The sequence below is a fragment of the Schistosoma haematobium genome, chromosome 3 (genome assembly GCF_000699445.3).
Source record: "Schistosoma haematobium chromosome 3, whole genome shotgun sequence".
Classification (NCBI taxonomy): Eukaryota; Metazoa; Platyhelminthes; class Trematoda; order Strigeidida; family Schistosomatidae; genus Schistosoma; species Schistosoma haematobium.
Window position 1 is genome coordinate 47926450 of NC_067198.1, and position 72089 is coordinate 47998538.

Genomic DNA, 72089 nt, shown 5'->3' on the forward strand with positions numbered 1-72089 from the left:
CATAATCAAAAAGTACAAATATTTATAAACAATTGTCTATTTAAGACACTGAATGTCCGTTGACCGGATACCATAAACAACAGCCTATTCTGGGAGAGAACAAACCAGCTTCCAACTGAAGAGAGAATTGGGAAAAGACTTTGGAAATGGATAAGACATTATGGAAACCATTAAACTACATCATGGAGCAGGCACTAACGTGGAATGCTGACGGGAAACAGAAAAGAGGAAAAACAAAGAACATACTGTGTGAGGAATTGGAAGTAGACATGAAAAGAACGTATAACAATTGGAAAGAATCGGAAAAAATTGTCCAGGACATAGTTGGATGGAGAATGCTGGGAGACAGCCTATGCTCCTTCACGATGGGTAACAGGCATAAGTAAAGTAAGTATTGTTTCGTCTTACAATATTCACCTCTTGTGTAATCTGACTGAAATTCACAAATTTGTTCATGTTGAACGATTATTCAATCATTTATTAATTTCATTATCTTTACATAACCTTCGAATTATTGCTTCCCAACATATAAATGCACATTGATCTTAACTACATTTATTCATACACTGTGTATCCCTATTCTTCTCATTATGTTAGATCTATCGAAGCGTCCAAGTTACCCGATTGAGATACGCGCAAAACCGAAGTTTCCAAAACAACGATTTGTCTACAATAACAGTTCTCAACTTTGGTCCTAATTGCTGTGGACACTCTCTGTAACGAACTCTGGTCGGAATTTGGTACGGTTAATTTGACCCAACAATGACAAGGACAAGAAAAATGAAGTACAATGTCAACAGTTCTAAAGATACAGACGAGTCAAGCACTGAAAATACTGTTCTTTCAGTTTCTAAGGTGAACTCACATACTTCTTTAAATCTTACTTTTGATAATGTTAAACCAAACCCCAAAGATAGCTGTCCTTTAGTAGATACCTATGTAGTGACCGGATGTAGAATAGAAGATGAGGCAGGTTTTAGGGAAAGAGGTAGAGGAGATTGAGTTAGAGATTCGAGAGCTTCAACTTTGTTAGCGATTGTTAGAATTAACACCGAAACCTTTAAACAAAGTGGGAAAACCGAGGGAGATTAACGAGTTATTTGGGTCTCGATCCGAAGACATAACTCCTGTACCTACGGATAGGCACCAATGCACCAACATATCTACGAGCGATGAGTTGGAACTTAAAGCACACGGAGATAGCGTCAAGTCGCCATTCATGACGGCAAGCCTACCGAAGATAGAGATCATGAAATTCGACGGAAGTCCTCCAAAGTTTTGGACGTTCATGAAGAGATTCAAAGCTAACGTCGCTGACAGAGTAAACGATGATACTCAGCGATTGATGTACTTGATACACTATTGTGAAGGTATAGCAAAAGATGCTATAGAACACTGTGTTTTACTACCAGAAGAAGTAAGTTACACTAAAGCAATTAGTATTCTACACAAGCAGTTTGGCAGATCACATGATATCGTAGAAGCGTTTTTAACGGAATTATTAAACGGATCACCACATTTTGAACATTTATCTAATGAATCATAACAGAAATTATTTAAAAATCAAGGCTACATGAGTCATTTCTATAACACTGAAATTCATTCGTCAAGTATATTGCCGAGGGAATAAACGATTATTTTATTTCTATAAAATTTGTAGATCACCAACACAGGTGACCTCTGTCAATGGTCGCTCTCCTACTCCAATTAGACGAGGATGGTGTAGCCACTTAACTTACAATGAAGTCACACTTCATGGTTAGTGATTAACGTATCCAGATACTGTGGCTATTTTGATGACCGTATGGAACGAGAATAATGTTATTACAAAAATGTATTAGTAAGAATTCGTAGGAGAATCAGAGTGCAAGCACTGCCACATGCACAATTAAATGGTGTAGAATTGATTGGTGCGATTTGGTTGTTCTTCACATTGACGAAGATAGGCAAATTGTCTGACATTCAGTGACCTACCTGCCGGATGTTTTGACTAAGATCCATTGACATTTCACTGGACCGACATATTTTACTATTCTTCTTGTTCTGCTACTAATGGAATGCTTGAATACGGTCTAACTTTGTAGAGCTATAACGAGTAATTTCTATTGATAGTGATTGTCTTATCTTTAAAACTTATCTTATTTAACTTACAATATCAATTTTCATTGATAGGCTAAATGATAATGTGTTTACTGTTCGCTTTTCAATCAATCTAATCATTAAAAATCAAAATAAACAAATTAAGATATCTGATAAAATGTTTACAAATCGTAGCATCACTCAATGTTAAATGATGTAGAGATGAAGTAAGGATCATATAAATCATCTATAGCTTCATGTCTATTGTCTGTGAGTGAAAGCAAAAGTCCAAGTGTTTATAAGCTCTAAAGACCAGAAGATATGTCATTAACTATTACTCAATAATCAATGTTTGAGAGTATTTATCATACATAGAATGTCATTCATGGCGCGTTTGGTTTTTTGATAAGGTTTCTTATCATGACACTAGTTGACGTGTAATTGACCCAGATACAGAGGATATTACTTACGCCTGTTACCCCTGATAAGTGATGTTAATTGAACGCTATATTCGGTTCCTAAGCTATTCTCGCAACTCCCAAACTAGAACTACACAGAGACCTGAACACGAGAGAAAAGGCGCAAAATATGCGAGAAGTACTTTACTCCAAAGGTTCGTTTTAGTACAGAAAATATAGGGATTTTATAGTTGTAGATGTCCTTGGGTTTCCCCAAAATTCTGGAATGCTACTAAACATAGTAGCAGTATAGTAATCAGCGAATAAGAAACTCTACATGTGACTTTTCACTTTCTTGATATTTCTGGCTAAACTTCAAGTGCACGCTGATTAGATAAAATGCTTCTAAGTGTTTTCCTGATCCTTTCTTGTCTTTTGCGAGAAGTTTTCTGGATCACCCCAACAACCCCCAATGGAGTATAAGCTGCCGGTCAGCATTTTACAGCCCACACCGTCCTGGGACTTACTTTCTAGTTATATTCAATTGTCGTTCATTCTTCTTATGTTTGTCTCCATTTCTCAATATAATATGTCCTTTGGTCTTCCTCTTTTCCTTTGACCATGAGGATTCCATGTGAGGACTTGCCTTGTGACTTAATTGGGTGCTTTCCTTAATATGTGTCCTATCCATTTCCAGAACTTCCTGCTAATTTCTTCGTCCACTGGAATCTGGTTTGTTCTCTTCCACAGTAGGTTGTTGCTGATAGTGTCTGGTGAACGGATCCCAAGTATTTTGCATAGGCAACTCTTAATAAACACTTGTATCTTCTGGATGATGACTTTCGTCGTTCTCACAGAGGATTTATATATATATTCATTTAAATCCAAGGGATCAATGAATTAAGTAAACAATTTCAGGATAATTATGCATGCTATTTACCTATTCAAAGACCATTTTCAGACTCTTGATATTGATCAGAACATGTGAGTTATAGTTAGGTCTTATTATACAATCAGGTATCATTTAACTTTTGACATTATTCATATGATATATATTTCGAATAGGAACAATGAATTGTGAATCTAATCACTTTATATGAGATGACATATGACCGCATATTTATTGATGATCACCTCATTTAAGGTTGTTGAATAACTATTTGTCCCAATACCATTATAGATATAACCTCATTATTGTATATGAATATTTGAACTGTCATATTTATTACCATGATAAAATGAAAGGTTTAATGCGTCTGATATAATGCATAACTGATAATAATAGTAATAAATTCACTTGGTATTGTTTTTACTTGAATCTTCCCATTGATGTTTAGGACTGAAACTAATCAGTCTCTTATTGGTCACCAACAGCAACAACCTACTATGGGAGAGAACAAATCAGATTCCTATGGAGGAAAAATCAGGAAGAAGTGCTGGAAGTGGATAGAACACATATTGAGGAAAGCACCCAATGGTAACCGGTGTTCGGGATGGTTGGAAGAAAGTTAGGGGCGGCCAAACCAAATCGTGGTATCAGTGCTTGAAGTCACTAACTTCTAGTTTGAGCCATGTAGGTAGATGCAAACTACTTGGTTGGGGTCCACGTGACTATCGTAACCAATGGTTGTAGACTGTTGGTGAAATGGCTCAGAATTGATCATAATGGTGTAGGTGTATACACTCTTTGTCTTCCCTTAAACTAAGAGATTAAAATCGCTTCATATCTTTCTTTCTACCAACCAACTAATTCTTTCTTCCTGTACTATATCCTTATATGCAATCTTTCTTTTATATATTACCACCTCTGAATTACCTACTTTTATGAATCCGATGTCCATCTTGTTGTGTTAATGTGGTATGGCAACTTGGACCGATGCATATATGTGCCTGGTCCTACGTTGTAGCTAACTGACTGACTGATATGTGCATTCTATGCGGATTGCCTTGATATGGCATTATAAGCAAAGATGGATGGTGACTAGCAGTGGAATTCAGTTTGATGCGCGTTCCCACCTATTTGAGACTGGTCAACTAGATGTACCTGAATTCCAGAGTTCATATTCACTGAGGGACTCGAACATACTACGCAGTTTACTCTTTGCTCCAGTAATAATAATAATCAATTCATGAAAACAACTTAACATTATTTTATAATGTCACATATTGCGTGATTTAAATGTTTATTCGATGTTGTTTTTACTAAACTCACCAATACATCACATGAACTTATAAGAATATTCTATTCATCATTTATCAGTTATAATTTACAATTATGAATATGTAGCTAATAAGTTATTTGCATTCATTGTACTATATCAGCTACCCCATTATTATTATTATTATTATTATTATTATTATTATTATTAGTAGTAGTAGTAGTAGTAGTAGTAGTAGTGGTATTGGTAGTAGTGGTATTGTTCAAGTAAATTAAATAATTAAATATACATTACCATTTATCATTTAAAGGTTTATATGATGTAATTTACATCTAATGATCAACAATGAAATGGTAAGTGATTAAAAAAAGGTGCCTTATTATTATCAATACACTTCAATTATAAATAGTATAAGATCATGTTTATTTGTATAAAATATGAATAAACAAATTCTATGACAATCAACAACATGTTATAAATTGAATTGTTGAATATTGACAATTGAACATTCATAGAATTTTGCGGGAATTTTAAATTTCAAAAAATTCAATTATTCATTTCTAAATGATTTGGAATATAATATTATTTCATTTATTGATGATTAAAACTATGCATAGTATTGTTCATACAAATCATAATGAATATAAGAGATTATTCGTTTTAAGTAATAATAATATTTATACTAGAAGTCATTTTTCAAATAAATTCATTAAAGAAGAACAAATTGAAGAAGAAGAAGAAGAAGAAGAAGAAGAATCAATTGAACTACCGGAACATATTCAACAAGATAATGATTCTTTGAATGCTTTCAATGTGTCAAAGATCTTCTCTAATGAAACAAGTACCAATTCATCATTAGCATCATTATCATCTGAAACACGAAATAAATCGAAAACAAAACAAGCTACAAATCGTCGTAAAGTATTTCGCAAACATTCAAGCTTTATAGATATGGGATTTAGTGGAAGCTATTTTATTTGTTCTAATGCTAATTCATTACATCTTCCAAATATATTCTATAATATTTACGCTTTAATATGTATCACAGTTTTCATGATGGTTTCTTAGATATGAATGTTCTTTTGTTTGTTCACTTTTACAATATTGTTCATATGACTTGTTTACATCTAATTCTACATTAATCCAAATCTTCTGGGATACATTTCAAATAAAGCTAAATAATGCATTAATCATTCTATACTTTACATAGTTGACAAGTTTCTGTATAGCTATTCATAATGACGAAAAGCCTACATTTATGAAATCATTTATCTATTATTGAATTTCTAAGAAAACTCGAAGACTTAGTTTTCGGATGGTTCGAGCGATCCAATAATACGTATCTGAAAATTTGAGAAGACACATGTTCCTCTTGTTATCCAATTCTGTATATCCATATATTATAAAATTAACTTTTGGTCAACTTTAATTACATATCGCGTTTTCACATTAGTGCGATAAATGACTATTTAACTATAAACAGTTTCTTATTGTGATTAGATGGTGGTTGGAGGTAGTCGACAGGAAACCCTGGACCCGGGTTTCGTGCTACTTGACACTCGTCAGTAAGGTGTACCTGTAATCTTTGAAGGAACTGGCGCTCCCTGGCGGATTCGATCTCGTATCACCCAGCTTCACAGTCAGAGTCGTTACCACTGAGCTATCCGAGCCGCGACTGACCTCCTGTAGGACTGAGAAGTAATCACAATTGATTGATCACTGGGTGTCTTAGGGAATCTAACAATGTGTATAAGTAAATTGACTAACAATTAAATGATGTAGGTGGTAATGAGTTTAAAACTATTATTTCTGAATTTACGCTACATAGTTTCATCTATTGAATTAATATAAATATGTCATTAATGAGATTGAGAGGTATTACTTGTCTAGTAACCTGTTACTTAAGTTTTCTCTTCATATTTATTCTCTGTAACCATCAACCTTTTTTATCTTGTCATTTAACAACTATGTTACTTCTATGTTTGAAGAGACTATGAGTTCACCTAATCTGAGAGTGGAACGAAGACTCTATGACACAAATTACCAATAAGCCAACTATTCCGGCCCGTTCCAACCAATCTAACTAAAGAGAGAAATCCAAGTTCGGTAGAGGGAAATATATTCCACAAGCAGTCTGAAGCACGAATAACATCTATAAGCAAAAATCAAGCACATGTATACAGCATAAATAGCATACTAAAAGAGATAATAAACCAATAGCATTTAAGTTCCTCCAAAATGGGAAATAGGACATGAAGGTGAAAATCAGCACTCTTGGCGCGAAAACAAGAACTTCAAATGTTTAAAATAGAATTACAAAAATAAGGCATTCACCAAATGAGTTTTAGGGATCCAACATCCCCAAAAGCTATAATGAAGAATAACAGACTAACTAGGAATTTAATAAATCCAATGGCTTGATATTTAGAGGTACAATTCAATGACTAAAGATTTGTTTTTGTTATCGCTTGCCATTTGAGAGCAGAAATATTCTTGAGTTCTTTGTAGTTATTTCTCTCTGAACTGTTATGGAAGCTGTTAGCATTAATACAACTATTTAACTTATCCATAGAAATTAGTGTGTAAGGATAGTCATTTGATTTTATATAGTAAACTTTGTATGCTTGGTATTGTTCAATTGGTATTGTTTACTTGAATTTTCCTATTGATGTTTACAACTGCAATTAATCAGTCTCTTATTGGCATATATGTATACCGTGCGTATTGCCTCGATATTGCTTTATTTCATAAGTATTATAAGAAAAGATGGATGATGGCTAGTAGTGAAATCTAGTATAATGCACGTTTCGTTCTATTTGGGAGTAAGTGGATAACGTGATGGCATTTGAAGCGAACGGTACTGAGTTCGAGTCCTGAAGTGAACATCAACAACTCTGAGATGCAAGTACATCTCGTTGACGAGTCCCAAATAGGAAGAAACGCACCTGCTCGATTCCACTATCTGTCTTTACTTATAAATTCAGATATTCGCTAATCTCTAAAATCGATTTGAAAATACCACCCATTGATATCACTATTAAACATGTGATCACTACATTCAATCTTATTGACAAAGTTACAATAAATAATAGTACGTAATATATAATTCTAAACTAATAACATCCTTAGTAATTGCTTATATGATTGCTGTAAACAATGATTTTTTTTTCAATGTTCAATTTAATTTTCATATAACTTTCTGTAATATCTACAACTAACGTAAACAACCATGTCATTGGTATTTGTATTATCCTCAATCATTTCAGTCAATAGAGTATCATATAACATTATGAATTAAATTTCATTGGTCATTGGTGTTGTAGATATCATAGTAATTTTAGTAGTTGAGATCATGAATAATTTAAAGCTTGATCATCATGAAAAACCTGGAAACACTGGACGGCTGTTTCGTCCTAGAATGGGACTCCTCAGCAGTACACAATTCCACTATTCCGACTCTCGAGATTTGAATCTAGGACCTATCGGTCTCACGCGCGAATGCTTAACCTCTAGACCACTGAGCTGACCGTCATCTTACGGTGTTAATATTTAACTTCAACTAATTCATGAAATTGTGTGACACATCCACCATTTTCTTCAGTCAGTTACTATCTCACAACAAAAGTCTTACAATAGGACGAAACGGCCGTCTAGTGCTTCCAGATTTTCCATGGCGGACTAGCTTCAATGGACTTATGATCTCAACCATATATATATATATATATTCACACATTTATTCAATCTAATATTTATTGGGCTAAAATGTCCCAAATCTATTAAAAATGAATAACTGTTCATTATTATTATTACTATTATTATTATTATTATTATCATTAAAGGAACCTGTTAAGAATCGGGACATTTCATGCTTTCTAACCAAGGAAAAAATGCTCCACCCTAAATCATTTCTTCTGAAAAAATATGCAAATCCATTGTAATTATAGGTTAGAAAAAATAAAATAAATAAGGTAAATCTCGTTACCATAGTAATAATAAATGTCTACAATTTTCATTATGGATGACAAATAGGTTCATTTAAAAACAATAAATGATAACTTATTGTTCATAATATTTACTTTCTGGTTACATTTTAAATGATTCTTATCTTAAGTTGAGTTATCCATGGGTGTTATAAAGAATTTTTTTGGCTAAAGAAATCACTTCTTCTTCTCCTTCTTCTTCTTCTTCTTCTTCTTCTGACCTTTACATGAATAAAGAAGTCATATAAGAGAAATAGTTTAAATGAAAAAGAATTTTATGGGGAAAAGTTCATCATTAGTTAGTTTTTATAAAGTTAGAATGAGATTAGATGTTTTTAATCTTAAAATTATCCTCATTCAATGATCGAGTAGAGAATAATTTACTAAGGATTGAGCCTTCAATTTTGTCTGAATGAATATGAGATTATAACGGAAAGGAACTTGATCCGAACCAAAAGCCTACCTAATAAACTGAAGATAAGGTTTTGCACTCAAGAAACCAATTTCTGTAAAATATAAAAGATTTAGATTTAACTTGCTGACGTACTCCTGTTATCCCTAATCATTTGTGAAGTCCAAATCTTCTAATGGATTCAGAGTTATCCATTGTGTTTCATGTTCCCTCTAAGATATCAAGGTTCTCATAATCCATTCAACTGTCAGAAGAAAGAGTAAGGGAGAGAGTAGGCAGTCTTGTCTGATTCCGGTCTTTACTTCGAACTTGTCTATCAGTTGTCTTCTATGCATCACTTTGCAGTGTGGTCCAACGTATGAATTCCGTATTATATTGACGATCTTCTCAAGTACATCCTAGTGTCGACAAAGTTTCCACGAAGTTCTCCTATCCACACTGTCGAATGCATTCTGATAGTCAACGAAGTTGATGTATAGTGACGAGTTCCATTCGTTCAACAATTATCCATAGTGTGGCGATTCCGTCTGTGCACGATTGATTCTTAAGGAATCCAGCCTTTTGATCTCGAAGTTGGGCATCTACTTTATATTTCATCCGGTTTAGTAACACTGTTGAAAACTATTCCTGATACTGATAGTAGTGTGATGTCTCTGTAATTAGTTCTCACATTTACTCAAATCTTTCTTGGGTACTCTGATGGGGTGTCCTTCTTTACAGTTTGTCATTGGCACTTGTTCCTCCTCACAAATCTTCCTCAATAGAATGTGGAGCAGTTTTGCAGTTACTTCTATATCTGACTTCAGTGATTTGTTTGGTATGTTGTCAGGTCCTACTGCCTTCCCACTCTTCATTTATCTGATAGCCATCCTGATTTCTTCGATCGTTGATCGAGTGCGCATCTATAGGAAGGTCTGTAGGAGCCCCTTCGATGTCCAGTTAATTCAATGGAGCTGGTTTATTCCAGAGTTCTCCAAATTGTACTATCCATCTGTTGCACTGTTCTTGAATCTCGGTTATTGGCTTGCTTTCTTTGTCCTTGACTGGTCTCTCTGATTTACCATATTCCACCACTAATTTCTTCGTTGTGTCATATAGTTGTCCCATATTTCTTTCTCTTCAAGCTTTTTCCACTATCGTTGACAGCTCTCCCACGTATTTCTGCTTGTCGGCTCTAATCCTCTTCTTCACTTGCTTGTTTGCTATGTGTATTTAATCTGTGCCTTTAATTTCTCTGTTCTTGTTCGACTGCTGTTAATTACGGTTTTCTCGTTCTTCCTTTCTTGAATCTTATCCAGGATTTCCGCAGAGATCCATTCCTTATGATGATACTTCATACAGCCCAGAAATTACTGACACGTTGAAGTTGGTGCTTCTATGATCCCTTTCCAATTGTCTTTCATAGTGGTTTCTTCTACTTTGAGTAGATCTTGTAAGGCTTAGAACCTATTATTGAGAACTATGTTGAATTCGTTGAGTTTATCATTATCTCGAAGGAAAGGTATATTGAACCTTCGTAATGCTGTTTCCCAAGTTCTCCAATGCTTCTCTAGTTTTAGTTTCAGCTTGACCAGGCGATGATCCGAAGTTATGTCAGCTCCTCTCCTGGTTCTCGCATGTTCCAGTGACCTAAATTTTTAATGATATAAATATGATCAATCTGATTCTCTGTCATGTGATCCGGTGAGACCCATGTAATTTGTATATGTGTTTATGTGGAAATATTGAGCCACATATAACCATTTTGTTGAATGCACATAAATTTGAAAATCTGTCACCATTCTCGTCCCTTTCTCTCAGGCAGTCCATATCGTCACATAATACCTTCGTAACCGATTTCGTCCATTCCGACTTTGGAGTTTAGATCTTCCATCAGGATGGTCAAGTTCTTTCCTGAGCTACTATTTACACTGTAAGCGAAAAAAACAATATGTACATTGAAAGAATAGAATATACCAAGTTAGATAAAAAGAAACGATCATCAAGTGGTGAGATTAGATCACTTCCATTCTCGTTACTTCACAAATGTATCACATTTCTGAGTAGAATTTTATTTTAAAGTGTTGAATATAAATTAGAATATTCTCAGATATCAATTGAATAGTTACATCTATTATGATGTGTCTCAAATTATTTAATATTTTATTGTGAGATTTCCAAATGCATAGCAACATGAACATATAATTCGTATGAGTCAACATTTTTGAATGTATTTCCATCTTTATGTCTTCAGTGGGACAATGATGAAGAATAGATAAGGGCGAGACCATAATTTATGAACGAAACAATCACGTATAAGATAACAGGTCTCGGATTTTAGCGTAAAATTCATTCATACATTTGGCAAAATAGATTCATGGCCTTATAATTGATGTCATTTCGTGATGAAAACCCTAAATCTGATTCTTAACCCTAACCATCAACTGTAAATCATAGTACTAATTCCTCACACAGGTTTATAACCCTCATTTGGTCCTAGTTATTAGGTGGATACTGTCAAAGTCAGTCTGGTGTCGCTCATAAGTCGTCCAACAATTATAGTTTCACCGAGATTAGATTTAAGAAATAATATACGATGTTTAAAACTATCGAAGCTTTTATCAGAGTTAATTTAGAAACGTATACGCTTCATATCTTCCTTATTTATAAACACAACTAAACAGAACTATTAATTTATACCGACGTCATAACTCTTCTAAATGAAGAGCTTCTAACTCCCAAGGCAGAGTTAAAATGGTTTGAATTGTTCTTCCTGTTTGGCATTTTTTTAGCGAGTTAGTTTTCTACATTTTGTGGTCGCTAACCTCATGCCCAACCTTCCTACTTTATCCGGGCTTGGGACCGCTAGTGGTTAAAGAGGGGCTACCGAAGGAGTTATTCATTTGTATTACCAATAAATAAGCGTAGAACAATGAATGATTTATATGACGTTTTCTGTGTTCGTTATTAAAGCTTAAATTTGCAATCAAAAGTAAATGTACAACTATTATATTTAAATAAATCTATGAAACATCAAATTTCCAATGTGTCTACATTGTGAAAACATGATATTTTATTGAAATGATGAAGATTCGTAACTCATGTGGATGATTTCGATGGAGTTTTGTTCTCTGAGCTGAAGGATTTGGTCGTAGAGCTTTAATCATTCTTGTGAACGACATCACCAGCACAAACTTTAGGTAACAAACCATCCAGCTTAGAGAACAAAACTTCATCAAATGGTATTTTATTATTAAGTCGATAAGTCATATTAAATATCACATGATAATGAAATGGAATCCTAATATACTAGTACTTTAGATTACTTTTCTGTTGTGTGGCCCTTTATTTTGACGATAATTAGATCGTATGATGTTATCGACGGGCTAACCACTTAAATGGCCTGGGATCTGAGACTCCAGTAAGATCGGAAAAATGATCATTATTGAATGATTGCTGTCGAAATATACACCCTGACTATTCTCATAGAAAATCATAGACTTAAATAGCGTTAGTGAATAACAGAAGTAAATAAGTCGAATACGTGAATGGATTTTTGATTACATATATTTTGTACACTTATTGGTCTGGACAGACAATCGGAGGAATCAAGCGAAGACAAGAAAGTGAAGCAAAATGGTGTGCTGTGCATAAGGCGTGTGAGCCAACCCGATTTAATCATGCAGTAATGGACACTTATAGCCTAACAAAAAATAAGCTACAGACATTTGATGAATAAAATAAGAAGTGCACACACACACGTACTCTTATATAAAAACAGCGTAAGTTGATGAGCGACTAATTAACAAGGTCAAAATGTGACTCCAGGATGGATGGATAAATTGACTTGTCCGGAAACTAGAACAAGTTATGTGGGTTTGGCATAGTAACTAACACTTCAATGTGTGTGTATCTCTACTTATATTAATTCAAAGGTGGATTTATTAATTTGTTAAATGTACAATAAATGACAATGATGAATAAAATACATTTACATTAACTATTACTATTGAGCTAATCATCATTCGTATATGCCTTATAATATAAACACTAAAATACTGGATAAGTCACAATACCATTTTTTAAACTTGATTTGCCGGACACTATGAATCAAATAACATGGTTATCTGTATTACATTCCAAGGAATACTTTATACTCATACTAAGTTTCATTACTTTTATTCCTTCATTTGTATCAGTAAATGAAATACATGAGTTAAATAGACAAACGAATGATAATCCATCCATTGAGAAAATATTCTCCAAAGTCAAAGAAGCTGAACAAATTAATTTATTGAATAATGAAAAGATTAAAGTAGAACCTGATCAATTAATTGTCGCTCCAATGAGATTTAGTCGTCTAAGACGTTATTTTAGACATCAAAAACGTATGATGAGAGCACAACTTAGAATGATGAGACTTCAAAGAAGATTGTACCGTCGACATTATCGTCCTCGATATGGATATGGTTATTTTCCATAATCATAAGGTTGAATCATTTAAACACCCACTTATCGATTTTTTTATTGATTAAAACGATGAACTTTCTGAGTGTTTATCAATCAAAGTGGTGAGTTATATTAATGAACTTCGTTCTATTACAAATTTATTTCTTGTATGAAAACTGTCAAAGGAAATTTCACATTTACATTACTCTATGAAATATGATATGACAACCTTTTTAATTATCCCTATTTAATTGTTTCTATGTATTCATGAATTTACTTGAATAAATCTTAATAAGTTGTCATGGCTTTATTTTAATCATTTTTTAATCTTTTTCATACAAACTGTTTCTAGTAGCCTAGGTAAACAAATTTTATGAATAACCTTTGGGAACGTCTAATTATACAATGTTGTTAGTTGAATTCATGAGCTAATTAAAGCTAGACCATCAAGGAAAACCTAAAAACACTAGATGGCTGTTTCGTCCCAGAATGAGACTCCTAAACAGTACGCATCCGCGATTCCGACTCGCGAGATTCGAATCCACGACTTATCGGTTTCACGCGTGAACGCTTAACATCTGGACCATTGAGCTGGCCATTATCTAACGGTGTTAATGTCTAACTTCAAATAATTTACGAAATTGTGTGACATACCCACCATTGTCTTCAGTGAGTTACTATCTCACAACAGACCCGGTTGAAATCCACTGGTCACTGCTACCCACAAGAACTCCAAAAAATAGCTCTTGATGCCAGTCACTAATGAGCATATGTTGATTAGTATCAAAAAGGGTCTGGTGGATATTATAGTAATTTCAATAGTTGAAATCATGTGTCAATTGAAGCTAGACCATCAAGGAAAACCTAGAAACACTGGATGGCTGTTTCGTCCTATTATGGAACTCCTCAACAGTGCGCACCCACGATCCCGCACTAGGGATGACAGCATATGTATTAAGCGATTGTTAAAAGTGTTGAAAAATGGGGAGTTTAAAATAATTTTATTCTGTTACGAGTTTTGAACAAATGGCTCATTTAGATTTAAAGATTTTGAATATTTAAAAATTCATGGCACAATAATTGACGGAGTTCATTACTTTCGTTTGACCATATGATATATTCAAGGAATTTATCAATACCGTAAGCACATAATCTTTCAACGTTAATGTTGAGAGTATAGTATTATTAATCTCATAGGAAAGAACTTTTGAACATCTCTGTATATTTTACCATTTGTCATTCGTTGATTGATAAGCTTTAATCATTTACATAAGTAATATCTTATCAACTAAGCTTGGTAGTCTCGATTCAATGTACATCAATGTCAGTTTAACATGTTATATGCGTAAACGTTTTCTATAAGACTGAAGCAAAAACTTTACCATACAAATTATTCACTGAACAGTGATCGGTATCTTCCGTGTATTGACATTCTGTCCGCCAAGAACGTGTAGTAAAACCACGATAAAGTCATCCACAAAAAATATGAAAGTTTACATGATTAGATCATTTAACTTTTTGATTATTACCACTCTCCAGTTGACTTCGATAGACATTTGAACCTATAATTGGTCGAAAATCGATAATTATGTCTTTTTTTAGCAAGTGAATATGACTTGTTAGTATCAAATCTAAAACTGAAGGATTATAATGTTTTTATTCTTTGATATTAAATAAGTTCTATGTAACTACTGAAAGCAGTATGAATGTATTTTGTAACGAAATAAATAAATGTTTAATGAATAGAACAGAACTCTTAAGAGGATTGACAAAATCAATCTGATCAAATAATAGATAAGTATACGTCTTATAATAGTTTAAGCATATATTCTTAAAATTGTAGTGACTTTACTTCTGATGCTTCGTTATTCGATCACTTCGATAACCGTTATGATACAAATCTCAATGGTGTTTGAAATCAAAAGGCAGTGAGTAACGGCAACTACAGTTTATAAAAGGATAGCGCAGTTCATAAAGCTATAAGCATATCAAACAAATTTGAAGTGGAGAGGTGAATAAGTATATGAGAGTAACTACATAGGCAAATTGATTGTCAAATTGTATAAGGGTGCAGCATGGCAAAGCAAAGACTAACAATAGCATTTGATTACATATATACATGTGAAGGAGAATGAATTATTGAGTGATAGTTAAACAATCAACATTTTATCTACTGTCTGTCATGCGATCTAGTGACCGTAACGGTACAAAGAAATATGTGAATTGTTATCGTTCAAATAACATTGTCTGTTAAGTAAGCTAATAAGAGGACTTAACCGAAATGAACCATAATCAAAATTGTTTTTGTAGGACAGTTGGTACAATACAATTTTTCACACCTTCATACAGTTTTATGGCGAAATGAATGAGTTTTAGGTGGATAGGAGAAGTAGAAAATTGATTGTGGGGAATGACATGTTAAATGTATAAAACTTTCTACAACAGTCTATGAAGTTTATTGACTAAATCGGTTGTAAGATAGTTGCTATAAAATCTTTTAAAGTTGGTTTCGGTGGGCAGCTAACCGTCAATGTAGCGAACAAATGATAGTAGTGATTTTATTTCGCGATCAGATTGTGGTAAACTATCTCAAAGAGTCAAAAAGTTAATTGCAAAGTAATTCGCATGGAATAGATATCCAGAATACGACAATTTTACTTTCGGTATAGAAATACGATCATTATATTTATGTGTTATTGCATACTGGATTGAAGCAATAGATCTAAAAGATAACTCATTCAGCGTTTTGAAGGAAAATCTTAATTTTATTCGAAGTCTGCGCTGTCATAAGGAATTGAATCCAAGTGTAATGCATCTGAGTTTTTAGTTTAACGCACAATAGTTGATAAGAGTACGCGGTGTGGATTGCTACTGGTCCGATTCCGACATAATTTTATTCTTTCAGGGAACACTACTGGGAATAAACGTTTAGTATTCTAGGATTGGTTAAACAAAATTTACACATTAAAATATAACCAAGAGGTCACCGAAACTTAGTAATCTGTGTTGAAACGTGTTATGAGAAGGACAAGTCCACAAGTTCACTAGAAAAGTTGAAATCGGGAAAATGTTCACCAAAAAGAATCCATCCGAATTTCTCACTGTAAACATCCGACCTACATTTTTCGCACTACACGGTGGCCTAGCTGAGCTCCATACTGACACGGATTTGTATTTCGTTCAATTCATAAAGAGGAAATGATTACACCACCTTAGGATCATTTTCATACAGAAAAGAGTTTCTTTCTGGATTATAAAGAACAAAGGATTCAAAACACTACTTTGTAGTGCAACATTTGTGATCGAGACAGCATCCAATAAGGAGAAGTTTGTATTAACTATTTGGTGTTAGTGACTGAGAAAAAAATCAAGTCATAAAATAGTTGATCTGTGATCCATATGTTTGCTCGTTTCATTCTCTTTCCTAAAAACAAGAAAGCTCTTTTTCAATGTCAAGTTTTCACTTTTCATAATTGCATGCTACTAGGATAATGAAAGTATTATTGTGTACAAGTCATTTAACCTGTCTATTCAACTTAGATATCGATCAATATTAATAGTGTCTCCTCGTTTATCTTAGTGACCTAAACTCATGTAAATCAATAGTTTAGTTCTTTCTTTAGTTTCTATACATAAATGAAGCTTTTTATGACACATGTTATGTAACCTCTACATTTTATTCCCTCTCTGTTGAAATTTCACTGTTTTTATTATAAAGGGGTGATTTTTTCGATCAGGTTAATAGATTCTTTGTATTTTACTGTTAAACTTTACATAAATTAATGATAATCAGTGATCATTTTTAACAATCATACAAGAGCTTATTAAAAATTGCTTCTAAGAGGATGAAAGAAATCTGACTAAGAGTTTATCTTTTGAACCTTTTGACTAATCATTTAAACAATATGATAATGTTAAGGTTTAATAGTTGAATTAATCAGTCAATTCAAGCTAGACCATCATAGGAAATCTGGAAGCATTGGACGGTAGAGTTCAACCGGATCTGTTGTGTTATAGTAATTCACTGATGACAATGATGGACAGTGGTGCAACTTTGTGGATTGGTTTAAGTTAGACATCAATACCGTTGGATGCCGGCCAACTCAGTGGTCTAGAGGTTAAGCGTTCGCGCACAAGACTGATTGGTCCTGAGTTTGAATCTCGCGAGGCAGGATCGTGGATGAACACTGCTGAGAAGTCTCATACTCGGACTAAACGGCCGTTCAGTGTTTTCAGGTTTTCCATGATGGTCTAGCGTCAACTGACTCATGAGTTCAATTATTACGTTATAAAATCATACAATCGCATTATAATCACAGCTAAATTTGGATTTACTATGAGCATCAAGTGCTTTTATGAAATCCTCTCTTACACTATTCACATTGTTAGACAAACTTGAACCTGTTCATTAAAATGTCTTCACTGATAAGTATTGCTATCATTGTGTAAATAACTTATTTATTTATTTTATTCGTTGGCTTGACATTTTGTCGTAGTTTTTGGAATCAGCTGTTGTAATTCTCATATTTGTACATGAATTCATGTTATAAATACAATTGAAAACAGTCAATCTTTGTTTAAGCTTCTCAACTATGAATAAACATCAGTGAAGAAAACTTTACAATATCAGCTACCTTAAAAACCATTTTCAGTAAGACTATAATTGATAGACGACCTTTGAGTGACGCCAAAATGACTTTGAGAGTGTCCACTTAATAACCAACACTAAATGAGGGTTATAAGACAATCAGAATTTTCATTTACAGTTGATGGTTAGGGTTAAAAACTAGATTTAGGGTTTTCATCACGAACTGACTTCAGCTAAAATATCAAAACTCTAGTTAGCCAATTGTATGAATGAATTTCGCGCCAAAATCCGAAGTCTGTTATCTTATATGTGATTGATTCGTCTATAAATTATAGTTTCTCCATTGTTGTTAGGATATCATTTAATATAAGAGTTGAACATACGTATTTCCTTCTATTTATGAATGGTTTTATTCTCTCTATATGTAATTCTTATGAAACTAAACTAACCAATATTTAGTCAATATATTATTTGTAACAAACTGTTACCTTCTATAGAATCGTTTAAATCTTTCTTCTTCATAAAGAACTTCGCATAACTTTCCATATAAGATCCAGCATGAGATAGATTGTTACCAGATATCGTTATGATGGAGATCAATAAACAATTTAGCGATCTATATTATCAATTTCCCTACTTAATTGGTTTTCTGTAACAGTACACAGTATTGGAGCAAAATGTGTCAATATTTACGAAAAAAAACAAAACCCAATGAACTGATGATTTATATAAACGATATAACTTGTTACTAGTGTAACAAATTCATTCTAAATCATCTCCATGTATGAATTACTTCACCTGTAAATTTTCTAGACTCTGAAATAATCTGCCACAATCTATCTGTACGATAAAATCACTCTCATTCTTTGTTCGCTGCATGGATGCATACTGCTTCTCTGAAAATGCATGAAATGTTCAACCACCTGTAAGTATATCTTATTCCACAAATGAGATTAATGAATTCCCTATGTAAAACCACCTACCTACTTTCAATTTACGTTAACACTGTCCCTAGCAATCTTAACTAAATTGTATAATATCTAACATTAACAGTATATGACTATGTCACATGACACATGGATTGTGTCAGACCTGATGAACATTATTTTGATAGATATTGCTTTGTTGTTCCGTGCTCTCTATTTTCGTTTTACTTTTTCTAGTTGTAGATAATTATCATTAATTTGTTCTGGCACAGGAACTAACCGTAATTACACCGTTCATAACATCAACAGGCTGTGTCCACTTAAGAAAAATTAAAAGTTCTCTGCTAATGTATTAGATTGCTGTCATAAATGTACTACCTAAACAATTACTGCATCAGTATACATAAAACAGTCTTATATCATACGGCTGTTCTGTATATCTAATGTTACTATTTATATGAAATTGATCATGCCTGTAAGCTGGCATGAATTCCGTAATTATTATTTCCAAATATATATACATATGATTAAAGAGGAAGAATGTACTTCGTGTTGTTTGGCTTGTATCTTCCCATTGAGGTTCAAGACTGCAAGTGATCAGTCTGTTATTGGCATATGTGCATACTGTGTGTATGCCTCGATATTACCTTAATTCACAAGGTTTTTGTAAGTAATGATGGATAGTGTCTAGCGGTGGAATCCGGGACGCGCGTTTCGTCCTATTTGGGACTCGTCAGCTGGATGTACCTGCATCTCAGAGTTGATGTTTACTCTGGGACTCGGACCTAGTAAGCGTTCACGCGCGAGACTGATATGTCTGGTTCAAATCCCGAGAGAGGGATCGTGGATGCGCACTGCTAAGGAGTTCCATACTAGGAGGAAACAGCTGTCCATTGCTTCCAGGCAGAATGTATTTTTAAAAATCTCAGCGAATGGATTTCAAGTAAATCCAACGTTTCGCCTGGCAATTTGATCCAATCTTTTCCAAGAAAATATCGAATCAAAATTATCGAATGTAAATAAGTGCATGGTTCTCTGGTTCATTGTATCCTGAATAGGTCATCCAATCAATGTTAACAAAGTTTAAATTAAGTGTTCACTTTAGCGTGTGAAATGGAAAATGTTAAGATAACAGATTGTGTATATACATGAGAAGAAATTTCACTTAGAGAAAATCCGGTGGTTATACTGTAGTGACCTACTTTTATCAAGAGAACGCGATTGATTTAATGGAAACAGAGTACCATGTACCCTTATTTATATTCAATAATTTTGATATTTGCTTCTATATCTCCTTGAAATAGCCTGAACTCAAATGCCAAAATGAAACGTTGGATTTACTTGAAATTCATTCACTGAGATTTTACTCTTTAATGTCTCACATCCAATTGGAACCTATATACTATGAAACGATTTTGATCAAATTTAAACAAAAGTTCTTATTTATCATGATTATTTTGAATGATTCTTTAAAATTTATATGAAATGAATAGGATGAATAATGGTCTAGGAACTAGTTTCTAATCAACCCATCTATCGGTAATATTGTCAACTTTATTCATCAATAAATTGTTCTTAAAAACAAAATAGTAAAATGTATTTACAATTATGAATATAAACAATAAATAGATTGTTATATTAAAACGATTAGACTGATGTATATATATATATATCTAGATAGATGTGACTAGTCTTACAGTGTAGTTGACTGATTAACTAACTAACTAATTGAATGATATTAATTTAGGTGTTTATATGTACTTTTATGTCATTTAAATATTCCCCTTAGATATTGAATAATATGAATCACGTTTAGTGATCATAACCCATAACGAATATAAATAGACCATAGAAACTAAATATTGAATTTGACAATGAACCATCTAAGATTATTGTTCTATATAATTTTATCATTATATTTTAATTGTTTCATACAATCTACAATGACTTATACAATTCAACAATCATCTATGAATCATATTGATTTAAAAGTGAAAGAAGCTGAAGAAGAACAAAACAATCTATGGAAGAATAAAGTTCAGCATGATAATGAATCACAATCATTGATGATAAGTCCAGTAAGATTTGGTGTTTGGAAAAAATCCAAACGTAATGGTAAACATAAACGTAACAAACATCGTCGAAAACTTAACCGTCATAAGAAAATTTTACATTATCTATAAAATCATGTGTACTAGATGAAATTTATTTTGAACTTAAATGTTATTTACTACTTAAATAAAGTTTCATTTTTATACATTGAATAATCACGATACTACTTGTAAGTTTGAATATATATATGTATATGGTAAATGAGAATGTCACATGTATGTTTGCTCTACTATTCCCTATGTTGAACTATTATTGATAAAAAGTTTGGCTATTGTACTTTATTATACTTACTTACTATCCGTACATCTATCCTCCTCCTCCACCTCCTCCTCCTCCTCCTCCTCTACTCCTACTACTACTACTACTACTACTACTACTACTACTACCACTACACACTACTACTACACTACTACTACTACTACTACTACTACTACTACTACCACCACCACTACTACCACTACTACTACTACTACTACTACTACTACTACTGCTACTACTACTACTACTACCACTACTACTACTACTACTACTACTACTACTACTACTACCACCACTACTACTACTACTACTACTACTACTACTACTGCTACTTCTACCACTACTACTACTACTACTACTACTACTGCTACTACTACTAATACCACTACTACTACTGCTACTACTACTACTACTACTACTACTACTACTACTACTACTACTATCAATTTATGTTTCTACATATTATGTTCAGTGACGTAATCTATTATAGTTGAGATGATAGACTCAAGTTGCCTTGATTGATTTAACATTATCATATAAATATTTAAAAAATCATTTCATTTGAAACTTCAACTTAGTAACTATCATTTTATGTTACTTAAATGTTTCACTTTTAATTATACGATCATTATAAACTGAGTTTATTAAATTAAGATTTATGGGGGTTATCTTTGTGAGAGTGATTTGTTTAAATAAACATTCATAATTTATTGAATATTTTTGAATCTATAAAATATTGAAAATTGATTGTTTTTAGTGGTCTAGAGGGTAAGCGTTCACGCTTTGGTTCAAATCCCGGGAGAGAGATCATGGATGTGCACTGCTGAGGAGTTCCATACTAGGAGGAAACGCCTGTCCACTGCTTCCAGGTTTTCTATGGTGGTCTAGCTTTCACTGTCTCATGAATTCAACTATAAAACGTTTAAAAGTAAACATTTGGATGCTAATATTGTACTGTAGATTCTTTTTAAATCTGACATTAGTCAAATCAAATGATTTCATTTACGATAAAATGAGAAGTGGCTGAAAATTTGAAACTATATACTTAATATGTATTAGAGTAGCTGATCACCAAGCAGTAACCACTGTGATTTTCTCTAGATTTAAGTATCAGTGTGATCAAATTATTCAAGTTTACCGATTACGAAGAATCTTTTAGCACTTAACAAAGCATTCTGCCATATTCAGGTCTTATAGACTAGCCAGTGGATAGAGAGTCAATCAATAGATTTCAAATAGCCAAGATATAGTAGATTACAAAGTAAATAAATCATTTATGCTTCTCAGTCTTACAGAAGGTGACTTACGACCTCAGTAGGTCAACGAGAAGTATCACATTCTACTTCCTTCAAATAAACAAAAACTGGACTACTTTAAAACAAACTTTAGCGTCAATTTGTTCTTATTATACTAGTTTTTAGTGAATTTCTTAGTTTACAGAAATTCAAGTTTATATTTTTATACAAAAATTCCTTCAATCTGAAGCAAACAAATTTAAGATTATGAAGTGATACTTGGCACTTTCAATCAAACTTTTTAGAGTTTCCCCTACAGTATAACAATATCAGAATTAGAATTTCGACTCAAAAGACTACAAGATTCTGTGTTCAAATCCTGCGAGACAAATTGTAGACATGTACTGGTGAGAAGTTCCATAATGAAATGAAACACCCGTCCAGTACTTCCAAGTTATCGATGGTACTCTAACTTCAATCGATTCATGATCTCAATCAAAATACAACATCTTTGTAAAATTTCCAGATTTATTTATATCTCCATGAATAAAAGGTTAAAGTGATACTTCTTTTTCATGATAATGATCTTATAGTACAAAGTAAAAACAAAAACATCTCCTCTTGAACATGCAATTTTTTTGTTTCTTATCTCAGTTAGACGATGATTTATTCTGTTGAAATGAGTCAGAACTACAGTAATCTTGTATATTCTTTACTTGAATCAGAGTTCAAAAAAGGGTTTCCGTGATTCTTTTTTTCTTTCTTCCTTAATATTAAGTTCATTCCTTTTTCATAAACATTTTAAGTAGACAATTTCAATCTAATCAACAAACAAACTAAAAATCTTATTCTGTGACTTCATCAGGTGTTAGAGAGAAATATTTATGGCTCACATTTAAGTGTTGCCTACTTAGTTACTAGAATATTCTTAAATTTGGACAAACTATGATGGATGATATGGTGGTATAGAAAATGACTAGAAATTAACAAATTAATGATAATAATATTACGATCTGAATAGAAGATAATAGTTTGTAAGGTTTCAGTTTAACGTTACCATTAATACAATTATAAAAGATTTCTAATGCTTCGTTATTCAATCACTTCGATAAACGTTATTATATAAATTTCAAAGGTGTTTGAAATCAGAAAGTAATGAGAAGCGGCAACTCTAGTTTATTAGAGAATAGAGCAGTTCATAAAGCTATAAGCATATCAAACAAATTTGAAGTGGAGAGGTGAATAAGTATATGAGAGTAACTACATAGGCAAATTGATTGTCAAATTGTATAAGGGTTCAGCATGGCAAAGCAAAGACTAACAATAGCATTTGATTACATATATACATGTGAAGGAGAATGAATTATTGAGTGATAGTTAAACAATCAACATTTTATCTACTGTCTGTCATGCGATCTAGTGACCATAACGGTACAAAGAAATATGTGAATTGTTATCGTTCAAATAACATTGTCTGTTAAGTAAGCTAATAAGAGGACTTAACCGAAATGAACCATAATCAAAATTGTTTTTGTAGGACAGTTGGTACAATACAATTTTTCACACCTTCATACAGTTTTATGGCGAAATGAATGAGTTTTAGGTGGATAGGAGAAGTAGAAAATTGATTGTGGGGAATGACATGTTAAATGTATGGAACTTCTTATAACAGTCTATGAATTTTATTGACTAAGTTGGTTGTAGGATAGTTGCTATAAAATCCTTAAAGTTAGAAAATTTTTGATGAGAGTGATTTCGTGTGAATGAAACGATCGATTATTTCAAGAACAATTCAAACTCTCAAATTGTTGGGAGTGATTCAAATGATCTATATCCACGGTTGGTGAATATCTCACAGCCAATAACTCATTCATTCAACTAACTTTCCATCAATAAGTATAATGTAATGTGCCAAGGAGTCACGAAACGTCAGTCTTGTTATTACGTTTCATTTTAATGCTAGTTATCAGATTTTAAACATTTGAAGTAAATGACTCTTTGAATATTTGGGCTGTCTACTCCGGTCATCTGGATATTTCAACAAAACTGTTTTCTTAATTGTTTTAACACATCATTAGACCCAGACGAAATAAAATGAATTCATGTTATTCTGCTAGAATCTTTCAGTTCTTGCTCGTTTCATAATGATAAAGGGAACTATGTGTATGAAATATCTTATATGTGATTGGTTCGTCCATAACTTTATCATCTTCCCCAAGTTACTATACAAACATTCGGTTCTTAAGCATAAGATGAAGTCATCAAAAGACAGCAACAAAAAGAAAGAACACAAACGAGGAACTCATCATGGACAAATTTATATTTAACTCAATAAACTAATAACAAATAACATTTATTTATTTTTGTTTATTTCTAAAATACATTTATCGTCTGTTTTTTTTTACTTTTTTCTTTCTGATTAACTTTATCATATTTTTTCTCTATTTGATCAAAATGTTGCCCAAAAAAAGGAATTAGCCACGTAAAAATAAATAATCTCGTTTATTTTGATTGGATAGAACAGCTATGTTAAGGGAAAGAAAAGAGAAAAATAAACAACGATATATGCAATATATTACTTATTATAATAAGAAATGAGTAGTTATGTAAATATTGAATTTAAGATTATACTGATATTATTGTTGTTGTTGTGCCAAAAACTATAGACGATTAATATATGATCTAATAATGAAGAGTCTAGAAACAAGAAGAAGAAATACTGTAAATAGTGCAATCACCAAACATCTCTTTGATACAGGACATCAAGTAAATAGATACCTTGCAATCCTTTAAGGTGATTATTAAGTAGCCAAACTCTAGTCTTCTGAAGTTTACTGACACCGTTGCTATCAGTCATCAAAAACTTGACTTATGTGTTCAAAAGGAGATGGTTATTAAATCTTTCCTTGCCTTGGTGACTAATATTCCTTCGCTGTATCTTGATATTTTTTTCTTTAAACCCTTTCTTGCATTTCTTACATCATTGAGTTTTATTTCAACTATCTTCCAACTTAATAATCTTATTCGATCAACTGAGCTCTACTCGCTATACTCCTATCAACGTTTACTTATTATGTAATCACTTGCATTCTGGCCGTTTGAACTGTTGTCACAATCAATGTGGTAGAATGTTGTTCTTTCACATAAGATATATATTTACGACATTCAGTCTATTAATTATATTTAAACCCTTGCTATACTATACGAATATGTCTTCAATATAATTTCCAACCAAACTCTTTCATGTAAGTAATTGAAACCCATTATGTAGTTATGATTTCTAAATATCACAGGTTGTAAGCAACTGATAAGAATCAAATGGAATAAAAATGAATTCGTGCTATTCTACTAGAATCCTTTTGTTCTTCCTCTTTTCAAAATGATAAAGCGAACTATGGGTATGAAATAATGAAAAAGTTAGAATTATACCTGTAATTGACAGTTTTATTATTAATTGTTCAATTAAGTAGCATAACCATGTTCATCAAATGAGCTTAGATGTGCTTTTCTAATTCATTGAGCAAATAGAATAATCAGCAGATGTAGCTGTAACATAGACAACTAATTCAGTTCACATCACTTGACCCGTTTAAAAAAAATGGGTTTATTTTAGAATTCAATACACTTATAGACAGATGAGACATTAGAAATCTAAAATCTTCATCAAATGTTATGAATTTCAAATAAATGAATCTTAATTATTTCATACCCATAGTTCGCTTTATCATTTTGAAAAGAGGAAGAACAAAAGGATTCTAGTAGAATAGCACGAATTCATTTTTATTCCATTTGATTCTCATCAGTTGCTTACAACCTGTGATATTTAAGAATCATAATTACATAATGAGTTTAAATTACTTACATGAAAGAGTTTGGTTGGAAATTATATTGAAGACATATTCGTATAGTATAGCAAGTATTTGAACACATAAATATTGGTACAAGAGGGTACCAATTATATATGCGCCACACCATATTTGTGTGTGGGCTGTGATACTGCCCGGGTGCCCACACCGAAGCAGGTGGTTTTCTTAGGGGGCCACACCCCGAACTTTTGACCTGAAGGTCTAGCCTACAAGGCAGTGGAGCATCGTGAGGAGATGCAGTCCCATGGTCGTCGGTGACCGAAAATTGGTTCATACGCCACTTGTTCCCTCAGGATACTGGAGCTCATATGCACCATTGGTTTGGGATCCGGTTAAAGCGCTGGACATTCGCTTTTCGTCCTCTCATTTTCGTAAACAACAGCAATGCCACGAGAAGGCAGTGAGTAAGACTTCCCTAGCAGAGGCTGTATACGCGTGACCGTGTAAGAGCATTTCGAGAGGGAGGGCGGGCCCACCAACTCTCGGCCATACCAGGGCATTTGGGGGCGTTTATAGCAAGTGTGTAAGTATAATTAACAAATACAAGAAAGAGTTTAAAGAAAAAAGTGCAAAAAAAATTAATTTATTTTACTCATAGAAGTTAATCATCACTATCAATAATAAGACAATACAACTACATAAGTAGTTTTTTCGTCGAAAAAATTGCGGATATTGCAAATTTGCGCCTTATTGCATAACCATCTGACATTTGAAAAAGTGTTTACATTTTTTTACTTTTTTTAAGGATAGGTACAGTTGAATGTTGATACATTTAAATGTCAACCTTAAAATATGAAAACTCCGCCTGGAGTTCCTCCGGGGGCTACTGCCGGTCCCAAGCCCGGATAAATGAGGAGGGTTTGAGATGGGGTTAGCAATCCCATCCCATAGAAAACTAACTCGCTAAAAAAACGCTAACCAGAAAAAATTATTCAAACCTTTTAAACTCTGCCCTGGGAATCAGGTCTTCATTTAGAAGAACTATGACGCCTCATGATGAAAGCCGAGTTCCTTCGGAAGTCACGGGGCCGATGCCCCTTTTGACAACCAGAGCAACCATTTATTTAGATACATGGAATACTCGTATTATGTGGTAGACCGGGAGAGTCTTCCAAATTGCTGCAGAAATTGCTTAAAATATGACTTCTGTTCTGAGTTTCACCATTAACCACTCTTCAAAAAAAATATGATTAAGTGACCCATCTAAGAAGACCACATATTATCAAAGACTGATTGATTCAGTTATAACAATCAATAGCAGTGAAACGAAAACCTTCACAACTATTATCCGGATCTACCTACTGATTAACAGGCTTATTACAATCAATGGATGTATATCATTGATATTTATGTTCATATTATGTACAAAACCTTAATAGCTACATTCAAAAAGATATTTGTACAAATAAAATACATTGTGGATTGCAAAGATTTTAGTAGTCTAGTTTTCTGATCTTGAAATCTACACTTTAGAATTTGTAGCTCTCCCATGTCCTTAGTCCCTTCGTAGAGTTTGTACTCGACAGTCATTGAATAACACTTTTTCTAAAAACTTGTTTATTACTTATAATTAGTTTATTGTTATCAGCTTCAAATGGTTCACATCGTTCTAACCGTTTTCACACTTATCTAATCACTAATGATCATTCATACTGTATACAGTATATATACAATACAATAGGGAAAACATCCATTTTGGGATCAGATTATTTACTGAACAATCAAATTAGATTTCCATTAAGTGTTTAGATAGTGACACAATTCTCTTGTGATATTAGCCATTTACAAACCGTTTATAATCCGATTAGTTTCTATATTATTAAACTATCTGTTAATTGACTATTAAAAAAACAATTACATAACTTCATTAAGCATCATAATTTACAAAAAGTGTCTACCACTTCATATTAATTTACTCACAGAATTTTCGACGATCAAATGGTTCCTCATTTTCTTCAGGATAAAACTGAAAAGAAACAAAAAAGTAATATTATTACAATATATATATTTAACTTTGCCTGTAGCTCTTCTAGAGTTACTACCGGTTCCATGCCCGAATAAAGGAAAAGGTTAGGGCATGAGGTTGGTAACCCCATCCCGTAGAATAAAATCTTGCTATAAAAAAACGCCAACCGGATAATCTTTAATACAAACGTCAAGACAGTTCTACTAGTATATGGAATTGAGACTTGGACAACTACTGCAAGGATCATCAAAAAGGTACAAAAATTTATGAACAGTTGTCTATTCAAGATATTCAATGTCCGTTGACCGGATATCATCAGCAATAGCCTACTGTGGGAGAAAACAAACTAGTTTCCAACTGAAGAGAAAATTAGGAAGTGGATAGGGCATACGGAAATAATCAAACTGCATCACGAGATAAGCGCTAACTTGGAATCCTGAAGGGGAATGGAAAAAGAGAAGGTCAAAGAACATATTACGTCGGGAAATAGAAGCAGATATGAAAGGGATGAATAACAACTGGAAAGGACTGCTCAGGACAGGATTGGATGGAGAATGCTTTTGGGTGGCCTATGCTCCTCCATGAGGAGTAACAAGCACTATGAAGAAGACAATACATACTCCTCATTGATGTAAATGAAAGGTAGAATTTGTTAAAGAACGGTGGCGGGAGGAAGAAATTTTATTCAAACATTATTAAATGGGTTAATTAAGTCATACACTGGAATTATTTAAATGTGTCAAGTATCTATGACTAATTTTAATCAAGATTCCACATTAATTTGTGTATGATTCTCAGTAAATCCCATCTATGGAACATCTTAGTTATAAAGCTTATGTATATAAAAGTTGTGAGGGAATGAATTTGAATAAATGCTGAAATATTTCATCACTGTCAACTGGTCAACTCGATTGCTCCTCTTATCTTCATATATAGTTATTATTATTAATGGCTTTGGATAGTGGTTGGAGGTAATCGACAGGAAACCCTGGACCCGGGTTTCGTGATACTTGGCACTCATCAGCACGGTGTACCTTTAATCTTGAGGGAACTGGTGTTCCCTGGCGGATTCGATCTCGGGTCACCCAGCTTCACAGTCAGAGACGTTACATTGCCACATTGCAACATGGTCGATGGCATTCGATTTGCACTAATAAGAACTAAACACGCATGACATTGATCGCAACCCAGTGATCATTCAATTGTGATTAGTGGCTTTATTCAATATTATATCTTTGGTACAATAGAGAATTCTCAGCACAAAGTATTTTAACAATTTTCCTTTTCTTATTTCTTCGTCTACCCTAACGATAATATATTGAATGATCTCCAGTTAAATGTTAGCAGTTTAGTCAATCAACATCTGAATAATATTCATTCTTTTCGCTGGATATTGCCAGCCACCACAATGTCTTTGATTGGGCCTTTTGTAACTTGTACAACGAAAGGTTGTACACTTTTCAGAAACTCACCTGAATAGGTTATGCGATTAACAAGCATGATGATGTATTTTGAGATGGTGGGTAAGATTTGTAGCTCAGGTGGATGATTTTGATGAAGCACAAACTTCAGATAGACTTCTACCTCAAGTTTGTGCTGACGATGTCGTTCAGAAGAACGACGAAAGCTCCATGACCAAACCATCCAGCTCAGAGGACAAAACTCCATCAAAATAATGATGTATTAAAACAAACAATAGATGACTTTTCGAAACATCGAGATGGCAGGAACAAGGAGCTCAGATGTTCAAGTAGGCCGTCATTGATATATATATATATATATATATATATATATATATATATATATATATATATATATATATATATAGTAATAAGAATTAAATGATTATATTTAACATAGATAGATATAAAACTATCTCATGTAAGTGAAAGATAAGAGGAGTGGAATAAAATTTGGATTTACTCTCGGATAACAACTAATGATTCTAACTGTATTACGCTGAATGTTTTTTATCACACTGAAAAGTATATATATACTAACTAGATTCTATCTTTTTACATTAACAATCTTGTTGATTTTCGGTGAATGTGATGATGATCATTTTAACTAAAATACTCCATTGTTTTAAGCATATTTGAAAGTGAAACTATCGTTTGGTGTCTGGATAAATTGAAATGCGCTTAAGAGAGTTTACCAATAATTTTAAGCTGTAATCATTTCAGTTTACCAGAATTGTACTTTATTGTTTTGTGGTATATTCTTATCCGATGTGATTTACATAAAATATGAAAGTACCAGGGTAAAATTTGCTGTTGGTGTATGGTTAAATGATCACGATTGTTTAAGTAAAGAATGCAGTTTCACTTGTCAAAGAAAATGTTTCAAACTTTATATGTAAAAATATTAGGCCCCCCTTTTTTGTTTTTTTATTTATTCTAACACATAGATATTGGTACAAGGGGGCACCAAATAGATATGCGCCACACAAATCTCATTTGATATGTGTGACGGCTGTGATACTGTCCGGGTGCCCAGACCGAAGCAGGTGATTTTCTTTTCACTCTTGGCCGTACCATGATATTTGGGGGCGATCACTAAATTGATTCAAACTTTCCACAAATTATACAGAATCAATAGTTGAGCTAAACAATACACAAGCCAAATGAGTGAATCTTAGAGAAGAAAAATGTTTCTCTGTCATAGTGACTTGGTAAAGAATCCAAAATCAATGACTGAAAGAATAATTAAGGTTTATGATTAACCATACAATATTTTAAAGATAATGTCAGCTGCCACTTTGATCTTCATTATGAACGTAGTACACTTCTCTTTATGAACTAATCTTATTTGAAAGTTATCAGTCAACTGGTTTTCAACGGTTACTTTTTTCCATCCTCAATGCGTTATTATTTACACTTAAAAGAAATAACAAAGAAAACTTGGGAAAAAAATTTCCTCTTGATTGTGATAACATTGTGACCAACGTCAAAAATTTACGGAGATATTTCTTATAGTTTACTGCTAAGAATAATTCAACATTATTAAGCCGGTTTATTTTACACAAGTTTTATAATTCATGAGCGTATCCAGAACTTACTATTTCAATTGTTTTACTTAGTGCTGAGGTGCGCGCTACTTATATTGATATAAGTAGTATATTATACGAGTCAGGAATGTAATGTCTGGCAACGGAAGATGGGGGAAGATCAAGAAAGCAAGAGCGGGAATAGAATACAATTTTTATGAAAATGCAAAAACAATGAAGTCTGAGGCATTTTGAGACAAGTAGTGGAGATTTTGCAGATTAACAATGTAATATATGGTTCTCAGATTTTATTGAGATGCTCTGTAATTTTGCTTCCCCACTCGTGCTCTTGTTAGTTATTTCAAAGGCAACTTCAGCGCATTCGTCTTACTCATACACAGCTGTGCAAATATTGCAATAAATCTCCCTGTTTTGTACATGTTTGAATTGAATAACTTTGAATTGTATCTTTATGTACTCAGACAGCTTTGGGAATAGTTTAAAATTGTAACTAATTCAAAATATCACGTTCGCACTTCTATTTGTGATAATCGAATTGTCTTAATCTCATGACTGTGTTATTGCTTGTTATCATTGGATGCTTTATTGTGAAATGTCTCCTTATACACGATATTCTGCACGTCCATCGGATTGCCGAAAGTATCTCTAAGTTAGACACAAAGCAATATAATAACTCGTCAAGATTTGTAATAATAAAATCTTAAGCTTAAACACTGCACTTACTAGCGTAGTTACCTTCTTATCTATCATTCGAATATACATGAGAGGAATATATTAGAATTCATGCATTTAATAGCTGATCAGAAGGAAGAATAGTTATACTACTAAAAAGAATTGATAACAATGTTTCTCTACTGAAAATGACTAGCGGATACTGAGTATTGGGAAAAACATTTATAACAAATCATCTTTAATTCACTTGGTATTGTTTGGCTTGTATCTTCCCATTGAGGTTCAAGACTGCAAGTGATCAGTCTGTTATTGGCATATGTGCATGCTGTGTGTATGCCTCGATATTACCTTAATTCACAAGCCTTTTGTAAGCAATGATGGATAGTGTCTAGAAGTGGGATCCAGCCTGACGTGCGTTTCATCCTATTTGGGACTTGTCAGCTGGATATGCCTGCATCTTAGTGTTGATGTTCACTCTGGCACTCGAACCCAGTACCATTCGCTTCAAACGCTATCTCGTTATCCACACAGCTTTAAGTTATTGCAATTTGAATTAATGTGAAGATAAATCTTTTTCCATGACTGCACAACTGTTGCTATAGTAACAAATAAATTAGTTATTATTACTATTATTGTAGATCTGTTATTCGTGACATTAGGTCGAGTTAAAGTTATGAACAGTTGATCAACGTAACTAAAATCTATTAACGCTATAAAAGACTTCATCAGAAACTTACCTGTTGACGTAGAAAAATACTATTCAAGTATCGATTAAATTCACGAAGTCGATCCATAGTTTTCTTTTTATTTTGATCATTTAATAACCATATATCATCGGTATTAGTAACATCATCTACAGTTGGATAACTACTTCTTAATGTATTTAATGAATAAACTGGATAGATTGTTTGACATAAACAAAATAAGTTTAAATAAATAAACAATTGTAAGAGATTCAGACAAATTCCTTCGGTTGATTGAAACTGTTGTTTTAAGTGAAAATAAGCCATTGAAAATTTATTTCTAAAAGAATATAAAAAATATAAAAGTTACTGAAATCAATATATAAGTAGTTTAGATAATACTGATATTATCATTTATAATGTAATTGAAATGAATGAAACACCTTGACGATTGATATTGGAGAAGATCAATCTCTTGATGGAAGTCTTCTTTTATGGGTGATCAATTCGAAAGGTGACAACTATAATCAAAAATAGTTCTATCATTGTATTAACAATCGTGTACATATCGAATAAATAAGTACTTCTATTAAAGAAAAGTATGGTCACCATACTTTCGATGTTATACTCAAATCTTTCATAGTGTATTTCATATAAGAATCATTTCTAACTATTAAATGAGCTTCATTATGTCAGGAAATAGAAGCAGATATGAAAAGGATGAATAACAACTGTAAAGAGCTGGAAAGTATTGCCCAGGACAGGGTTGTATGGCGAGTGCTGATGAGTCATTTATGCTCCTCCACGAGGAGTAACAGTCATAAGTAAGTAAACGAGCTGCTGAATATATTATATTATAATATCTACATTAAGTTCATTAACAACTGACTATTTAGAATACCGTTAGCTGTTTTCCAGCGTCGTAAAACATACTGAGATTGGATAATACAATATTAGTTTAGTCATGACCTTATTTTTTAATTATTTTTTTATAAAATAAACAAGTTTCTGAAATCATTAAACTTGTTCTTGACATTTGGAAAAGTTCCATCAAGAATACAAACAAATCATAATTAGGAAACTGTCGATACAGAGTCGATCGACTTTTAAGTAGATGCGATTGATTAACTGATATGTTTAAAGAAAACCTTATTCAGGTAAACTGTACGAATATGTTTACATAATTGTAGTTTAATATCAGTCTTTTGTTTAGACACATCCTAAAGAAACTATCATTTTGAATCAAGTAAGAACAACATGATTTATAGTCTAGAATGGATTAATAAATCTATGCTTCACCGAGATCCTACAAGTAGTCATTTCATATGTACTTATTATTATAAAACGCATCTAATGAATAAACTGTTATAATGCTTCTGAATGAAAATAATTTCTGGATTGAGATCATGAACCGATTGATGTTAGACCACCATGGAAAACCTAGATGCACTGGACGGCCATTTCGTCCTACTGCGGAACTCCTCTGTGGCACTGCACATCCACGATCCCTCTCGCGGGATCCGAACCCACGGCCTTCAGTCTCGCGTGCGAACGTTTATCCTACTGGACCACTGAGCCGGCATCCAATGGTGTTAATGTCTAACCTCAACCAATCCGCGAATCGCGCAACCATCTTCCATTATACTGAGTTAGATGCCTGTCTCTACCCGACACGAACTAGCTCCACTGGTCACAGCTTCTCACTAGAACTCCGAGAATCCCCTCACAAAGCTAGTGAGCATGATCTCAATCAAAAACGTAACAATCTCCACAACTCTATACTGATAAAAACAATTGTAATCATAGATCTACATTAGACTATTTAATTGTCTACATTGTCTTTAAAATATATTGAAGTGAATATATATGTGCTTAACAAGTCATATGCTTTTAAATAAACTAAAGAAAACATATTTAGTTAGCAACTATATAATATAAGATTATAGTTGACATGGCAATTGATTTAAGAACAAAAAACGATTATTAGATTGAATTATTTTAGATAAATTAAGGAGAATCTTTGTTTGTTTGTGTTTTTGTATTTTGATTAAATCATCTATAGATTCACATTAATCCCCCCTTAAAAAAAAATACAAAAGTGATTTCTCTTCAAACTATCCACTAATGTGATAGTTTCCCTTACAGAGAGAGAGAGAGAATGTACATAATATAAGAAGACCATTCAATAATGAACTGATAAATTGACTAGAGAAAATACAAAAAAATTACATTCTGTAATTTTTGTAGTTCATAAATTTGTAGGGAATGTTCTTTTTTTCTTCTCCTTTTTTGGAATAGAAAGAAGGGAAAAGTTCTATTTCATTAAAGATAATATGATTTTCCAATTTATTTTGTCTTTATATTCTATCAGACGTAATTTTAAGAAATGACGATGCAGATTAAGATGTTCATCAGGAAAATATTCCTATAAATTGTATCTCGGTATGAAGGAGACGAAGTGCTAGATATTGGACAGTCAGTCAGTCATTCATAAGTGACATGTGTAAGAGTTCAAATAAATATATCATTCCAGAACGATGAAATGAACTAGTAAGTGTCAAAGATTATGGCAATGATGAGATATACAGAATGAGATTTAAGAAGAAAGAAAGGATTAAAAATTATAAATTAAGTACTTGGAAAAAAACTAATGGTGAATTCATGTACACTGCTGTAACTGATTCTTAACTATACCACAAAATATGTACAACCGATGGTTATGACAATGGTGCTGATCACAATCAAATATTCCCCACCTACAAACGCAGTTTAGTCCAGCCATCAGTTACTTCATAAACTAATATCAGGTTTTAATTAGACAGCTTCTAACCTTCTTCCAGAGCAACACTGATTATTATACGTGGATGTAGACGGTTGCTTAGCGTATGGAATAGGTAATACATGTGTAAACAAGAATATGACCGTCCATTTGTTATGGAGAAAACTAAACTTTTACAAATAGTAATTAGACGTTAAATGGATAATGACAAGCTATAACAATCTGTGAATATTCTTTTCATGCTAGTTTATAGTCTTCAATAAGATTTATCTTAATTTTTAACAGAAATAATACTTTCTATGAAACTTGAACTTCTGTCATTCAGTGTTATAGTTGGAAACATAATTATAAGACTATTTAGACAGTAATTGTTAACGGATACCAACCAATGCTTACAATATATATATATATATATATATATATATATATATATATATATATATATATATATATAATCTCGTTGGAGTCTTTTTAGCAAGATTTTTCTATGGGTTAGGTTTGGAGACCCCATGTCCAACCCTTCTACTATATCCGGGCATGAGACCGGCAGTATCTCTAGAGGAGGCAAGCCCTAACTTGGAATCATGATGGGAAGTGGAAAAAGGAAGGCCGAATTACACACTACGTCGGTAAATGGAAGCAGATATGAAAAGGATGAATAACAACTAGAAACAGCTGGAAAGGACTGTTCAGCATAAGGTTCGATGAAGAGTACTGATGAGTCGTCTATGCTTCTCCACGAGGAGTAACAGGTTTATTATATATATATATATATATATATATATATATATATATATATATCCTAACATTTTTAAAGATTTATATAATTAAAGGAACTAATGATTAGGAATTTGTGATTTCTATGATTATGAAAACAAATATGAGATGTGTTGGCTATTGAATAAATCTGTTTTGCATAAATATTCTAATAGAGTAAATTACAATTAATAACTGGAGCGTAATAAACAACATAAATATATTTTAATGATATAACTAAGTAAATTGCCTTTTCATATTTCTATATTATTATGAATAGGTGATAATAATCTTAGGAATAGAATAAATTTACATCACTTTTATTCAATTCATTTGTTGCTGTTTGATTGGATGGTATATAAAAGTAATTTATCTGTTTACATTGAGTCAATATTTTGTCCCACTAATAACTACGACTTTTTAAGGAGATAATGATGATTAATAAAACGTTCTAATGGATTCAGGTTTTATGGCAGCTAGCGGTTGTCATTGATGTTTAAGGAGTATACTTGCTTACTTACTTACGCCTGTTACTCCCAGTGGAGCATAGGCCACCGACCAGCATTCTACAACCCACTCTGTTCTAGGCCATCCGTTCTAGTTCTATTCAATTGTTGTTCATTCTTCTCATGTCTATCTCCACTTTTCAGCGTAATGTGTTCTTTGGTCTTCCTCTTCTTCCTAGGACTTGAGGATTCTATGTGAGGGCTTGCCTTGTGACGCAGTTAGGTGCTTTCCTCAATGTGTGTCCTATCTACTTCCAGTGCTTCTTCCTGACTTCTTCCTCCACTGGGATCTGGTTTGTTCTCTCCCACAGTAGGTTGTTGCTGATAGTGTCTGGTGAACAGATCCGAAGTATTTTGCATAGACAACTGTTAATAAACACTTGTATCTTCTGGATGATTACTTGCGTAGTTCTCTAAGTTTACGCCCAATACAGTAGAACTGTTTTGACATTTCTATTGAAAATCGTGACATTGGTGTTGGTGGACAGTTTTTAGGGAGTACATATCCCCCAATATATCCGGACACATGTCATTAAGTGTCATAGGCTTATTTATATATGCATGATTATTACATTACAAACTCGACATTACTTTGAAAAAAAGCACGGTTTCACAGCAAATAAAACTTCCCTATGTGTATGTGTTTGTCGTCTTTATTCACTAGAATGGTTTCATTCTTTTGAATCTATACGCGAATCAACCAAATTGGTAAATTTCTCAAAATAAAGCTGGATAGCAGCTGATAATGAAACTAGAACGTGATTTTCTTACTACTTAGATCCCTTCACCATGTGCACCTGCATCCAGCGTGAACATCAACACTGAATTGTGAATACGTTCTAAATAGTGTGAAACATGTGTTCTAGAATTTATCATTAGTCATCGTCTAACTCTACTATTTTAAAAAAAAATGCTTATGATCTAATGGTAATATCAAAACAATCTGCACAGGATGTACTTACACTAAAAGAGACTGATCAATCGTAATCTTAACACATCAATGGAGAGTTGATCACAGCAAACTCTTCACAGATTTTTTTCATCTCCACTTGCTCTTTCAACTAGTTACTATGAGAACAGAATTTTTGGATTGTTTTTTTTTGTGCTTTCACTGTAACTAGTTTTTGTAGGTTTTTTTTTAATTTTTCAACTGTATATCAATTATCCCCCCCCCTCACAACGTATCATTTTTGTATCTCAATTTGTACTTCAATTTTAATTCCCTTCCCTATAAAAGTGATTTCAATGGTGATTATTATTGTTGTTTAGACTTTAGTTTTCTCGAAACACCCTTAGGCGGTAGACATTTAAACATCATGATCATATTGTGAATAGATAATAATTAGATTATAGAATTCAGTAGTGTTAGCGGTAATTTAACTACAGCACATGATATGGGAGAAGTAAAGAAAACACAAACAAACAAACAAACACATTGCAATTACATAAACTCTATCACAATAGTCAGTAATTGCTATATACTACTTAAAAAAAATTGGTCATAATTTAAAACAGGTGAATAAAAGAAGGTAATAAGAGATGAATATGAATACGCTGTATTGAATAGTTACGTATTAATTATGGGATAAATTACTTATTCATATCACCACTTAAATTGTTTTATAAGTATCTTAGGGATAGAATCGTGTTGGTGGGCGGCCTATGCTCCTCCAAGAGGAGTAACAGGAGTAAGGAAGTAGTTAAGAGATATAATCATTGAGCATTAATATAAAGTTGGTTCAAATCAATTCTGTAGTGATGTAACACTAACAAACCTGTTAAAACTTTATACAATCATTCATTCTACTTTAAGTATGGATGAACTATAAATAATTTACCACTCTCCTTTTATTTCAAAGTTTTTGTTGTTTTTCATCTCTTGATTACTTTTTTAATCAATCGCTGTTGTTTTTATTAGGACTTTTGAAATTTGTAACCAAATTGTGAAATGTCTTTTACCTGAGTGGTATAGATTTTACTAGTATTATTAAACATACATATACACAGAAGAAGTGACCAATGGAGTTCATCGGAGTCTATTGTGAGGTAGTAATTCACTGTAGACAATAATGGATGTGCCACTCAATTTCGTGGATTAGATATTAACACTGTTGGATACCGGCTAGGTCAGTGGTCTAGAGGTTAAGCGTTCTCGCGCGAGACTGCTAGGTCCTCGATTCGAATCTCGTGAGGCGATATCATGGATGATCACCATGGAGGAGTCACACAATAGTACTAAACGGCCATCCAGTTCTTCCAGGTTTTCCATAGTGGTCTAGCTTTAATTCATTCATGATCTCAACTATTAAAATTACTATGATATCCCCAGAACCCCTTCTGATATTCATTAATGTTGAGCTACAACGAAAAACTAATTGAAAAGGAATATTTCTCTGTTGTCTTCGCTTTCTCCCAAAATATAAGATATTTTTATGTAAACAAAACCAAACGTCTATGAATAAATTTGTTGGGTAGTGATTTACATTGCCCGACCGTTGTCGCTACCTTGACGTGGTGGTCGAGCTTGCCTATCGTGATAAAGCAACCAAGCTATACTGACTGGAACAACTGTTCCTCAAGGTCCTACCATGCCAGACAGGTCGGTTAAAGAGCGGTAAGACTAAAAGCAACAAACCCAAGGTCCGAAGGCGAAGTCGTATTGCTGACTGTACAGAGGTGTGACAACAGTAAGGTGTTTCCTTCAGACAACCAGCACGACAGCGATTCTGCCTTCCCACAAGGAGGGGTATCCCACAGATATTCGTCTCCGGCGGTAAGGTCCCAACAAGTACGGAGCTAACACGAAAAAGTACTTACAAAAATGTCGTGTGTGACCGACCTCAAGCAGTTGTCCCTTGGGCACTGCGGTCACGCTCTCAGGTCACTAAGTCCATCTCTAATCAAATTTCTTTTTCAGGCACCTTCAGAAGAACCCTTCCACGGTGTGAGCAACCGGGAAGTGATCACCGCCTTCATACCTCTAACAGCACTCAAGACCACTTCTGACTGATTTACATTGATGTTGTTTTCAAAATAAATGAGTCGATGTCAGGTAAACATCCTCAGAATTCCATGAATATGCCCTAATAATAGTTAACATTTGCTAGTGATATTTTGAGTATTTGAAATATAAAAGGGATTAATGATTGTTGTATTACTGAGTCTTGTATACTTTATGTCAAAGTCTTAAATAACTACTAAATTCTTCGAGCTACCAGTCACCACAATGATGGATTGCTGAATTATAATTTATTTCGCTATTCAATAGAGAACCTAAATCATTTTCAATGTCGTTGATCTTTCATTTTGAATTGAATGATTTCATATTTCTATCAATGAAGTTGAAAAATTACAAAAATGAACAGTTACAAATGACCATAGTATCCAGCTCCGAGTTACTGTGATTAGAACAATCGAATAGAATCTATAAAACATTTTAATTAAAGTAATAGTTTAATAACATTTCTTGGCGTTGCACTATAAGAATATGGAACTTACTAGATGACGCTATTAAAATGACCAAGCTCATAATAATTCAGTGCTTATTTATTGTTATAATTTGTCGTTTGAATGCTTATTGTCTCGGCTCTTTTAATGCTTCATTTTGTATCTGATCGTCACTGATTGTTATGTCGGAAACGCTAATCACTTATACTCGGAACGAGGGACCTCTGCAATTCCCACGATGTGAAAGTAAGAACACAAGACTGGTATAAGTGATGATTTATTAACCCCAAAACACGACGATGACAAGAATTATTGGACGCCACCGCAACTCAGTTGTCAAGCTACAAGTAGATCCTAGAAAGAAATCTTATTCGGGGGGGGGTGTTGAGTCGGCTTTCCGAGAACTGCAACGGAGCCTCTAGAGGCCCTAAAGGAGCCGAAGAGTCCTAGTCAATCAGAGCACGATGGAGCTTTCTAGAATATCAACGTGGCGTACTACTATTGGTCAGTAGCGGACTGGCTAAAATATGATGTTGATTTAAGAAATGTTAACATCTATAAATACCCGTGTTTTTCTGTACAAAAATGAACCTTTGGAGTAAAGTCCTTTTTGCTTAATTTGCGCCGTTTCTCTCGAGTTCAGGATGCTGCGTAGTTCTAGCTTGCAGGTTACCAGAATAGCTTAGGAACCGAATAAAGCGTTCAAATGAACAAAACTTGTCATTTATAACACAATTTATACAACCATAAACCACGAAGTTCAGGAACTCAGCTTTAACACTTACTTTATATGATTGCGTAGGTTAGTGATACCAATTAACTTCTTAAATTAACATATAGAGAAGTTCATAAATGCAACGTAATGTTTAAGTGACTGATGTTTATACCTTTCATAATAACGCGAGCCAATTTCGAATAGGATAGAAAAATATCTGACGTTAAGTGATTTGAAGCAATCGGGCTAACACTTAGATCTAATTCCTATGTTAGTTATCTAGTTGAGATGAATAGCTTGATGGTAGCGTAGTTGTTGATATTAGCTTAAATCTTAAGGGTAGCGTTGATTCATTTACACTAATGATCAATTAAATCAGACTACAACTAGGAATTAAACAAACATAACATTATTCACTACTTAAGTGACCGTTAATGAACACAGGTTTGTGTTTGTGACTTTAATTGCAAATTAACTCACATAACATACATTTTTAAAAGTAATAGTGATTTCCAAACCTAACCTTATATAATACGTCTTAACAATCATCCCAAGTTAACTTTGTTCATTAGTGTAATAGCAATCAATATATTTGCATCTTATCCCAAGCTATTCTGAATTTAACGCATTATCCTTCTTACAAAAAAAAGTATTACAAGGATAATACAAGAACCATGGTATGGAGTTTCTCGATTACTAATCTTTCACAAACAAATTAATTGAGATAATGGAGAACAAATCAATATTCAGGTCTACAGGACAATCTGTGAATTATATGTAGGGGAAATTCAAACAGTTCACTTCTACCTGAAGTCTATGCTGATAATGTCGTTGAAAAAAGAACAATGAAAGCTCCATGATCAAACTATCCAGATCAGAGAAGAAAACTTCATTAAAAACAAACTAATTGACTTATCCTCAGAGTGTTGATTATCATTGATAGACAGTAGCAACTAACTAATTTATTTATATGAACAAGGTTTATAAGTAAACTATAATTCACTAACATGAACTAATTCATTGTTTCTTTCTAACAATCATTTGATACTCTCTAATATATTTTTAATCATAAAGTTATGAAATGATACAGAATTGTTTTTAATCAAGCATGATACTGTTACTATGAATATCATGTATTGACATGAGTAATCAACCATTACAATGAAATGCTAATATAAACAAGATTTACAACAACAGCAACAACATATAAAGCATGTATAAGAGTTTTATCTAGCTCTTTCAATAATGATGTAGTTAGATGAGAGTTTGGGAGGTTTTTTTGCATATCCAAAAATATAAACAAATCTATACACAAATGAATAATTATCATTCGTGACATTTCCTAAATGAATAATATTTTGAACAATTATTGAATTTTCAGAGGTTGAAGTTATGAGTCAATTGAAGCTAGACCACCATGGAAAACCTGGAAGCATTGGACGGCCGTTGGATGCCGGATCAGTGGTCTAATGGTTAAGTGCTCGCGCGCGAAAACAACAGATCCTGGGTTCGAGTCCCGCGGGGTGCAGGATCGTGGATGCGTACTGCTGAGAAGTCCCATACTAGGACGAAACGGCCGTCCAGTGCTTCCAGGTTTTCCATGGTGGTCTAGCTTCAAATGACTGATGATTTCAATCTGTGAAATTATTGAGTTGTTGAATGATTTCGTAGCTAATTGAAATAAATACTTGGAAACTTCAGACTAAAAAGAAATAAAACGATCTTCGTATTCATTCATTTGTTTGAATCATACAATTGATGTTTAAGACTGAAATTGATCACTCTTTTATGATATATGTACATCCTGTACGGATAGCCTTAATATTGCCATTAAGTTTGTTTAGAATACATATATACTTAAAGATCAGTAGAAGGATTCAAAAAAATCAGTATCAGTGAATCCAACTTTGCCCCATTGCATAACCCAGTGGACTAGTTAAATTCAGAAGCCGAACGGGTTACGTGATGATATTTGAAGCGAACGGTACTAGGTTCGAGAACCAGAGTAGACATCAACTGTAAAATGCCGGTACATCTAGTTGACAAGTCTCATTCATTTATTCTTGTAATCTTTGTGTTAGTTTGAGTATTATAAACCTTTATTTTTTTGGTAATAATCACTAATGAATCGCTTCAGTACGGAATCGTGTGAGTATACTTTACTAATGGATTCCAATCATATAGAAGATTTTGATGATCACCCATAGATTGCATCGAATTATTATTGTCGTATATCACAAAATGTTTGAAGTCACTACTCAATATCATAAATATTAATCATTTATCACGTCCAAATTTAAACTCTAGCGGCAAGATTGAAAAGTTTCTCAGAAAGATAAAAAGTATAACTAATATTTTTTGCTTAGTCCGTAATAATAACTCTTCTCCAATAAGTGAAGGATTGTAATAATAGTGTTCTAAGCTTTAATTCATTGATTTTCATAACTAAAGAACCACTTCAATGAAGAGAGTACTTATTCTTGTCTAGTCTTTTGAAAATAAATATGGAAATACTCAATGATCAATAATAACAAAATGTAATGGAATATATTCAATCATTATTAGTTCTATAGTTGGTAAAAGTAAAACACATCTCAATTGAATTATCTATCCTTAATCAAACATTAAACAAATATTTCATGAAAGAAATTTTACATCCAACGATGGAAGTCGATAGGACACACATTGAGGAAAGCATCCAAATGCGTCACAATGCAAGTCCTCAAATGGAATCCTCAAGCCAAAAGGAGAAAGGGAAAACCAAAGAACAATTTATACTGAGAAATGAAGACAAATATGAGAAGAATGAACAACAATTGGATAGAATTAGAAAGGAAAGCTCAGGACAGAGTGGGTTGGCAAATACTGGTCGGCGGCCTATGCTCCGCTGAGAGTAACAGGCGTAAGTAAGTAAGTAAGTAAAACGTTTGTTGTTTTTTCGTTATTATGTGGATTACAAGTAGAATCTGTGAAGTAATATTCACATTTGTGGATAGAAACAGTCAATAGCAAGAATCAAAAAGTTGTTACGTTTGTTATTACTCACTGATCAATTACTATAAGGATGACAGTTCTGTAAAAGCTCATAAATAACTCAATAGTCTTTGACTGTGATATCGGATTACACAATACTGGGTATGACATAAAGTATCAGTTCCCTTAAATTCTCAGATATGTTTTGGAGGTTTCATAATTTTTACATTTTTACATCACAAAACACAGTTCACATCTTATAATCCTTATTTCACTTAATGTTTGCTAAACCATGTTCGTCTAAGGCAAGTGATGATCCTGTTTAAAAGAGCTGAAAATTTCGATTATCTATAATGAAATCATCTATGCAAGTAAACTATTTAAAAGGTTTGATTATTTGGAATTTAAATTATTTAATATGAAAAATTCTTTCCATATGATCCTTAGCTATTTATATCGTCACAAGACAAGCCCTCACATGGAATCCTCAAGGCTGAAGCAGGAGAGGAAGACCAAAGAAGACATTACGCCGAGAAATGGAGATAAACATGAGAAAAAATGAACGAGAATTGGATGGAACTAGAAAAAAGGCCCAGGACAGAATGGGTTGGAGAATACTGATCGGCGACCTATGCTCCACTTGGAGTAAAAGGCGTAAGTAAGCTAGTAGCCATTTACATTATTTAGTGGTCATTTAATTAGGTAACATTTCTTGGTTTTGTTGTTTCTATATACCATAGAATATCATAGATAGTCCGTACAGTAGTGTAAGCAATATATTTATGACATTAATTTAAATCTATAGGTGAGTGTTAGTTTCTCTGTTGCTGCGTATACACTTGGCTTATTAATGACACTTAAATCTTGAACTGTCTATTTGTATCAATAGACATGTGATATAAAACTAAGCTCATAACTTTTAATATCCTAATAAGTAGAAAAATTAGATTTTCTGACGTTTCGTAACTCGATGTAAGCCACTTCCTCAGAGAATAAATAGCCGCTTACATCGGGATATCTACAAATATATTAATTTATTTATAACAATCTACCCAATGCTCAATTTACTGGAAATTAACAAGTCAAACCTTGATAGTGATACTTATAAGCTCATAACTACACTGTATCTCTTAAATTAGTGATTACTATATAACGTGGTTCAACAGAATTTAATAATAATTAAGGAGAATTCAATATAAACTTGACTAATTCCTGGTGATTAATTAAAATTCCGGGAAATGTGCTCATTATGTTGTAAAGATGAAAATTTAGTAATCATATGCTTTATTTTCTTATGCAATAGTCAGGAATAGAATGTATTTCAATAGAACAAATCGATAAGGAAAGAACGGGAACGGGAATGGGAACGGAAAACAATTGGTATGAAAATGTAGGAACAATGAAATCTGAGACGATGGACTGATATTTGCAAAAGAAACAGTCAAGTTTGAAATAATGGATTGATATTTTTTCAAGTTAACTGTTTACTTTATGGTTCTTAGATTTTATTGAGATAGTTTGTGTTCAAATACACTCTATTGTCCCCTCTCGTGTTCTTGTTCACTACAATAGAAGTATAAATAAAGCTTCGAGGTATAATATATATGATTCCTAATATTATCCCAGCTGTTCATGTGCCATTTGATGGGAACTGTTTTTAAAAGTGTTTTAAAAACTGATTTGAAGTGAATATGATATTTATTAATGAAAATATAGATGAGACTATAATTTATGGAGGACATTTGAACGACGTTAAACTGACCTTGAGAGTGTCCACGTAGTAACTAGGACCAAATAAGGGTTATAAATTAGTGTGAGGAATTAAAATTATGATTTACAGTTGATGATTAAAGTTAGATTTAGGGTTTTCATCACAAACTGATATTACCTATAATGCCAAAACTCTATTTATCCAAATGAATGAGTGAATTTCACGCCGAAATCCGAGACCTGTTATCTTATACCTGATGGGTTCGTCCATAAATTATAGTCTCGCCGAAATATACTTACTATAAGACACTTTCTTCAGTAGTTTGTACTTTACCGAGGATCTTTGTATCTCGAAAATTTTCCTTTTTCTCATCATTTTACACATAGATTTAAAAAGTGATATACAAGTTCTAGATATAAGAACAAAATAATCACCTTAATGTTCTTTTCTAAAAGAAAATGTTTTGTATTATAGATAAGAATCTTCTGAAATTCTTCATTATATCAAAGATAAAGGTGAAATAGTTAACTACTTCTAAAATTTCTGATTGAGATCATGAACCGATTGATGTTAGACCATCACAATTGAAAACCTGGAAGCACTGGACGGCCGTTTCGTCCTATTGTGGGACTCCTCAGCAGTGCGCATCTACGATCCCGCGAGCGGGATTCGAACCCAGGGCCTTCGGTCTCGCGCGCGAACGCTTAACCAACTGGACCACTGAGCCGGCATCCAATGGTGACAGTTTCTAACATCAACCAATCCACGAAATTGCGCAACCAACTTCCGTTGTACTGAGGTAGATACCTGTCTCTACCCGACAAGGATTAGCTCCACTGGTCACGGCTTCTCACTAGAACTCCGAGAATTCCCTCACGAAGCTAGTCACTAGTGAGCACATGTTGATTACTAGTATAGGGGTTGTGGAGATTATTAAGTTTTTGATCAATCGGTTCATGATCTCAATCAAAAACTTAATAATCTCCACAACCCCTATACTAGTACTTCTAAAATGTTAGATAATCTGGATTTTTTTCAAATTTACTTTTTTTAGTAGTTGAGTGAATTGAAGCTAGACTATCAAGGAAAACCTGGAAACATTGGATAGCCATTTCATCCTATTGTGGGACTCCTGCATGGCACTGAGCATCCACAATCCTCACTCGCGAGATTCGAATACAGGACCAACCTGTCTTGTACGCGAACGCTTAACCTCTAGACCACTGACCTGGCCGGTATCCAACGGTAATAATGTCTAACCCCAACTGATCCACGAAATTGAGTGACACATCCACTATTGTCTTCAGCGAGTTACTATCTAGCAACAGATTCTGTTGAACTCCACTGGTTACTGCTTCTCACTAGAACTCCAGAAAATACCTCTTGAAGCCAGTTACTGGCAAGCATATGTTGATTAGTATCAGGAGGAGTGCGCGAGACTGATAGGTCCTGGGTTCGAATCTCGTGAGGCGATATCGTAGATGCTCACTGCTACGGAGGAGTCCCATAGTAGGACGAAACAACCGTCCAGTGCTAACAGGTTTTGTATGGTGGTCTAACTTTGGTTGACTCATAATTTCAACTACTAAATTACTATAATATCCACAAAACCCCTTCTGATATTTACTTTTTACAATACAATGAATTCAGGTTTTCAATTAATTGATAGTTATTACATTTGAAGAGAAATCATTGGCAACTTATAAACTGATTATCAGAGTTAAATTATATACATATTTGTTATTTTCGATCTCGAGTAACACTACATCCTAATCATATATCTGTTGTTAATCCTAGTTAATTTGACTCGATGAAAATTTCTCATACAAATTGTATTATCATTGTCCCGAAGCACGTTTCATAAAATATTTCTCGCCTAAATTGTATGTCTGATGTTCATAACTCTAATCCACCTCACTCTATGAGGCCTCTCACTAGTTGCCGGAACTATGGAGTATAGGGTTTTTCCCGTTTCAGCAGATTTAGTAAACACAAATGCTCAAAACGTGGAGTATGTGGACAAAGGATAGATTTTGCAAACGCAGCAAACCCTGATTGCACTGTCGAATGATAAAAAGAATGAATTTTGCATATCTTTTGTCAGAATGGAACTCTCGATACTTTGTTCATTTATGTTAATGATCGTATTATCACTCCGCTGTTAGACACTGAATCCGATGTTACCCTGATTTCTTGCAAAATTTGGCATGAACTTGGTCTACAAAGCATTCATTCTACTACCGATTGCATAAAGGATGCATCAGGAATCCCAATTAAAACTGGAATTATCAAATTCATTGTCAAATGTAATGATCTGATGACGATATCCAAATGTTATGTTACTGATGAATCTTTCAATTTATTGGGTCTTGACTGGATTCCGGAATTGAAAATATTTGATTACCCATTTATTCTTATTTGTAATTCAGATTAAAAACTGTTCGACAATCCATCCAATCTTATTTGTAACCAAGAATCTTCCTATTTTTCTATGATCCACAAATAAAAGCAGATGTTTCCTAATGATTGTAAGAATGATCACAAGTGGTGAGCACAAGAGAGAAAATCACTCGGGATAACTTCGAATCCAGCCTCACCCAACGGTATCTCCCCAGCTGAATTAGTGTTCAGAAGGGAGACTCGAACTTCATTTGATGGCATATATCCACAGAGAAAAAAGCTAGAAGTGAGGGGACTTTAAGGTCAGTTTTCAAATGTATTATCAGCATATGTACGAAACTTTCGACAGTCAGGGCGTGTGTGGGTAACGGGTATCCTCATAAGTAGGGTCAGTGACGTTATATACGAAAATGATGTCCGAGGTAAATGCCTGACGCGACATGTATATATATATGAGTATTCGCACATTTTGTTCGGAAGCCAAATATACTTCCTCGTCCGCTTTTGTGTTCTCTCTCAAGCAGACAGACGGTAGGGGGGTTACTGTGTACTATAGTCGTGTATCAATACAAGATTTCGGACACCGACAATCACAAAAGTCATTGACCGTTCCCAGTTTCCCAGTGGGTATCTGAACTTGTGGTTTATTGGTATAAATCCATGTAATTTAAATATTGAGTCATTTATTTCCCAGTTTTATATTGAAATCTTTTGGTGGTAGCCCCATACAATCAGGAAGTATTGACAAATAATGTTTGTAAACTGTAAAGTGTTACTAAAACTTCTTTTTATGATATTTCAGTACATTAAGAATTTGTGATACAGATTGGTTGTTCAGAAGGATAATTCGGTGAGACTATAATTTATGGTCGACGCCTAAGTGACCTTGAGAGTATCTACCTATTTACTAGAGCTAAATTAGGGTTATAAAGCAGTTTGAAGAATAAAGATTATGATTTACAGTTGATGGTTAAGGTTAGGAATTAGATTTAAGGTTTTTTTCACGAATTGATATCAGCTGTAATGCCAAAACTCTATTTAGCCAAATGGAAGAGTGAATTTCGCGTCTTTTTGTTGATAAAAATTTCAATATAATTTTATATCAGAAGTGGTTTTGTGGATATGATAGTAATTTTAATAGTTGATACTGATAGGTCATGGGTTCGAATCTCGCAAGTCGGGATCGTAGATGTGCACTGTCACGGAGGAATCCCACAATAGGAAGAATCAGTCATCTTGTTCTCCCAGATTTTTCATGATGGTCTAGCTTCAAGTGACTCATGATCTCAACTATTAAAATAATTTTATATGTAAACATTGGCGAATACTCGTAACCAAATGAAGTTGTTTACTTTTTTCGAATCAACATTCATTAATTACAAATATATTGAGTTTTAACCAAATAAAACTGCTGAATTTATTCATTCAATCGGTTGGGACATGTGTTACGAATGCCTGAACACCGATTACCACCACGCTCGATGCTGACTAATGTTGAAGACGGTTAGAAGATAGTTAAAGACGGCCAAACCAAAACATGGTATCAGTTCTTGAAGTCACTAACTTCTAGTTTGAGCCATGTTGGTAGATGCAGACTACTTGGTTGGGGTCCGCATGACTATCGTAACCAGTTGTTGGAGACTCTGGGTGACATGTCTCTGAATTGATCACAATGGCGTCGGTGTATACACTCTTTGTCTGCCCGTAAACCATGAGGTTAAAATCGCCTCATATATCTCTTTCTACCAACTAATTCTTTCTTCCTGTACTATGTTCTTATTGCAATCTTTCTTTTATATATTACAACCATCAAAGTAACTACTTCCATGAATTTGATGTTCATCAGGCATATTTGTGCCTGGTCCTCCGTTGTAGCTGACTGACTAACTGACTTATCACTGTGACATAAATTAATTATCAAATACTCTTTATGAATTTAACAAAATAGTCTGTTGTCAAAGGGTTCAGATTATTATACATTTCATTTATCAAATACTTTCTTTTCTCAGTTTTCATCATATTTTACTTCATCTTTGATGATGTATGTTCAATTCAGTAGTAAAAACGTTTCTTTAAAAAACGTTTATTCCCACATTAAAGAAAAATTCAACAACTAACATAGTCCATCTATACGTATTCTGAATTTCATTATGTTACCAAGACTTAATAATTGAATTCTTACCTAATAGAATGTTTCATTACTCAGAACACCAAGATACCTAACCTACCTACCTTCTATATTGTGTTATAAACCGAAATCAGCACTTTCAATTCGATTTCATTGGTTATTGTTAACTTCGAAAGGAAAGAATATATCCTATGAATGTAAGTACATCTTATATGATGATTGTAATGATCCGATTTAAAGTAAAACCATATCACTGTACATATTCGATCATAACTTAAAGAGATATTTTTCGATTACACACCTTTATACCTTTAGAATATGATTATTGCCTATTAATTATACAAGAATTTCTCTTAGACCAACTTAGGTTTTTCATATTTTCAGTTAACTCATGATCTGTCGTCAGTCGTATATCTATGTCGTTTGATCATGATTATATGACCAACAACTAAACTGTTCTATCTAAACAATTAAATGAAAGCGTTATTATACACAACTTTTATTTCGTAGGTTAAAATGCATAATATGGCTATGAGATGGTGGCGAATATTTGTAGCTCAGATGGATAATTTTGAAGAAGTTTTGTTCTCTGAGCTGGATGGTTTGATCGTGAAGCTTTTTATCGTTCTTGTAAACGACATCGTTATCATTTCTACCTGAAGTTTCTACTGATGATATCGTTCAGAAAGAAGAACAATGAAAGCTTTAATGACTAAATCATCCAGCTTAGAGAACAAAACTTCATCAAAATAATGGTATGGCTAATTATACAAATTACTCATAATTATAAAACTTGAACACATTTATATAAATCTATAAGACTTACTTATAAATACAATAAAAACTTTCAATAGAGTATGATTGTATATTACATTATTAAATTGGATTTAAGTATTAATTATAATGAGAGTTTTTCAATATTTTATTGGTTATTGTCGAATTTCCCTAATGGGCAATTTATTTGATTGGTTGAAAAATGATCTGATTATCATATAGCTTTTATTAAACATTATTTAATCATTTTCAATAATTGAGATCATGAGTCCATTGAAGTTAGACCAGATTAGGGATTAAAACTCTGAACATTGATCGTCCAACAATAGGAAACGTGCCTGAAGTTCCTTTATATATTATTCACTAACAAAATAAATGTAGACAGATTATAAACTGTATGTATAACATTTTACTAAATCTGGACACATTGTATTTTTATTTCCTTTTATTTTTAAAAACTTAAAAACACTGGTGGTAGACTTTGTTACCTTGATAATAGATCCAAGGAGTCCAGTTGTTGTGAGATAGTAACTCACCATCATAAGGAATGAATCTCTATAGAAACACTGGACAGGATCAAAGAAAGGAAGAACAAGAAGACAGCAATTAACAACAGCCGAACACGAGCAGAGAAATTCCAAGCACAAGCTGAGTACATAGAAGCAAACAAACAAGTGAAGAAGAGCAATAAAGCCGACAAGAAGAAATACGTGGAAGAACTAGCAACGACGGCAGAAAAAGCTGCTAGAGAAGGAAATATGAAACAACTTCACGATACAACGAAGAAACTAGCAGGGAAATACAGTAAACCAGAGAGGCCGGTCAAAGACAAAGAAGGCAAGCCAATCACTGAAATTCAACAACAGTGAAACAGATGGGTAGAATACTTCGAGGAACTCCTGAATAGGCCGACTCCAATGAATCCACCGGACATCGAAGCAGCACACACAGATCTTCCTATAGATGTCAACCCACCAACGACGGAAGAAATTAGAATGGCCGTCAGACAAATCAAGAACGGGAAAGCAGCAGGACCCGACAACATACCAGCTGAAGCACTGAAATCAGACGTCGAAGTAACCACAAGCATGCTTTACCTTCTATTCAAAAAGATTTGGGAGGAGGAACAAGTGCCAATGGACTGCAAATAAGGACACCTCATCAAGATTCCAAAGAAAGGAGATCTGAGTAAATGTGAGAACTACAGAGGCATTACACTATTGTCACTACCAGGCAAAGTCTTTACCAGAATGTTGCTGAACCGGATGAAAGACTCAGTAGACGCCCAACTTCAAGATCAACAAGCTGGATTCCGTAGGGATCGGTCGTGCACAGACCAAGTTGCAACACTACGGATCATCGTCAAACAATCAATTGTGTGGAACTCGTCACTGTACGTCAACTTTATTGGTTATGAAACGGCATTTGACAGCGAAGATAGGAGAACGTTATGGAAACTTCTTCGACACTACTGAGTTCCTGAGAGGATTGTCAACATCATCCGGAACTCATACGACGGACTACAGTGCAAGGTTGTGCATGAAGGACAACTGACAGATGCATTCCAAGTAAGGACCGGAGTCAGACAAGGCTGTCTACTTTCTCCCTTCCTCTTTCTTCTGGTAGTCGACTGGATTATGAAGACCTCGACATCTGAGGGAAAACACGGAATATAATGGACAGCTCAGAATCAATTAGACGACTTAGACTTCGCAGATGACCTAGCCCTCCTATCGCGTACACACGAACAGATGCAGATAAAGACAGACAGTGTAGCAGCAGTCTCTGCATCAGTAGGCATCAACATGCACAGGGGGAAAAGCAAGGTCCTCAAATTCAAAGCGGAGAACGGCAATCCAATCACAGTTGATGGTGAAAGTCTGGAAGATGTAGAATCCCTCACATACCTGGGAAGCATCATCGATGAACAAGGAGGTTCAGATGCAGACGTAAAGGCGGAGACTGGCAAAGCAAGGGCCTCATTCCTACAATTGAAGAACATAGAGAACTCCAAACAACTTTCAACCAATATCAAAGTGAGGGTCTTCAATACGAACGTCAAGGCAGTTCTACTGTACGGAGCTGAAACTTGGAGAAATACAACAACCATCATCAAGAAGGTACAAGTATTTATAAATAGCTGTCTACGCAAGATACTCAACATCCATTAGCCGGATACCATCAGCAACAGCCTTCTGTGGGAGAGAACAAACCAGCTTCCAGCTGAAGAGGAAATTGGGAAATGACGATGGAAATGGATGGAACATCACCAAACGGTATCACGAGGCAAGCCCTAACTTGGAATCGTGAAGGGAGACGGAAAAGAGGAAGGCCAAAGAACACATTACGTCGGAAAATAGAATCAGATATGAAAAGGATAAATAATAACTGGAAAGAGCTGGTAAGGATTGCCCAAGACTGGCTTGGACGGCGAATGCTGATGAGCGGCCTATGCTTTTTCACGAGGAGTAACTGGTGTAAGTAAGTAAGTATGTAAGTTGGAAGTGTTTGGAATTGTAGCAGTTTTGTATAATGCTTCAGAAATTAAGATGATTTCTTGTAGATCTCAAATTTACAGGTTATAAGCTGAACAACTGAAGTTTAGAATCTTTTCATATTAGATAAATTTTAGGTGTCCTTTATTTATATAATTTTTGTAATGGGATGTATCCCTATATTCAAATCGTATGCCAGTCGATGTACTTTTTAATAGTCAAATACCATTAAGTTCTAAAGTTGACCATGAAAAACTCAGTTGATTAGATGTAAAACTACCTAACAGTTTGCATAATATCAATATACACTGATGTGTAGAAGGCGTTCAACTCGAAAGTATCAACTACAGATTTGATCAGGAACTGATTGTAATGGTGTTGTTCAAAGGAGATGTAAAATTAATAGAATAATGTAAAAGGATACTTGTCATATCTCACTTACTTACTTACTTACTTACTCCTGTTACCCCTCGTAGAGGAGCATAGGTCGCCCACAAGCACTCCCCACTCTCCATATCACTTTTGAAGAAGTACTGACGACTTCCAGTCACATTTCAACCTAGAAAAAACTGTTTAGTTAATTGTTGTTTATATAGTATGTAAAATGACTGACATATCTAAGTAAATCTCCAGATAAAATTGATTGATAATAAAATTCATTAATGGGATAGACATATGAAATATGTATTATATCTTGTCAAACAGGCCTTACTGTTGAGATGACGAAAATAGTTGATAGCTCATGAGAATTGTCTTAGTGGAATTAGATTCTTTGAGCTGAGTGATATTATCATGAAACGTTTAATATTTTCCTAGACAACATTATTACTTTTCAGCAGATGTCCAACAGCTAGTTCTGTCAATCTTTGATGAGAAGCAGCGAGATCCATTCATTTCTGACTAATAAAAATGAAACAACTAGCTGGTAAACTTAACACCAATTCATCGATTATACCAATATGTGTTGACAATTGTGAAAAGGCTGAAATCTTGTATAGGGGGTGACATAAAGAAGATCAGAGAATTTCTAGAAGCATAGTACTCAGTTCAGTAAGAAATTAATAAGTAAATTGAAATAAATCTAAATTACCAATCAAAGTAAAGACTGTCAAACAAAAAATGTAAACTATAGTAGAACAATTTTTGACAACATCATATCCTATTTAGATTTGACAAATAAGCTATTAGATAATTGTAGAGAAATCCAAATACCTCACTTCTTTCTGAGACTTGTGTCAACAGTGGTTTCTCGAAAGATAAGAAAGGACTCACAATTAAAACAACCATTTAGGGGAACAAAATTTCAGCAAAGTTTTTACTATGAACAAAAACAGGTAATTATTATTAAGGTTGATTATACACTAACTGGACACTACGTTTATACTGAAACATCTCTACAATGATTGAAAGCCAGCGTTAAATGAGATGATTTTACACTCCTTATAGTAACCAAACATCTCATGAATACAGGACATCGGACCAATACCTAGCAATCTTTCAAAGTGATTAATAAGCAGTCAAACTCCAGTCTTCTGAAGTTTGCTGAAACCGTTACTATCAGGCGTCAAAAACCTGATTTATATGTTCAAAAGGAGATGGTTGTTAATCTTTCCTTGCCTTGATGATAAATATACCGGTAATACTATAATTTATAGACGACTGTTGAGCAACACTAGAATGACCTTGGGATGTTCACCTTCTTACCAGGGTTAAATGAGGCTTATAGAATAGTATGAAGGAATTAGTATTAAAATTTACAGTTGAATGTTAGAGTGAGGAATTAGATTTAATGTTTTTATCATGAACTGATATCAGATATAATGCCAAAATGGTATTTAACCAAATGAATGAATGAATTCCGCATCGAAATCCAAGATTTACTATCTTAAATGTGATTGGTTCGTGCATTAATTATAGTCTCGCGGGTATTCCTTCATTGCATCTTGAAAACTTCTTTCAACTCTTATTTAATCACATTATTACGTCTTTTTATTCCGACTATCTTTCAGACTAGTAAAGTTATTTTATGAACTGAACTTTACTCATTCTTACTAGCCTTTACTCATTATGTAATCACTTGTTTCTAGTCCTTTGAACTCTTTTTACAATCAATGTTGTAAAATTTTCTTCTATATTACGGATAGATTTACGATACTTTATTTACTTACTTACTTACTTACGCCTGTTACTCCCAGTGGAGCATAGGTCACCGAACAGCATTCTACAACCCATTCTGTCCTGGGCATTCCTTTCTAATTCCATCCAATTCTCATTCATTTTTATCATGCCTATTTCCATTTCCCGGAGTAATGTGTTCTTTAGTAGTCTTCTTCACCCCCAATGGCCTTGAGGATTCCATTTGAGGGCTTGTCTTGTGACGCATTTGGATGCTTTCCTTAATGTGTGTCCTATCCACTTCCAGTGCTTTTTCCTAATTTCTTCCTCCGCTGGGATCTGGTTTGTTCTCTCCCACAGTACGTTGTTGCTAATACTGTCTGATCAACGGATCCGAAGTATTTTACGTAGACAACTGTTAATAAACACTTGTATCTTCTGGATGATGGCTTTCGTAGTTCTCCAGGTTTCTGCCCCATACAATAGAACTGTCTTGACATTTGTATTGAAAATCCTGACCTTGGTGTTGGTTGACAGTTGCTTTGAGTTCCAGATGTTCTTCAGTTGTAAATATGCTGCTCTTGCTTCACCGATCCGCGTTTTCACATCTTCATCAGACCCACCATGTTCATCGATGATGACAATACTTTATTTAGTCTATCAAATTTATATACACCCTTACCATACTAGACTGATGTGTCTTCTAAATAACTTCCAAATAAACTCTTTTAATGTAACTAATCTAAACCGATTTTGTAATTATGATTTTAAACATCACAGGTTGTAAGCAACTGATGAGGATGAAACGAAATAAAGTGAATTTATGTTATTCTTTTTGTTTTTACTTAGTTTTTATTCGTATTCTGTAAATATATTTAGTGACCATATATCTGACTTCAATTAGATCGTATGAATGATGATTGTCGAAATATACATTCTTGTTATTCTCGTATAGATAACTCAAGTTAGTGAATAAACGAAGTTAAAACAAGTCAAATACGAGAATAGACTTTTGAATATGTAGATTTTGTGCAATCATTAATCCAAGAAGACGATCACATGAACAAAGTGAATTGAAATGATGTACGATTGGGAAAGCAAATGACCCAACTCCTATTTCATCAAGCATTAATCAATATTTATAAGTAGATAAATAACAGGTTACAAAAATGTAATGAATAGGATAAGAAATGTACATACAGATATGTTCATATCAAAGTTGATAAGTGAATCATCAACATGATCAAAATGTAACTCAAAAAAGAATAAATCTAAATCAACTTGTCCAAACTCTAGAATAAGTTAATATGAACTTAACATAGTAACTAACACTATAGATATGATCGTTCTAAAAAGAACAAAATCTATTCACTATCCTACTTGCACTTTCATAAATGTTTGCATGGACTAAAGTGATTATTATAATTGCCACAATTACGAATTTTTTTTTCACTTTACCTTTTTAGTCATTTAACGTTAATTTTTCTTTTTTTTTTCTTTTTTGTTTGGTCTTCATCCGGCCCTTTAGAAACCACGCTGATAGATGATGTTCACTCATTCGTTGATTAAGTTGCCTGGTAGTATGCCCGATATAGTGATCTCCATAAGTTTATTCATTATTCTATGATAAAAGGGTTTATACATGAAATAGTATTTATGATAATCAAATTCATTTATAAACAAACAAACAAACAAACGAACAAAACTCGATTTTTCAACGAAAAAAAAAATAAACGTTTTTTAGGATAATTAAAAACATTAAGAAAGAAAAATTGTAATCCATATTGATTGATGTGAATCCATCCAAAATAATGAATCGAATTGAGTAAATGGAGAATAAACAAGCAAACAATCAACCAAAGAAAAAGAAACTAAAGCATCTCTAAAGTGTAATTGATGTAAATCTGATTATTCTTTGTTTGTTTGTTTGTTTTCTATGATGATGATGATGATGATGATGATGATGACGATATATAGTCCATGTTATGATTAATAACTGATCATATAATAATTCATTATTATTCAATTAACGGATTAGAATATTAAAAAGTAATTGTTATAACTTGTCGTTTGAATGTTCATTGTCTTGACTCTTTTCATGCTACTTTTTGTATCTGGTCGTCGCTGATTGTTATGTCGGAAAAACGCTGATCACTTATATTCGGAATGAGGGACCTATGCAATTCCCATGTCGCGATATTAAGTACACAAAGACTGGTATAAGTGATAATTTATTAACCCCATAACACGATGACGACGACGACAACTCTAGTAGAAAATACACTCCTTTATATATTGATTATACACCCATTTTGATTAATAATTAAGAGGAAATCACATATATGAAAAATATTCCAGCATATCAGTAATATATAAGATTTGTATGTTTTATAGTAACCAAATGTAATTGGACAAGCAATTATAGAATCTCTTGCTAAAATCTGACAATCATACAGTAAATACTTCATTTGCAAAATGTCACTCACTTGTTTCAAACTTGATCGTTCCTTCATTTCCACACTAATCACTCTTTATTCTCATTCTCTTTTCTTTGATCTTCTTAACCGTCTATCATTAGGCATTTTATTTTCGATTGATGATACATACTACTTATATCTATCGAGATCAGTAGCATACTTCATAATATCAAGAAACAATAATAAATTATGGATTATTATGCACGAAACTGAAAAAAAAACTTGACATGAAATAGTGAGTCATTTTTTAACTGTTCAAGAAAGTTGACAATTAAGTCATCTTACAGGATTTATTCAACAACCTACTGTGGGAGAGAACAAACCAGATTCCAATGGAGGAAGAAATTAGGAAAAAGCACTGGAAGTGGATAGGACACACATTAAGGAAAGGATCCAAATGCGTCACAAGACAACTCCTCAAATGCAATCCCCAAGGACAAAGGAAAAGAGGAAAACCAAGGAACACATTACGCCGGTAAATGGAGATAGACGAGGAAAAAAATGAACGAAAATTGGATGGAATTAGAAAGGAATGCCCAGGATAGAGTGGGTTGGAGAATGCTGGTCGGCATCCTATGCTCCATTGGGAGTAACAGTAGTAAGTTAAGTTAATTTAAGACTGAGTTTATTGATTTACTACCATAAGAAAATACAGATGAATTCATGAATAAATTAAGAACCATTTTAACATTCTTATCGAATTAATGAATCAGAATATGGTTAATTATAGACATTCGTCATTAAATTTCGATAAAATAATAATTCCCTATGTTTAAAAAAGTTTATCGAAACCTGCAAAGAGGTCCAGGAATCGTTTTTTTAGTTTTTAATTTGAGAGTCAATGTAACCAACTCAATGTATTTTATACAAGATTAGGTCTTAGTTCTTACGCCTGTTACTCCCAATGGAGCACGGGCTGACGACCAGCATTCTCCAATGCACTCCGCCTGGAGTCCCTCCGGGAGCCACTGCCGGTCCCAAGCCCGGATAAAGGAGGAGGTCTTGGCATGGGGTTAGCTAAAAACGCTAACCAGAAAAAAATTATTCATTTTATACAAGATAATAGACGAATACTACATAAACGATATTTTCATGTAATTATACATTTTAATGACGTTCAACAGATTTTTATGATAGTCTAATATGGTATTCAATATTCAGTCTATCACTATTACATTCAATGATTTTCATAGATTAAGATCCATGTCTTATACTGGTTTCAATAAGATATTGTTTACGAAATTAGGAATGTTATGCTTAAATATATACTGTTATAATCCATTCTCCAGATTTTCAGTAATTCTCTATGACTATAAGAGTGAATTATATTTTAAAATGAATTACAAGATTTTATTTATTTGAACACATAAATATTAGTACAAAGGATCATCGAATACATATACTCCATACAAGTCACTTGATTTGTGTGTGGGCTGTGATACTGACTGGGTGTCCAGTCCTAACCAAGCGGTTTTCTTAAGGATCACACTCCGAGCCTTTAACCTCAAGGTCTAATCCACAAGGCAATGGAGCAACGTAAGCTGATGCAGTTCTATGGTAGCCAGTGACCAATAATGGTTCATATGCCATTTGTTCCTTCAGGATATATGAGCCCATGTACACCAATGGTTTGGAATCTGTGTTTTCCAACTCCCCTAGGTGGACTCTCCATGTCCACTGACCCAGTTAAAGCGCCAGACATTCACTTTTCATCCTCTCAATTTCGTAAACAACACTCTCGCCGTGAGAAGGCATTGAGTTGGACTTCCCTGGCAGTGACTGAATTACAAATTTATTCCTTACGAAAGACAGAAAACCTTGTATCAAATATATTTTCACTTTCGAAATTTGACAGTACACTCGCGGCCTGTTCGAGCACCTAGGCTACCTGTTCCTGTCATCTAAATATTTCAACAAGTTACCTATTTTTGTTTGTTTTCATATATGTCATTATGTCTATTCATCGCATAAGCTATCCTGGTGCATTTCTGAAAAGTGTACAACCTTTCGTTGTCAAAGTTATAAAAAACCCAATAAGAGATAATTTGGTCGCTGGCAATTTACAGAGAAAAGAATATACATTGCTCAGATGTTCATTTACTGGACTGCTAACATCTAACTGGCGATCACTCAATATTTATCGTCAGGATCGACCAAGAAGTAAAAAAACGGTAACTTGTTGAAACACTTTGTGCTGAGAATTCTATATTTTACCAAAAATATCATACTGAATAAAGCTTATAATAATATAATGTAGTGATTATATAATATATCTATAGTAAAGGGAAACCTATGATCAGATTAGAGATTCAAACTCTGGACATTGATCGTTACAGTAGGAAACGTGCCTAAAGATCCTTAATATATATTATTCACCAGCAAAATGTATGTAGACAGACACATTGTACTATTTTTTCCTTTTATTTTTAACAACTTGGTGGTAGACTTTATTACCTTGATTATAGATCTCAGTAATTTTTTGTCTCCTTTATTCGTTCTCACATTATTCTATCTGATTATTTATACTTTACGAATGAACCAATTATTATTTATTTATTTCAACACATAAATATTGGTACAAGAGGGCACCAATTATATATGCGCCACACCATATTTGTTTGTGTGTGGGCTGTGATACTGCCCGGGTGCCCAGATCGAAGCAGGTGGTTTCCTTAGAGGGCCACACCCCGAGCTTTTCACCTAAAGGTCTGATCCACAAGGCAGTGGAGCATCGTGAAGAGATGCAGTCCCATGGTAGCCGGTGTCCAACGATTGGTCCATACGCCATTTGTTCCCGCAGGATACTGGAGCCCATGTGCACCATTGGTTTGGAATCCGGTCAAATCGCCGGATATTCGCTTTTCATCCTCTCAATTTCGTAAACAACAGTAATGCCACGAGAAGGCATTGAGTAGGACTTCCGTGGCAGAGGCTATATACGCGTGGACGTGTGAGAGTATTTCGAGAGGGAAGGCGGGCCCACCCCACTCTCGGCCATACCGGGGCATTTGGGAGCATTTAGTATAGGATTAGTTTGTTTGTTTGTTTGTTTTATTTTGTAAATTATATTAGACTCAACTTGCTATTTAAACTATTTGCTTTCATATTATTTTTACGTAAATTTAAGTGAAATATATTTAAGCTAGACAATGTTTGTACTGTTATTTACAATAAACTACTAACAAGCTATCCTAAAAGCAAAGATGATATCAGTAGTATGTGAATATAATTAATTATCCCTCACCCCCGCCCAAAAAAACAGCAATTCAATGTAAACGAATAGATTATTATCACAAGATCATAAATATAAAAATCATGATCCTATACATTCAGTTCATAGAAAGAGGTAATTTTATTAGTGTTACTACTCTTCTCCCAACACTTTAATTTCCTTTAAAGTTTCACTGTCGGTAATCTCCTAATGATGAATTTTAGTAATCCAGTAAAGTATTTATTTAGGTTCATTGCCTACTCATAAAAACAATTCATAATTATCAAGTTAATAAATCTTCAATATTTATAGAAGTAGGACTAACTCATTTGATTTAAGTGTAAAACGTTTATCATTTAGTAGTCAATTTAATTCAATTCCAAATTGAAGTTTTTATAGAAGCTCATTGATTAATGAATGTAATTCTATAATTATAATAAATAATTCAATAAAAAAAAACGATAAGAAACCTTATAGCAGATTCATCAATAAAACATATATACAAGCATTAAAAACCTAGAACATCATCCTTGTTACAACCGAAATGGTTACCACAATAACAGTATGTTATATCTTGTCACCGCCGGTTAGAGAACACTGATTTATCGATCGAACCAAGGACGCATAAAACACGTGCAAGCAGCCTAGAGTCCTGATTAGTCCTGCTTTCCGCCTAGCCCAGCCAGTTAAGTCCAGAACACCAATCACAGCCTCTAAGATATGAATCCTTATATTTCAAACATACTGGGTTTATATACCAATCAAACAGACCACAACGTACCATAAAATAGAAAATAACATTTATACAAGATTTGGCCACATGTGACTGTAAATGAGGGAGGTAGTGATTAATAGACAGGGCATAATTTGAGAATAGTAAATCGTATAATAATAGTTCATAGGTCAAAATAAGGCTCATAATAAGAGGGACACGAATATGTATAGTTTACTTATTTAACAATTATACGATAGAAATATACGTTTAGTATTGGTTCACAATTAGATCCCAAAAATTACCATTCATTATTCTTATCGGGGCATAACACAGTACAATCATTATTACAATTTGTATGAATAACTTCTGTATTTTAGACTTCTTTTATCAAGCTATAAGTAATCAAACTTTTAGTAATCGTGTCCTCATTTTTCTCGTTATTAAGTAGTGACCATCTAATTGATTGTAACATCTTCAAGAGGCAAGCCCAAACTTGGAATCCTGAAAGGAAGTGGAAAAGAAGAAGGCCAAAGAACACGTTACGTCAGGAAATAGAATCAGATATGAAAAGGATGAATAACCACTGGAAAGAGCTGAAAAGGATTGCCTTGGACAGGGTTGGGTGGAGTGTGATGGTGGGCGGCCTATGCTCCTCCACGAGGAGTAACAGGCGTAAGTAAGTAAGTATGTAAGTAAGATAAATTATTCACTAACATCAGTTGATCTGACATGACTACTTAATAATATGCATTACAATAATATGAACCCAATCCAAATGAAGTAACTGTTTGCTTTAATTTTGAGACCATCAACAACTTACATGTAAAGTTCTGTATAAAGATTAAGCATTTAAAATCCACTCTATAAGATAACGGAAGATCGAATCACGTAATCATCAACATCTCAAAAAAGGACGTATTGTTATCGAACTAAGTAAACACAAACGTGTTGTTATGCTGTAAACATTTAGAGATTTTGCTTTTTTTTACTATTATCTGTTTAAGCAAGTGATGGATGGATCAGAATTAATAACTAACTCAGATGATATAATCCATTGGTTTACTTTATATCCCTTGATTTTGTAATGTTAAATTTTTTAACGAACAGTCATACCGATATGTGAGATAGGTATTTTCTTTAGGTCAGTACATTCTTTCGAAACAGGTAGTTCAGACTACATCTATCAATAACATCGTCAAACATAAGTGCTTCAGTGAGGACGTTAACATCATATTACCATGTAAACCATAAATAATGATGGAACTTCAGTAAATAAACTTTATACTAAGATTCAAACAGCATCATTCATAAACAGAGTCAACGAACTCTAATTCTATTCATCATATCATTGAGTTCTGTCCTTGACGATGAAGTTACTTTCGCTTTACTATACAACATAGACATCAAAGATTAACCAATCTCTCTGAATTTTCTTTTCCTTTTAAAAGGTTGTTTCATTGGAACTAAGAAGTATTAATACGAAATTTTACAGGTATCATTAACAAAGTTTGACTTAATAATTTCGAATAAATTGAACATTGGGTAGATTGTTATAAATAAATCAATAATATATTTTTGTAATGTCCCAATGAGTAGAAAAATTAGATTTTCTGACGTTTCGTAACTTAGTGTAAGCCACTTCTTCAGAGCTAATAAATAACCAAATTTAAATTAGTTCAAGTTTAAATAGTACAACTGAACAATAAGAGTGAATAATTTTAATTTGGTCATTTATTTTTCTGAAGAAGTAGCTTACACAAAGTCACGAAACGTCAGAATATCTTATTTTTCTATTCATTGGGATATCTGCAAATGTATTAGTTATTTATTTATAAGAAAGTTTACAGTTTAGTCGATTTTCCTTTCTTTTCTAAAATCATGACCTTCAATCTGGCTAATACAGACATAAAGTAGTTAAAGAGAAAGATAAATTTGAACCTCCCATTTTCATAAAAAAAGAATAAGTTAGAAAAATAATTCATTGTTGAATACAATTTAGTCAGTCAGCAACAACGTAAAACTTCGTATGTATGTACATTAGTTCGAGTTGCCATACCACATTAGCACAGAAATACAATTGTTAATTCAAATCCCATAGTGGTAGACGTAGTAAAGGTATAAGCAGCAATCGGGAACATTAGGGTTTGAAGATGTTATTCAAGAAGTGTAATCCAGTGAAATAAATTTAGAAAGAGAAAAACAAGGGACATGAAGAATTCAGAAGATTAGAATTCGAGAGAACACAAACAGTGGATGCACCTGCACCATTGTAAACGATTTTGAGCCATGTCATTCAAGGTCTCTAACCATTTGTCGCTATCGTCTCGTGGATCCGAACCAGATAGTCTACACCTACCAACATGGCTCAGTCCACTTGTCAGTGACTCCATGGATTTGTGCCATGTTTTTCTTGGTCGATACTCAAATATTCTAAAACAAATGGAATTAAGGTATTAATATATATTGAATAAAGGTATTACAAACACCAGTTTATTATTCATTTAGTATATAGATCAATCATGAATTTATAGCTATTTTGATCTTACATGCATACAATTTACTAGAACAGTTAAAACAATCAATCGACACTTAGAATATATCATCCTCTTAAGTAAATCAATTGGTCAACTTGAAAATAATACTGATATACTTACTTACTCACTTACTTACTTACGCCAGTTATACTTCATGAAGGAGCATAGACCGCCTATCACCACTCTCCACCCAACCCTGTTCTGAAAAATCAACAACCAAATATATCATGAATTCAGTGATACAAATTTTTACAAAGGGTTATAATCACTAGTTTTTGTGTTTATAAGCAGTCAACCTATAAAGCTTCGAAAAACCTCATATAATAATAATAATTGTTGATTTTAATACTTTAGTTAGACGTTCTAAAGAGTAACAGAGGTTACTTCGGTCGTCAAGGTTTGTGTAAAGACTAACAAACACACCTTGATATGAATTCATAATAATAGAAATTCTCCAAAACTACTATCGATGCATTTACTTTAGTTGCAGAATTATAATTATTTAATATGTTTGCAAAGCTCAGATCCATATGAGTAGCTCTGTAACGGTTTGGAAAGTATCCTGTTAGTCACAAAATAGTTCATCAATTTTAAAAAAGTTCGTCAAATCAAGTATCTGATTATACAGAACAGTTTTGAGCAAATAAACGACCACTAACACAGGGTTGCATATAGAAAACAGGTCATTCTAGCTGAATGGAACGTCTTCAGTTATCCCTTTCGGTAAACAACCCCAAACTTTGTCATTAATTCACAGAACTGACATAAAAGTACAGCCTTTTGAGGTGTTCAGTTCACGGACAGTCTTGCATACTGGGTTACCAATTACAAAATGCAAGTCACGGTCATCCTGATTTTGATTAAAAGTAGTGATAATATCTTCATATCATTTGACGTAAACCATCTATGTTGACTCCCAAGTACCCCTCCAGCCAGTCATACACCAAAACTTTGTGTAGTCGTTTTGTAACCGAAATGAGATAGCCTCCGTGATCAGACTGGTCGGATGAAACTTAAAAAGCGCATCAAAGGGCTCTTGTGTAGCTTCATGAAGAAATAGGCACACCTTATATTAAAGTACGAACTCAGAATGTAAGATTAATCAAATTGTATGTACTAAAGTTTTCGCGGTTAAATTTTGTGGAATTAGACAAAATACTGTTTCATGAACTAACTTTTCTCCACTGTCGATTTCAGTCCACCATTGAGTTGCTAAAAGTGATGAAGCTGCCTAACTTACGTTGTATTACGTTGTTGCTACCCCTCCATTAACTTAATAGCTTGGTTTATCTAAACCTGGTGGCCAAGCAGTTTCACATTTTATTGTTATCTATTATTAACCTTAACAGCTTGAGATATAACTCCCGATACTCACTGACTATATTATGCACCAGTATTATATTGAATATCAATAATTCAGATGGTATTCAGTGGTAGTTTACAGACCGTAACTGTCCGTAAGTACAGTAACTCACTTTCAAAAGGAGTGCTAAAATTTACTTCAGTTTGTAGAGGCAAGAAAATCCTTGAAATAAGTAGCTATGTAGGTCACTGACCTGGCCTTATTACCTGAACTGGGCACACCAAGAGCTGAAGGTTTTTGATAAGGCATATGCACCTGACCACATTTACACACTATGTTTTGCTTATCTCCTACGATAAATGTTGAGCATAGGTACCATGCACTACAATGCCTAGGCCTTTGATACAAATATAATTTCGTATCCCACCGCCTTCGGTTTCTTGTTTCATTGGCTTTCGGATCATTTCTCGATAAGTTGTTTGAACGGCAGCACTGTGATATTTTTAGTATCTGTCATTCTTATGTTTCACCGGTACTAAGAGAAACGTATCAGGTTGTTTTAGACGATCATCAGTAATAAATAATGTACGGTTCTTCAGTGTGTCTGAGTAACCGAAATGTGAACTAAACTACTCCTCTGGGACAATCCATCTACAAATACTAAGAAATCAACAGTTCACTGATCTTGGTCATTAAAGTTTAGTACATGGGAGTTCCTGGCATCAGTCTGGTTGCGTCACAAAACTGAGGTCCATGAATGTTATCCAGGTTCCCTTAAACAGAAAAGCTTCTAGGATGAGATATATTTTTACCAATCAAGGGTTACGGTTTTGGGAAGAATCCAATTTGGCGTGGTGACCACAATTTTTTAATATTCAATTTTTCAACAACTCAGACACCAGTCAAATTTTGGCTGACAAGAGGGTTTTCGCAGTGTCCTATCTTTTGGTTATTTATGTCCTTAATAGTCGTCAACAGTTCCCCGAGTGTTCCATATTCTTTCATACCACCTTTTATGGACAAGACTAATATTTAAGGTGAGGTGCAATGTCCCTTGAATATCCCTACACTTCAGTACGACAAACAGGACAAATGATTAAATTACCAAAAACGTCCTCTCTCAATCACGGCAACTCCATACGTTTTATATGCCAGTAAATAATCTATGCAGCTAAATGATAAATTATGTCTAAAGGAAGTCTGCCGAGAGGTAGAAAATGAGGAAACACCGACAAAGTATGTGCACACTTTCTATAAACTATGGGATTTCCTGCCGCGATTGAAAGTAATGAGTGTATCAACAGCAAAATATCACTTAGCACTAGCTAAATCAGCCATCAAGCTGAATCTTTCTAACGTTCAGTGACAGATACGTGAACGTTGAACACGTTATCAAACATCATCCACGTTAAGGATGAATAACACCGTGTCATGGACTGGGGCATGAGCTAGTGATTGTGCTATGAATTTCTCCATTTGCTTCCATTAGGATTGCTTTTGTTCTATGCTGTTGTCATAGTAGCCACATTACCTGCACTCACGAAAAGGAGATCCAGATTAAATATCACCTGCAAGTTGTGACTTCGAATTAGAATCTGTCACATTGTTCTGGAATATGTCACGGATATTCAGGGCATGACAAGTCGTTTGTGCATACTATTTGATTAATGATTAATCCCAGACCCATTCGAACCAGAGGTCAAGAATGAAGGATTTCGAAGATAAATTTGGTAGGCAGGCGGTATGAGATCCTTTTTCGAAGTTTTATGTGGTCGTGTGTCAAAATCCATTCAAGTACACACTTTCGTAATTTATTCTTCTTGATCACCTTAGCTGCACATTTCGCCGAGTTTTTGATTCTACTTTAGACGATACTATTTAATTTAAATATAGTTTTTGTTTTGACGTTTTAACTGAATTTCTAAGCTTCACAATAATTACGTCCACAATGTTTTACTTGAAATATTTAACTATGAAGGCTGTCATATTGATTTGTTCCCTTTTGTGAATGTTGCTTGAAATGACTAAAATTGTGCAATTTTTTGGTTGTAAATTAAAGCACTCTTCCAGAGCTGGAATTACTCAGTGCTATGGCAAGTAATCCTTGACATCACTGCTACAGATATATTTATAGAATTAAATATTACTTTACGAACAATCTGTACGTAACCTATTGAGAAAGGATAAAATAATATCCCGGTATTGATAAAAACGTTTATTTGTTGAAATCGGTAACTTTATCGGTTACTATAACGCAAATGTCTGAATTGGAAATAAATGCCCCATTCGAAAACCTATACGATTGTAGTGACTTACTTTTATCACGAGAACACGACTGACTTAATGAAAACAATTATTATTATAACCAATTGTACCTGTGATTGTTTTAATGTGCTTTTGTTTAACTGTGCTAATGACAGATATTTTGTGCTTCCACTACTCTCCATCACATTTTCCACGGATTGTGACCTCGTACGTTTGTACTACTGCCCGCTCGTTCCACTTGTATTTCTTTTGGCACAATCTTGGTATTCGTTCAATACCACGAGATCGCCAACGAATAAATCTGGTTACGTTCAATCTTCGCCTTCTGTTTGTGTTCATAGTCAACCTCGACTCGACTCGACGCTACACGATCAATTAAGTACTCTCACCCCTACGTCTTCAAATAATCAAAGCTGGTGTAAAGCTAAACTGGTGGATATAGCATGTAGTGGCATTGGACAATAACCACACAACCCACAAAGCTGAACACGAGACTACTCAGAAAATAGATATTCAATATTTAACGCGGGGAAATACCTAACGATGGAGAAGGCGCGAACAAGTACTTGAATTGACTGGAGTTGATCAAATGGCATGGCTCGGCCATGCAGGCGTGGTCTCTGCTGAATGTTACCTTATATCTTCTATTAATATTAAACATATTGTTCTTTCTCTAACCTAAGCTTGTTCTACATCATGTATTGGTAATTGTTATGATGCAATGAGTTAGTGTAGACTGTAGTGACTCACATTTATCACGAGAACACGACTGGTTTAATAAAAACAATTATTATTATAACCAACTGTACCAGTGCTTGTTTTAATGTGCTTTTGTTTGACTGTGCTAATGACAGCTATTTTGTGCTTCCATTCTTATACTTACACTTTGATTGTAACTTCGCGCGAATTCGGTTACCTTCTGTAACCAAGATTGTATCCTGGCACGATCTCGGTATCCTTTCGATGCCACGAGATCGCCAGCAAATAAACATCGACTTGGTCCATTAATTGCCTTCTGATATTTGACTTCTCGGGGATTTTATGGAGTCATTTGGAACGAGCTTCTTACGCCTTCTGATCTATTTGGCACGTGTTTCTTGGTAGCGGTGTTCACAGTTAATCTCAACTCGACTCCACGCTACAATTGGTGACCCGTATTTTGGAACACGCCTCTGCTTCTGGTCAAATCTTCCAAAGAAGCCAATTCGGTGAGTCTATGATTTATCTATCCACGTCTGTCGTATATTTTCATATTTTTAATATATAATATACTCGACATGACGGATAACGATAGGAATAGTATTAATATAATAGACTCCCATTTATGTGTACCGAACTCTTGTTACTTTTTATTCGCGTGACGATGAATTCCACGCTTTATTCGAGAAATTTTCCCCTATTAACCATTCTCCTCGCTGACCCGGCTGCTTGGTACGGAATGCATTCGCATACGCATTAACGTCTACCTCCCAGCATCAAATGGTTAAGTTGAACGGTTTCATTGCCAACTTAAAAGTGCTCTACGAGCACACGAGAACGACAACTGGTACGAAACCTTATCGCTCGTCCCCTTAGGTATTCGAACGAGCTTGAAGGCAGATATACAATGTTCCGCCGCTGAACTGGTATACGGCACGACATTGCGTCTGCCCGGAGAATTCACACCACGGATCAGACCTAATTTCGGTAAATCAGACTACGTCCATCGACTGTCTGCATTTATGCGAACGCTGTCTCCGGTGTCAACTCGAATACAACATCGACAGGTCGCTCTCCCTCGAGAGTTATCTACCTGTTCACATGTTTTCATACGAGTAGATTCGGTACGCAAACCTTAGCAACAACCTTACGAAGGCCCTTTTCACGTGATCGCTCGTCACGAAAAGACCTTCAAGGTTGATCGATATGGAAGCGTCGAGATCGTCAGCGTTGATCGTCTCAAATCAGCACACGTCGATGACAGTGCCCTATCTGGTAACCTGAGATTCAATGCTAGACCTATTAAACCTAGCGGGATCCTCAAATCTTCTTCAGGTCCCACGCTAGATACACCTGAGACCCCATTCTCACGTCCCAGTCAACAGCACGCGTCATCTGCACCGTCTACGGACGAGACGACAGTCTCACGTCCGGATCAGCAGACCACGCCGCCTCTGACCTCGGATGAGATTGCAGGCTCACGCGGTACGAACGAGACTACCGTCTCACGTTCCGGTCGCCGAGTACGGTTGCCCGTACGCTTCCGCGACTAGTCGCACAGTCAACAACCGATACGGTGTAGTGTTATTCCTATACTACACGCACGCTACACTCTTCTCTTTTTTGCTTTTCTTTTTGTTTCCTGAGCCCACGCCTCCGACCACCTCCGTTTGGTTCCGTCGACTTCAGTCAACTTTGGCGAAAGCTGGACTGGCCACCCATGCTCTTGTCAACTCACTCAGTCGATATTTTGGTTTCGAATGCTTGGCATACGCTTGGTCTCGAACATGGTCGTTACGGTCGCTTCTGGTCTTTTGGCTCAACGTGGTTTCGTCCTACGTCTGCAGCGTTTCTGGTCCGGACCCCTACGAACGCCCTCTTCAGATTCTGGATACAAACCACTCTGGTGTAGCATGCCAACTCAAGCAACAAATACAGCACATCGCTCTTAGTACCGTTCTCCGAAAACGACCTTCGTTGGCAACTCGACGATCAACGATCGCTTTCCTGTTCGCCAATTCTTCCGTCCTACAATCGCTCGTCAGCCGATCAGTCCCACGATTTAAACCGCTATTTATCGAAAGTGTAAACCCTTTCTAGCGGGGGGCTCCTGTAGTGACTCACATTTATCACGAGAACACGACTGGTTTAATAAAAACAATTATTATTATAACCAAGTGTACCAGTGACTGTTATAACGTGCTTTTGTTTGACTGTGCTAATGACAGCTATTTTGTGCTTCCATTCTTATACTTACACTTTGATTGTAACTTCGCGCGAATTCGGTTACCTTCTGTAACCAAGATTGTATCCTGGCACGATCTCGGTATCCTTTCGATGCCACGAGATCGCCAGCAAATAAACATCGACTTGGTCCATTAATTGCCTTCTGATATTTGACTTCTCGGGGATTTTATGGAGTCATTTGGAACGAGCTTCTTACGCCTTCTGATCTATTTGGCACGTGTTTCTTGGTAGCGGTGTTCATAGTCAATCACAACTCGACGCCACGCTACAAGACAATGATGTAACTTCCACGTAAGATCTTATAGATTAGGCAGTTATATCATGACAAATCTACAAATTTAGGATTAGGTCTATTATTAGAGCTGTACTAATATCATAGTAGACCATAATTCTACATTGGTGAGTAGTCTCATATTCAGCTTTGTGGATTGTGTGGTTATTGTCCAATGCAACTACACGCACACCGATTTCATAATATTGGACCAAAGCAGAGAAGCATATTAACTTCTCAGCACTTTAAATCATTAAACGAACTACGAACTAACCCTGATATTGTCTTGTTAAAACCTGATAAAGGATCAGGCGTAGTTATCATGAATAAATGTGAATATAAAAGTAAGATATTATCCATCCTCAGTGATGAAAGTAAATTTATGCCTGATGTTGAATTTGAAGGTATTGGCAAACTAGAAGGAAGAGTAAATTCAAACCTAGAAAAATTGCTACGCATGAATATTAATAATAAAGAGGAATTTAATTTTCCAAAACCTATGCGTTCCGAGTACCCTCATTTATATGAACTGCCTAAACTTCACAAACTAAACATTCCTTTACGTCCAATTTTATCAGTGTGCAGATCACCTAAACATAACTTGGCTAAATGGCTAGCGAAATTTTTGGACCCTATCAGAAGGAATCTATGTAGGTATTCTCTGAAGAATTCTTTTGAACTGGTCGACCATTCAGGTGACATTGATATCAATGAAAAGACAATGTGTTCATTTTATGTGAATTCCTTGTTTACAAATGTACCTTTGAAAAAAATTATTGATATATTATGTGATTACATA

At 34.1% G+C, this 72089-nt stretch overlaps 4 protein-coding genes across 4 annotated transcripts; 3 read left to right on the forward strand and 1 right to left on the reverse strand.

Moving 5' to 3' along the window:
* Positions 1–5233: 5233 nt before the first annotated feature.
* MS3_00005936 (uncharacterized protein) lies at positions 5234–13775 on the forward strand (the record flags this gene model as incomplete). The annotated part of the gene is made up of 2 exons (XM_012939357.3): positions 5234–5675; positions 13207–13775. 2 exons carry the CDS (start codon positions 5234–5236, stop codon positions 13488–13490), a joined length of 726 nt encoding a protein of 241 aa, XP_012794811.3. The 3' UTR covers positions 13491–13775.
* Positions 13776–20840: 7065 nt separating this feature from the next.
* Positions 20841–22050, forward strand: MS3_00005937 (uncharacterized protein). Its single transcript, XM_051214026.1, has one exon. It carries the CDS (start codon positions 21296–21298, stop codon positions 21818–21820), a length of 525 nt encoding a protein of 174 aa, XP_051070054.1. The 5' UTR covers positions 20841–21295; the 3' UTR covers positions 21821–22050.
* A 2999-nt stretch (positions 22051–25049) lies between these two features.
* MS3_00005938 (uncharacterized protein) lies at positions 25050–36869 on the reverse strand (the record flags this gene model as incomplete). The annotated part of the gene is made up of 4 exons (XM_035729540.1): positions 25050–25099; positions 28362–28407; positions 32824–33109; positions 36826–36869. 4 exons carry the CDS (start codon positions 36867–36869, stop codon positions 25050–25052), a joined length of 426 nt encoding a protein of 141 aa, XP_035586641.1.
* Positions 36870–70138: 33269 nt separating this feature from the next.
* Positions 70139–71149, forward strand: MS3_00005940 (uncharacterized protein). The gene has a single exon (XM_051214027.1). It carries the CDS (start codon positions 70237–70239, stop codon positions 70870–70872), a length of 636 nt encoding a protein of 211 aa, XP_051070055.1. The 5' UTR covers positions 70139–70236; the 3' UTR covers positions 70873–71149.
* Positions 71150–72089: the final 940 nt, after the last annotated feature.

Excerpts from the sequence above, each read along its gene's own strand:
- MS3_00005937 (XM_051214026.1), top strand. The coding sequence starts at position 21,296 with ATGTATGTTTGCTCTACTATTCCCTATGTTGAACTATTATTGATAAAA.
- MS3_00005940 (XM_051214027.1), top strand. The coding sequence starts at position 70,237 with ATGAGATTGCAGGCTCACGCGGTACGAACGAGACTACCGTCTCACGTT.